The sequence below is a fragment of the Ipomoea nil genome, unplaced genomic scaffold, assembly GCF_001879475.1.
Source record: "Ipomoea nil cultivar Tokyo-kokei standard unplaced genomic scaffold, Asagao_1.1 scaffold0706, whole genome shotgun sequence".
Taxonomy (NCBI): domain Eukaryota; kingdom Viridiplantae; phylum Streptophyta; class Magnoliopsida; order Solanales; family Convolvulaceae; genus Ipomoea; species Ipomoea nil.
The window spans coordinates 1,379,127-1,440,074 of record NW_017617134.1 but is presented as its reverse complement, the minus strand read 5'-3'; the positions used below and the strand labels follow the sequence as shown (position 1 = coordinate 1,440,074).

Genomic DNA, 60,948 nt, shown 5'->3' with positions numbered 1-60,948 from the left:
TTTCCCGAAGATTCAGAATCCCAAGGAAAATAGCAGAATGATCGGACTTTCAGGTTAATATATTTTGCAAACTAGCATCCAGCACGTTCTCACGCCAACTCTGGCTAGTCAAAACCTTGTCTAATCTTTCCTCTATCCAATTCGGTGTGCCTTTTCCTTTTTCCCAGGTAAACGGATATCCCATCATTGGCATCTGCGCTAATCGACACTCCTCTATAGTCTCACCGAACCCATGCAATAAACTCAGTGGATGAGGGTTTCCACCTCGCTTCTCAGATTGATAAAGTAAATCATTAAAGTCTCCAATCATCACCCACGGTAGATTCGATCTGCCAGCTAAGGTACGAATAAGATCCCACGAGTCTCTCCTTTGACCCCTCTGTGAAAAGCCATAAAAGCCAGTCATTCTCCACTTTTCAAACCTCGGCATAGTCACCTCAACATCCACATAGTTTGTGGAATAACTAATCAATCTCGCTGTATTATTCGCTCTCCACAACAGAGCCAATCCACCACTCAAACCAGAACTGTCAATACAAAAAAATCCATCAAAACCAAGTTTAACCCGAAGACGCTCCGCATGATCACGGTCAACCTTGGTTTCTATGAGAAATACAAAGTCGGGTTTCTTAGAGGACACCATGTCCTCAATCTTGCGAACTGTCTGTGGATTACCCAAGCCACGACAGTTCCGACTTAAGGTACTCATTGGGACCGGCGGACCTGATCCACAGGTCTCGCCATCAAAGAATCAGAATCAACAACCATGTCCCCATTCAAAGCACTCACCTCCCCGATGTCCGTCCTCCGTCTTTTCGGATCTACCCGAACCCCCACCCCCTCACCACCAGCGCCCTCACCGCCCACCCCATCCACACCCCCAAATCCCGAACCCACCCCAGCCGTAGACTTAGTCACCTCCACCCGAGACTGCCCACTCCTTCCCACCCCAACTCCCACCGCCATTCTCCCTCCCTCACTCCCATAGCCAATCTCACGCCTCCTCTCTTGGCCTAGTTGAAACCATTTTTCCCCCAACACCTTCGCCGGACTCGTACCCCCCGCCCTCATCGACACACCAAACGGATACTGTTCCGGCCTCAACAACGAACGGCGAGCTTGCAAGCAAAATTTATCCGTATGGCCCATTCTTCCACAAAAAAAAAAAAAAAAAAAAAAAAAAAAAAAGCAAAACATGTGGAAGCGTTCATATTTAAAGTTAATCCATGTCCAGGACCCATCTCTCAGAATCATCTTCATCCGCCGCTTTAAGGGGTTTGAGACATCATGGGTGACTCTAACTCTATAGAAGGAAGTCCACTGTCTCTCAAAATTTCGTTCATCATAGCGCAAGAAAACCCCAACATAGTCTCCAATTCTTTCCAACACTTTAACCGTACGGTATCCCTGGGGGATGTCCGAAACCTGTACCCATAAGTCCACAGTGTTTAGACTAACCTGTAGTGGATCTTCACCATCGTTCAGGACTTGGCATAGCAGCGTCGCATTCTCAAATGCCCAAGGTCCCTCATCCATAACTCGTTTCATGTCCAGTTTATCAAAGAAGGTGAACAAGAACAAATTGGGCTGCACATCCGTTATCTCAATACCCATCAGAGGCTTCCAAGCCGAAGCCATAACACGCTTCATCACCTCGGTCTTGAGAATCCGATCTGTCAAAAACCGGCCAACAATGGTCCAGGTTTCCTTCGACGCCGGTAGGGCTTGGACGCCGAGATCTTCATCCTCGAACCGGACACCTTGTTCTTCGTCGTCCAGCGTGATGTCTGCCGTGTGTGTTATTATCTCCTGCACGTCCATCGGAGGTTAGCAAGCTGCTCCAATGGCGCTGTTCGCATGCACGTAATCCGGAACCCTAGATCGCAGGGGGGGGAAGAGGAAAACCCTAGGTCACATGGAGGAAAATTGCATATATAGATAGTGGTTGAATAATCTGCAGATCGACTGGGCTAACTACGATTGGATCTGTGGTCTCTCCGTCTGGTCTTCGTCGTCTTTTCCCACAAACTTAATTGAGCAAATACTAATTTTAGTCCCACAAGTATTAGTAAAATGATAATTTTAATACACATATATGTTTGATTCCTACAAATTTTCATTCACAACTATTTTTTAGTACCAATTTTCATCTACCACTATTGTTTTAGTGTCAAAATTCATCCATGACGGTCACCCCTCCATGTTATGTGCATTGCATACACGAGTGTTTGCACTAAGGTTGTATTTGGTCGGAAACTTTTGTACTTTACTATAGGATTATATTTGATACCTATTACTATATTTGTTTGTCGATTAGATTCAAATTGTTAAGTAATTATAAAACTCATTACCTTTTTTCTCTCATATTTTTTAACAATGGAATAAAAAATAGGGGAAAAAGATCACTGTCCATGCATTAAGTATGAAAATTTTACACGTACACACACATATGTAATATATATTTTTATATATTTATTTATTTTTATTTTATTTATATTGGGAAAGGTCACCACATGCCATCTGAACACAAGATGTTTGACTATTTATTTATTTATTTATGTTGATTCCAATTCATATTCACTATCAAGCAAAGAGTATGATTCTATTTAAACCTATTACCATTACAAAGGGTGTGTTTGGTTCAAACATTGGAATAAGAATGGTAATGAGAATCAAATACTTGGTAATTGTAATGGGCTTAAAGAGAATAATGAATCAATTTGTTTGGGAGCAAATAGGAACTAGAATAAAAAGAATGAAAAATTAATTTATTAATTAAAATAAAAATAAATTAATATATAAACAATATATAATAAAGATATATACACATACATATATGTGTGTATATTAAAATTTCATATTTAATGCATGGACAATGACTTTTTTTAAAAAAAATAAAAATTTCTCCATTATTTTTTTCTCGCAAACTTGTGTGTGTGTGTGTGTATGTGTGTGTGTGTGTGTCTATATATATATATATATATATATATATATATATATATATATATATATATATATATATTTATTTATTTATTTATTTATTTATTTATTTATTTACTTATTTATTTATTTATTTATTTATTTATTTATTTATTCATGATCAAATGTGATCTAGGTTTCTCGTGATAAGTGTGGCCTAATTTTATCCATCAATATAGGATGATCAGTGGCTAAAAATAATATGGCCGATTTTATAAATATTAGTGTATGAAAATCAACTTAGAGATTCCATGCATCTATTTGTTTAATGTAACAAAACTAATTAGACTAAATTTGTTCTTTTTCTAAACTAGCACCAGTAATCTAATTGCACATGAGATACTACCAACCAAAAAGAAATAGACAAACAATGAAGACGAAAACAATGACAAAGCTATCCAAAAGTGAATTAACAAAACTTATATAGATAATTATTTTTAGAAAAGTGAAAATTAAAAATTAATTTTAATGCAAATTATAATGAACTTCTCCTATATAATATTGCATTTGATATACTTTAAATTACTTATTTAATTTCAAATATTGGATATTAAATCATAAAACTAGTTTTAAAATATATAAAAGAAAAACAATGGTCATTTTGTTAATTGAGTTAAAGAGTAAGGGTATTTAAGGGAATCGATCCATCTCCATGTTATTTCTCCGACGGATGCAAAGGCGGCCCTTTTAAGGATAAAAGAATGAAATGTGTAGGGGGAAGTCGAAATTCCGTAAATGTGTGCTGACTTTTTTTTTTTTTTGACATAAATGTGTAAAACTAACTTCTGACTTGCGTTTTTGCTGTTGTCCAGGCTGTATTTTTTTTTTTTCATAATTTACTTAAAACGCCAAGAAGGAGTTGCGTTTTTCGTATTGTATACGTAAAACGCATATGTCAAATGTGTTTTCATGATACGTATAGCATACGTTAAAACGCATTTGGGAGATGCGTTTTACGTATAATACTTTAAAATACGAAAAACGCAACTCGGTATTCTTCGAGAGCGGGAAGGAAGTTGTGCGTGGTGCCGGCGACGAGGAGAAGCCTGTCGGAGACGGCTAATGACTGGACAGGGAGGGTTCTAGAAATAAAGGAAGGGTGGCGGTAGAGGATTCGCAGAGGGGGTTCCGGCGGCGGGCTTGGGAGCTAGCTCCACTTCTGGCAACATTGCAGCTGAGCCTTTTTCAAACATCAGACATTCTTTTTAAAAAGTTTTGGGGCACTAAGTATATTTGCACCATATTAAGCCAATTAGTAAAGTTATGGTTTTTAAGTATTTATGCAACTACTCAAAGATGGTACTTCAATTCCCAAATCAAATAAAGCTATATAAAACCAATTGAACGATACCCAATTTGAGCAAATAACAAAAACAGACGAGATAATGATAAAATAGGTGTAAAGAGTGCAAGGAAACAAAGCTCACCATCTTGCAGAGACACGGAAACGGCATTGAGAGGGTAGCCATTGGAAGACATGAGCTCAAAATGCTTCCTTGGTTGGAGTTGACCACAAATTCCCGAGACCCAATTCAAGGAATAGAGTCTGCGCGGCGAAACAGCGAACTTTTTCGAATAACAAAACGTCTCGCGGTGGAATGCGGAGGAAGAACAAGGGCTAAATTGCAACAGTCTAGCCATGCAGTTGTTCATCCAGAAACAAGCTCCGCGCGAAGCTATTTGGGTTTTAACAGAAGAATTAACGTAAAAAAACAAGTGTTAATGTGGAATGCTTATGGATTTTCTAATGTATTAGATACATACAACATGAAAGAATAGCGATTAAGATTTGGTGATGAGCTAAGAAGTGTTAGAGGAAAGTGACTGGACAGGGAGGGTTCTAGAAATAAAGGAAGGGTGGCGGTGGAGGATTCGCAGAGGGGGTTCCGGCGGCGGGCTTGGGAGCTAGCTCCACTTCGACGAAACGGGGTCTAGACACAAGAATTCAATCGAACTCGGCGGAACTTCTGGCTTACCAATCGACGATGACGACAACGGGGAAGCCGCCATTGATGAAGAAGGAGAGAGCAGAGCGTAGAGACAGTGTACAAAACCAGTAAACGCAACTCACTTTTGCGTTTTACGTATAATACGTAAAACGCAAATTTAACTTGCGTTTTCCACGATACCGTATCTCCTCCAAAAACGCGTTCCCGTAATGCGTTTTACGTATACGATTTCGTAAACGCAACTCGTAGTTGCGTTTTACGTAAATACGAAAAAAAAAAGGGCGGGACACAAGCAAAAACGCAACTCACAACTGAGTTTTGCACATTCATGTCAAAAAAAAAAAAAGGGAAAAGGGTCAAATAGGCCCTCGAACTTTAGCTTAAAAGTCAATTAGGCCTCTAAACTTTTTAAAGGTGCAATTACACCCATCAACAATTCATTTAAGTGCAAAGAAGCCCAAAAACAAATTAATAACCTGCTATCACAGGTCATTAGGGTTCAGGCCACCTTCCAGCGAATTTTCTAGCAAAAAAAAAAAGTGATCGGCGAAATTTTCGACAAAAGAAGTGACCGACGAAATTTTCGGCAAATCTGGGTCGGTTGCTGGTTACCTTTTTTATGTCAGAAAATTCGCCGGAAGGTGGCCTGAACCCTAATAATTACCTGTGGTAGCAGGTCATTAACTTGTTTTTGGGCTTTATTGCACCTAAATAAATTGTTGATGGGTGTAATTGAATCTTTAAAAAGTTTAGGGGTCTAATTGATTTTTAAGTTAAAGTTTGAAGGTCTATTTGACATTTTTCCCCAAAAAAAAAAGCAACACATTTGTGAAAATAGCGGCCTTTGACCGCATATTTCAGTCATATATCCCCCTTTTAACGGATTAAGAATTCAGAAATGACGCCGTTATGAATAGTGGGGCCCTCACTAGTTATAACTTATAAATTTTTAATCTAACAACTTAACTGAAAACGGCGGGAGTTTCGGACGCCTTCTTTCTTTGCTTGGAGTTGGAAACGATACGATGTCGTACTAACAACGTTTGAGATGATTACTTTTAGTATAAATCTAGCAATGGGTCTTAACTCTCAATGGCTTGAATTGCACGTGCTAAAGTTGCATGTTAATTTAGCCGTTGGATTACTGAATGCTGTATACTTCCTACTTTCTAAAAAGAATTATTTACTGTAATACACTCACTCACACATACACATTTGACTTTTTCTTTTTTAATTACCACTGTTCCATCAATAGGTCATATACTATTGCACACAAAAGTCCTCAAGTTAACCAGCTTGGTTGGTGTGAGTGACCGTACACTCGTCTCTTAAGAAAAATTGAGAATTAGAACCTCCTTTCATATGGATAAAAAATTCAATCTGACCAACACTTTGTCCTTAATTAGACTGGCTCGGTACGAACAGAAATTAGTCTGTGATACAGACTTGGTGCCTCCTACAATTAGAGTTTGCTTATTAATTAGACCGACTTGGTACGAACAGAAATTAGTCTGAATATGGTACGAGCTTGGTGCCTCCTACAATTAGGATTTGGTCATGACAGCTCGTGGTCTGACAAAAAAAAAAGTTCGAACTTAGTGCATTTTACAGTTAGGATTTGCTCATGACAGCTCGTGATCTGACAAAAAAAAAAAAGCCCTCAAGTTCCCAGTGAGTAAGGTTCAAACCACACATTACTGTTGGTAACAAACTATTCAATATAATTGCATGTACATAATATTTTAACTATACGTATATAATCTAAACCAGAGTTTACAATGTGCATGGTGGACGTTTGTCCATGATACAATTTGCGAAGCTAAACTTAGAACCCTAACAAAATATACATTTTCCCATCAAAATAAGTGTTTCTTCTCCACAAGTGCACTCAACAGCAAAACATGAGAGGCCAAATCTATATTTCTGTTTTGTGATGGCTATGTACATTAGTTACCATGATGTGATTGTACAAGTGTGTCCTTTTCTAGCCAATTGATACTTTATCTTCACTTGGTTGTGACCTTGGGACAGTTTGGTAATTTGATCTCACATTCTGGAAAAAAAAAAAAAACAAAACAAAATCAACTAAGCTCAGATTCAGATATGTTGGCTTTTGGGAGATGAACAACATAGTTGAGAAAAAAAGTTGGTACCTCCAACAGTGTAATATAATAGAAATCCTCCATATGCTGCATAAGTGCACTGCCATCTCTGATAGCTCGGAAAATATTGATCTCGGTGTTCAATATTTTCTCGATAAGTTCCTTCTCGCCTTTCATCTGCATAAAAATGTGGGCTTTCTCAGTACTCACACGCGTAAATAGAACAAAGTTGAGTCCATAAATAAAGACGGGTGGTGTCATAATGCATAGGTATCAAACCAACACTAAAATGTTTTGCATCTGGAGAACTAATATCGATCTGTACTTGAGAACATGATCTTAGGACACGAGAGTCGTCCTCGATGAGATTGGCAATAAACAGAGCGCAATGCAAGTATAACTACAGAATGGTCACTCAACTGGGTTATAATGCACATGGGCCAAACCACACTAAAAGATTAAATCCAACCAATCAGCTAGTCTAACCCATGGCCTTATAAACCCATATGTTCTCTCTTATTTTATAGATGTGGGACTCTTAACATATTAAAAGTTGAGGACAGAAAACATACGAATTCACTGACAATAACATCGGGCGTGGCTTCCCCAATAATATCTCCTTGGTAACCATCTTCCAGTTGTTCTATATTTGCCTGAAATAATGAATGGTCAAGACCATCCATAACAACTTATCACCAAAGGTTTCATCAAAGATTTTATTTATACGTTTATTATAAACTTATGACGAAATCTTTCAATATGTAAGAAGCAGGTGAGGCTCATAAACTTATGGTGAACAGGCTTATTACCATTGCAAGTTTCAGATTTCCTGGCGCCAGATAAACAGGTTGAGCTACATGGCAGTAGCCCATTAAACGGGGAACTGTTGGAATTATATCTCTGTGATTTACAACCCTCCAGCTGTCTTTCACTTTCTGCAAAAAAGGATTGGAGCCTTGTATTTGAGATACTGAGAAAAGCTTAAATGCACCGAGAAGCAACTGAAATCTGATCCTCTTTCTTCAAGCACATTAAATTTTATGAGTATCTTATGTGGCAATATAAATTTCAGTCCTCCACTCCTTTATATTTTCTGTTAAAAAGGATGGAAAACACTATGACTTTATACAAGTTTAATTTCCTTGACTATAAGGTTCTTGGAATTAAACATCGAAAAGTTAAACAAGGAAATTAAAATTCATGATAGTGTATGAATTCATACTGTAATATATACATAGAGGTCCTGGCTCCTACAAGAACTACCCTCCATGTGAGAACGGTAGACAAATCTGGATTGTCCATCTAGTAGATCTAACGGTTGAAAAATGAAGAAAAATATTTATTTTTTTTAAATGAGAGAAAATGGGGTCAATTTCATAAATGAAACAAGCCCCTCCTCCTTTTTTACCTTATTTTCAACCATTAGATTTATTAGACGTACATCCCAAAGTTGTCCACAATTCTCATGGGGAGAGTGGTTATATATATATATATATATATATATATATATATATATATATATATATATATATTGGAAAATTAAAATTCGAGGGGATACAAAAGTGGGTTCAACTTTGGGAGATTAAGGTGAAGATTGTGCAATTTTGAAGTTGACAACTGTTGAGAACGCAATTATATGAGTGACTGTAATCAAACTTGTCTAAAGTCTAATGGCAAAAAGTTTAACAAACTGACTGAAATTGATAATGCCACAATGGTCAAAGGACTAAAGTCGAACAATTTTTGAGTTGAAAACAAAGATTTAGACTACTACAATATTCAATGCAAGTCATTGCATAACTGAGAAAAGAAGTAAAAGGATGGGAAAATATTTCTATCCTTTTCTTTCAACCTTTTCTCCTTAAAGCATAAAAGTTTTCATCAAAAGTTCTTTAAATTAAAAAGGCCACATAACTGGGAATAGCTATGAAATCCAGTTTGTTTTGAATTCAAGTAGATGAAGAACGTCAAAATGTAACTTTACCTCATTATACACATCAGCAAATTTTTTGTTCCCAACTCTAGGAGATCCGAAATTGTACATGGTCACAGAGATAGCTCCACGCCTACATATGTGAGAAGGGAAAAGGATAAATAGAAAACATCAACTTGACATTCAATATCTAGTTTGATGTAATATGCACTATTCTTAACCATTCAATGAGTAGAAGAGATTACTTTGCTAATTGACTTGATGATAGTTCAAGAGCAAGGAGGGTAGCCAAAGCGCCGCCTAAACTATGACCAGTTACATAAACATGCCACTTGGATGTCGGTTCAACATCATCATCATCTCTGCATTGAATTTAGTTAAACAAGGTTAAGTTAAAAGGCATTATTCACATTACAAATGAGATTAAATTAAGACACGTTTACTGAACGTTGTAGCTTCACACAAGACGGACACTAAAATGGCGTATGCAATATTGTTGACAAAAAATGGAGCTGCCATTGAGTTACTGAGAAACTGCAGGGATAAAGATTACTAACAATCTAAAATAGATACGGAGTACCATTTAATGCATTGCAGAAAAGAATAAATAAATGACTTTTTCTCAGCTACATTAAGATTTAACATTTAAGGCAATCTGAAAATTGTAGTGTGATTGTATAGGTGATATTGTACACCCTATGACTGGAAACTTACATATATCCAATTGCTTTCTTGATAAGTGAGATAAGCTTTGTCCTGACAGAATCATATGCACTTAAAAAGCCACTGTGGACCTGAAAGAATTACGTACGTAAATCATTGAAATAGTAATATCTAATAACATTAGAAGTTTAATAAGACAAAGGTTGTCCTCTTGGTTCCTAAACTATATTGGAAGAGTCTATTTCTCCCAACTTAATTATTCCTGCATTTTTAATGCACTAGTAAGTTGAGACACTGCTATATGTTCTGATTCCACTCTCAATTTAGACACTACTCTCAGCTTCTTACTCTTCCAAGAAACCAAATTTCCACCAACATATTCACAATATTTAGAAATTCAACTGCCTTTGCTGGGTAATTAAACAGTATGTGACCAATCAGTAGCCAACAACACCAAGGAACCACCAAGTCCAATGCCAACATCACACAAGATTGTGAGAGCTCTGAGTGACAAGCTAAAAGGAGAGATTCAAGGTTGAAGATGAAGAATAAAGGGATTGAAGGGTAAAAGGAGAGATTCAAGGTTGAAGATGAAGAATAAAGGGATTGAAGGGTAAAAGGAGAGATTCAAGGTTGAAGATGAAGAATAAAGGGATTGAAGGGTAAAAGGAGAGATTCAAGGTTGAACATAAAGAATAAAGGAATAGGAGCCAATATAACTGTTGAAATTGAGGGATTGATAGGTCTGGCGGGTGGAGAATAACCACCACCCGCCAGTTAGGCGGAAGCAAAATATGTGAGAACCAAAGAACAAGAGAATAAAGAGAATATATTATAGTGAAAGATTACAATAGATTGATCTCTCTTAATCTATGTTCTATACTTCAATGGACCTCTATATATACTAAACTAGATACTAAATTAGTCTAGGAAACTACTAATAAGAATAGGAAAGTAAGACAACTTTCCTAATATTCAACACTCCCCCTCAAGCTGGAACATCTGGAAGTTCCAAGCTTGGATTAAAACAAGCACTCTACCTCACTCAAAATTACAAATGAAAATTAAATGCAACTAGAGGATAACAATGCGAGATGGCTTTGGAGGGACAATGCAACCCTTGGGAACAACTAGAGGATAACAATGCGAGATGGCTTCGGAGGGACAATGCAACCCTTGGGAATGAACACGCCAGGGGCAAAGCTTGTCACGAACATCCTTGGGAATGGAGGCACCAAGGGAAAACACGAACACCATCACAACAACATAAGCACTCTAGGATGGATGACTTCAAAAGAGATTGCACTATGTCTGACCCTTCCTTAGGAATGAAGACGAAGGCACCAAGAACGGAGTTGAACACAATCCTTGGGAATAAAGACGAAGACACCAAGGACCCTTGGGAATAAAGACGAAGACACCAAGGACGAAGCTAAACACGATCTTGGGAATGAACACACCGAGGACGGAATTGAACATGAACCTCGGGAATGAAGATGAACACACCAAGGATAGAGTTAAACATGAACAACCTCCCGATAACACAAGAGAGCGGTAGAGGCAGAAAGGGAGCAAAGAATAGCAAAGGACGCAGTAGAGCTCATAGTAGATAAAATAGCAAATGATAGTAAAGGATAGCACACCAATTGTAGATAGTCACACTCCCCCTTACTTGAAACATGGGAAATAATCTAAGGCCTTTATAGTAGTGCTGAAACTGAACATCCATGGGATAAGGCATACCGGAGATAAAGAAACAAACACGGTTATACCAAAACACAAACACCATGGGAAAAGTTCGGCAACAAACCCAAAGAAGCCTTCAAATTTCACCAACAAGTCGAAAGAAGGGCAAAACAACAATCTGAAAAATCTCGCCGGAGGCAGACTCACGCGCCGGCGCGTGACGGCGGTGGTGGCGCGTGAGGACGACAGCGGTGGAGGAAAGCGATGAAATTTTCCAGATAAGGTCGCAAGAGGGAGAGGAATGCATTGGTGTAGGAGGTGAGATCACAAAATCACTGGAGAAGAGGAGATCTGACCGGAAAAACTAAAGCAGTCCGTCGGCGATGGTGGCGCGGGACAGCACGTGCGGCGGCGGATGGTGACGAGATTCCAGGCGTAGGCTCGCGACGATGATCCGAGAGGTCCTGTGGTGAAAGATTTGGAGAACAACCACAAGACACGTCGGAACAGGAGAAAATAGTCACTGGTTCACCGGAAAATAAGTGCTGCCGGAAATATTTGAAGAAAAATAGCCTAGGAAAGTAGGCTCCGATACCATGTTGAAATTGAGGGATTGATAGGTCTGGCGGGTGGAGAATAACCACCACCCGCCAGTTAGGCGGAAGCAAAATATGTGAGAACCAAAGAACAAGAGAATAAAGAGAATATATTATAGTGAAAGATTACAATAGATTATCTCTCTTAATCTATGTTCTATACTTCAATGGACCTCTATATATATTAAACTAGATACTAAATTAGTCTAAGAAACTACTAATAAGAATAGGAAAGTAAGACAACTTTCCTAATATTCAACAATAACAAAGCAAGGTTTTCAAGACCAAACTAGCCTCGCTCTAATACCGTAATTAAAAAGAAAAAAATTAATGTTAACTGTAGGTAGAACTAAATCCACTTTTGGTTCATGAATATAGTGGTAATTCCAGATTTTATCCATAACTTTTAAATTTTAATGCAATCTGATCGCTAGTCATTTGTTAAATTCAGATGGAAAAACTCACATGCCTAATTCATGCAAAAGTGTTAAGGGCAAAAAAAAAACATTTCTTTACCATTCCCAATTTCCCTCAAATTGTAACCCTAATTTTTTCACTATTCATCCACTGCATTGGGAAGATGATGAACAAGCCCAAGATCTTTTCCAAAGGTTTATTCACAAAATAAAACCAAAGATGTTTGGTTGGCCTTTAATTTATAAGTAAGCTCCTTAATACATATTCACAAGTATACATGATGTGGGACAAACTCCCATTTAACAGAAAGTACTGAAACTCAGAGAAATTATTTATACCTGAACTTCCTGCTTGAAATCACCTCCTATCCTTTCAGGGTTTAGCCTACAGAATTCAATACAGTGAAAAGTAGAAAGCAGATAATAAGGCCACTTACGTGTTTCAAGTGTCAAACAATTAAGTTATATCTGACATATGTTGACTCATGAAGGTATTTTCCACTTATTGCTTTTAAGGAAGTGAAATATTGAGGCATAATTATATACAAGTTACAAGAAAAATCTATTTCCAGATTTCCAACTGGATCACATTTGTCAGTCCAGCACAGCAGATAATTATAAACCCAAACAAAAAGGGGGCTAATCTGAGCAGACTGAGCCAAGAATTATCTTATATATGAAAGGGAAGTATTTACCCTGCTGGAACCAACATTAAATCTGTCCGTAGATCTTTCCATCTATCCTGGATAAAGTAACAAGAAAGTACTCTAAATGAATAAACTTGAGATATGTTAACCAAGTTTTAGTCTGCATAACACAAGAACCTACTTGTTCTGTTCCTCTGAAAGCAACAACTAATCTTTTCCGCAACGAATCCCGCCAAAGGGCCACCTGCAGCTCTTATAAAGTATGTGATAACAGGTCCATCTTTCCACTAATAAAATTTTGATATTAAGAGAAAAATATGCAGTTGCACTTTCACTTCATTAATCTGGGGTATGTTCATGAAAGTGCAGTGCACACTGAGTAATTTCATATGAACTTGCCTGTGTGTCGGTGGATGAGTTATCTAAGAAGCATATCTTATCAAATTCAGATTTAATAAAAGTTGGGTGCCCCAAAGATGTAGCTAGCATTGCCCAAGCCTCCATGGCAGTCTCGGCTGTAGTAAAAAGTTCCCTCATTTCCTCAGCTTTCTTTTCATCTACTATCAATGCATCTTTATGCATTGGATATCCATCTACATCATTTTTCATTTCAGTTGATGAATCATTTTTAGTATCATCACTTCCTATAAGTCCTATTCCTTTGTTTAACTTGGAAACTGTTGCATTTAGAACCATAAGAGCACCCAAAATGGAATCAGTCTGCCGTAACAAATCTCCTGTCACTTTCTTAATATCTGGCAGCGATGACTGAATTGTGTTAATTACTGGTGGTACAGGTGACGCATCACCATTAAGAGTTTCCTTCTTTTCGGGAGTAGCGAGTCCAGATTCAATATAACCTGCCTCGGCCACTTGTTGAGATTGCAAGCCAATCTTATTTAACAATTCAAACCCATCCCACCTTATTTTCTCAAAACCAGGGAGACCAAGTCTCTGAACAACATTAAGATTGACTATATTAGCAATGTTCTTCCAAAACTGCTTATCAGACTGAGTGGCCTCAACAACTTGAGTTCCTGAAGAATTAAGTTCGTCTTTGATGTGAATATTGTTTTGATTATGTTCATCGTTTGAGTCATTTGAAGTGCATTTTGGTTCTGGAGGCATGCCCAACTGGCCAGAATCATTTGAAGAGCTATCTAATGATGAAGGAAGACCCGATTCATCAAAATGATCAGGTTTTATTTCTTCAGTTTCATTGGAAGTCTGATCCTTCTGAATTTCTGCATCATTAATTAATTTTAGCTGTGCAAAAGCAAACTGAACAAACTGCCGTGCTTGCACCGTCTCCGAACCAAGAATTGTCTTCAACGCAGATTCAAAACCATTTTTCTCAAGAAGTTCTGTTATTATCGGAATGCGCCACCACTTCTTTTCTTCTTCAATTTTATCAAAACTCTTGTACTTGATCTGAATCATTCCATATCATAAATTAGAGTACACATGCAAAGGAGACTCGTAAACAAGGTATGATAAATAATCAATAGTAAAGTTGTAGACTCAATGGCTCTTCTATCAAGAAGGTTTTACCCCTGAGATCTAAATTGCAATGTCGCAGAGGCTAAAACAGTAAGAGTATTGATTTGAATTAATTGCTTTGTGCATCTATAAGCAATTCCTTGGTAAGACATCTGTTTTAAAGACCTTCCTATCAAGGTTTGTGTCCGTTAGAAAAGTTTAGAAACATAATGTTATGAATCCAGTATAACTCTTTGTAAGGGTGCCTATTTCAGAGCTCTACTAGCACCGAAAAGATAAGGAAAGCAAAATCTAGTGAAAGAAGGTTATTAATATGTTATAGAAATATTCTTCATAACATGGCTAGAATCTTAATGAATTGCAAACAAAATAGATACAAAAACCAATTGGAGAAAGGAATAGGATGCACCTATAGTATTTTTCATGTGGAAGCCTTTTAACATACCTCTATTTGTAACTTCCCACCACCTCCCATTCCCTGCAATTCAACTAGCACTTCATGCATATTCCCTACAAAAACATAAACTTGTAATTTGCAATGGAAGAATATTTAATCTCACTTATCCAAGTAAATTTTTTTAAGGACAGTATATGTATTTGCCTAATTGATGCCGGACAAGATTTTATGTTTGTGTAGCATTTAGTTGAGGTCATACCATCACAAAGGCTTTCCAAATTAACTGCTGCATTTCCCATACGCTTATGTGGAGTCACAAGGTTAGCATCCCAAGCTGCAACCTGACATTTAGTTGCATATGACTAAATAAACAACAAGGCTAAGTCCAGTCAAAGACAGAAAATTTTTGAATGATGTTTGAACATTCCATTTAAAATAGGAAAGTGTACAGGAAAAATAAAAGCATTATGTAACTCTCAAAAGAGGGGAATGCCATAATAGACTGCTCAAAATTCATAAGACATGAAATGATTTTCATGGACATTGACACATTAAATGTGTCACTGTGACAAATATGAAGCATAAAGTAGCTCATGAAGACAAAATGTTTGAATAAAATGTTTTTTAAATGATGTATACAACATTTACTCAATTTAAAATGATTTAACAAATTCTTAATAAGTTAGTATGAAAATTTAATGGATACAAATGGAACCTGAGGTAAACCTGAAGATCCTTGACTGGTGGCTGTTTGATATTTAGAGCAAACTCCTCATTCCAAGTTGGTTCTTTGGTCCTGCTCCCATTTTCTTGCAAAACTTAGCAATTCTAAGATTGTTGGATGGCATTTAAAGATAGAAGTACATGTTAGTAGCATAAGCACATCAATGGATGATGAAGAGGTTAAATCCTATACTTCCACATTAGATGATAGAACCATATATCAATAGACATTTCAAAAAGTTAGTACAAAGTGGCTCATTCTCCTCAGCTTATTTAAGATGGCAAATAATAAGTGATAAATAACTAATCTACTACAATTTGAACTAAAGCTCCCATAACAGCAATGACTGGAAAGGACCAAGTTTGATGTAAAAAAAATTATTTAGAAGACAATGAGAATCTAAATAGAAAATTGAACTAGCACTCTTGTTTTATGCATCATTTGAGAAGGAATATGGATGGCACCTGTAGACTCAGCTCAGTCTAATAAATTCTAAAACAAAAGGAGTAATGTAAAAAAACTCAGCCAATTGTTTCCTTTTCTTTGCCTTCCCCTCTCACCTTCCTAGATGAAACAGAGGTTTCCTAACAAAAATGGATGTAGAGAGATTCTTGAATTTGCAGTACTATAATGCATATAATTGACCAGCTTTAACTATCCCTTGAACCAATAACATAAGAGTAAATACCTAAAATGGTCCCTCGACTATAGCTAAATTCACAAATTGGTCCTCAACTTTCAATTTCAACCAAAAGTCCTTAACTTTGCAATTTTGACACGATTTGGTCTTCCATCTATTTGACCATTTGTTGACCGTGATCAACGATCTCCAGAAGAACCTTCAGCTCTCGTCGGAGCACGTGGAGGCCTCCAGGATGACGTTGCACCGGTTCGGAAACACGTCGTCTTCTTCGCTCTGGTACGAACTCAACTACATTGAATCCAAAGGGAGGATGAAGAAAGGCGACCGGATTTGGTAGATTGCTTTTGGCAGTGGATTCAAATGTAACAGTGCGGTCTGGAAATGCAACCGAAACCTTAAAAACCCGATGATGGACCATGAAATTACATATATATCCTCAAAAATCACAGTCAACAAACGGTCAAATAGATAGAGGACCAAATTGTGTTAAAATTGCAAAGTTAAGGACTTAATTGGTTGAAATTGAAAGTCGAGGACCAATTTGTGAATTTAGCTATAGTCGAAGGACCATTTTGGGTATTTACTCATAACATAATGATAAACAGGGCAATCATTTCTCATCTCTGGTCCATGACCAATAAGATCATAAGATTTAGTGAAACCCTGAATTCACTTTAGTTAAAAATCTCTTTTGAGTAAGGGTTGGAACTTACCCCCATTTGACCTTGCTTTTTACAACCTGGCTATCCAACTGTATGACCACATATGGATCACTTGTCCCCTGAAAAGTCAAAATAGCACAAGTATAGACATGGTAAGAAAAAGTTCAGCATTTTACAGAAAGTATATTGAATTGAAGTCAATTGTGATGTAGTCAATCTAAGGAAAAGTAATCCAACAAAAAGCAAGAACAGACTGAATTCAAGTAGTGCCAAACTAAGTACTGATATAAACTTCTCTAAAAGAAGAGCATTACCCATAGATCCATGGCAGGAAGATCGATACCTTTCTTCAGCTTTACGAACAACTGGCCATCATAAATTTCACGTACAAATGACCTGAAAAGCCAAATGCATTTTGAAATTCAACATTCATTTCAGTTTTTTTTTTTTTTTGAATACTACTGTCTCTATTACAATGCAGTATATGTTCATAACTACTATCTCAACCTATTGAAGCACAAAGAGTCATATCACCTCCACTAAGGCTCAATCCCAGAGCCTCCCACATAAGGGAGCAACTTGGTGCCACTGGACCACAAGGTTTAGTAGGAAAAACTTATGTAAGAATACATGCCACCCCTAGAGCATTATATTGGAGGTTTTTATTTAATTTTGATTATTTATATTTTCTTTTTGGATGAACTTGCTATAATTTTCTAAGTAGGAGACAAGACTGGTAGAATGGAATTATTATTAAATGTAATACATCAAGCCATTTTATTATACAGGATTCATGTTGATGACCAGAAAGAGGCACACATGTAACATATTGCTTCAGAAACATGAAGTTAAAAGAATTAGGTATCAGTCAATTGTTGGAGAACCTAATGTTTAAAATTTTAAATATATAGCAGATAACACTGCAGTTTTTTGGTCTTTCACTTTTTATCTCCAAGAAGCACGAAAATGTCACATGTTGTCAAGGCCAAGTATACACACACAAGCATCAAGATATGTAGTCACTAGGCAGCAGGCAAAGTTTTGATAAGGCCACCTTTATCATTGCATAATTGAAGGAAGCGGTGAAAGTAATAACATGTGATCATTATCAAACTTTAAAGAAAAAAAAAATACTCTGAAAGAAATGTAGTTTGACAATTTGCAGCATCCACTTCACGCTTTCCAACATTTTCCTGGTCAGAATGATAACAAACAATAGGAAATTAATTTAAGAAAAAAAACAAAACCTTGGTCATCCTCCACTCTAGTAAGTCAACTGATTGCTCCAAAGATAACAAGAAACTAATGGATTAACCGCAAAGCTCAACTTATGTATGAAGAATGCCATGTTCTATCCATATTCTTACTCAAACCCAATGTTGTCCAACAACATGGGCAATCGAAATATGAACTACAATACTTCGCTAAACAGAAGCCCAATGTCCACCATGATTTATTCACTAATTTGGGTAATGGAGATAAGGACAAGACAGTTTACAGGATTATCCTGCTGTGTTCTCATTAATCCCGAAATAAGGGAAGAACCCACAATTCAAAATCACTTCTTTTTAAAACCATTTTTATTCTTCCTCCATTTCTCCCAAGAACTAGAAATTAACAAGATTATAATAAAATATATCAGAAGGAAAAAGCGGAACATAATCAATATTGATGAGACTTTACAGGAGGGGTCGTGTAGGCTTCAAATGCAAAACCAGCAAGAATGACGGCCAAATTGATATCGAACGGAGGCCTCTCACTCTCCTTCTCCTCTTCAACAGTAGAAAGAGACTCGACATCAGAGCTAGCTTTGGAAGACGCTTTTACTTGGAAGCTAGAATTCCTCCAGACCCCAGTGATTTTCTTGGGAAATAAGAGCTTCCTGGAAAAGGAGAGTGCGGTGGGGTTCCTGAAATGGAGAAATCTTGGAGAAGAAGAGATGGGAAAGTTGAGATATTGGCAGTGGGTTGGCAGAGCAGCCATGGATAGAGAGGAGAGAAAGAATAGTGGCAGTGAGTGTAATTTGGGGAGAAGTGAAGGGGGTTTAGAGAAAAATGGGCGTCTTGTATTGTGTTGGTTGTAGAAGGTGATTGATCAGTAAAGTGTACGCGCACGCAAGTGGTGCAAAAAGAGAAGGCTCGAGAAAGCCCTCGCGCCAATTCATTAACGGTCGTATTCACCATTTTGTTTCCCCTTTTTACTAGAGTTTTTGACTGAAATGGGTTATTTACTTATTTTCATGTTCTAATGATAAGAATGGTAACTTTTAATTTTTTTTGGAAGGGAAAATATAGTTTCTATTAAAGCAAATGTTCAATACAACTCGGAATAGAAAACAACCAAACAGAAGGACCAGTTTGAGAACGAGTTGCCCTTGCTAAAGCATGAGCCGCTTTGTTCACTGATTGTGGAAAATACTTAAATGACACTACCTCAAAGTGCCTTTGATCATTCCTGCAATCAGCAATCACACAACCTGCATAAGATAGATCCAACATACTTCTATTAATAAGGTTGCACACCATTTGACAATCTGAGAGAACCATAATTTTATTGTGACCTCTTGCCTTCGCCCAAGATAAAGCTTCTTTAACCGCCATGGCTTCCGCTAAATGAGGGTCATTGAGGCAACATAGCTTACCATTCTTGGCAGCCATGAAAACCCCATCTCCATCTGAAATTACAATACCATAGTAAGCTTCATTATTGTCAGCATCAACTTCAATCCTAACCACTTCTGTATCCATAATTGCGCTACTGACCATGGGAAGATTATTGTCTATAGCGCCAACTGAAGATGATAAAAGTCCCTGCCAATAAGTAGCATGTTGCATCACCTCCAACCGCACACGTTCAATATTCCACGGCTTAGCACTCCAGACCAAACTGTTCCTTCCTCTCCAAATAGACCATAATTTAGCAAGGATGTCCAGCAGCACCATGGTCTCGCTGTTCTGCACAACACCTGCCAACCACACCACAAAACCTTCATTGTGCCCCGGTAAAATAAAACCATCATGAGTGTTCCATAAATGCACAGTATGTTCACACTCACAGAAAAGGTGATGAAGGGTTTCAGGAACCTGGTGACACAGAGGACAATGAACATCAACAGCTACTCCGCGGTGACTAAGAGAAACCATCGTTGGAATCATATTATGGAAACACCGCCAAATGAAGTTGCGGATGTTTGGAGGTATTTGCAGATTCCATATTTTCTTCCAGCCCAGATTCGCGCCTCCTTCTAACTCTGGTAAATTCACCAACATTCGGTATCCATGCTTAACAGAGTAGCATCCCCTTATATCTCCTCTCCAACACCAACGATCATCATAGGCCGGTGACACTGGTATTTTCTTAATTAATTCCACATCCCTTGGCATAAATAACTGATTTAAACGCTCAATGTCCCATGCAGCCGTATTTGGGATTAACAAAGAACTGACCTTAATTGTATCAGAATGATCCGGCGCCGGTGTTTGAATAAAAGGGTTCTCAATGTCCGGTAGCCAAGGCTTATTCCACACGCATGTACTCTGACCATTTCCAATTCGAACAAAACAACCCTTCCTTAGAATCTCTTGGCCAGCAACAATTGATCTCCAACAGTAGCTTGGATTAGTCCCAATATTAGCATCCAAAAAGTCTTTTGTTGCATAATATCTAGCCTTATAAATTTTTGCCACCATTGAACATGGGTTTGATAAAAGCCTCCAACCTTGTTTAGCTAGCAGCGCAACATTAAACTTATGCAAATTCTTAAAACCCAAGCCACCCATAGATTTCGGACCACACATTCGATCCCATGCCATCCACCTTATACCACCTCCTCCATTTCTACTAGACAACCACCAAAATTTATTCATCATACGTTCCAGCCTTTCGCAGAAAGTAACAGGAAGATAGTATATGCTCATAGTATATGTCGGAATAGCTTGGGCCACACTCTTAAGCAATACCTCTTTACCAGCCCGGGATAACACCTTTTTATTCCACCCTCCCAACCGTTGCTTGAGTTTTGCCTCAATATACTCAAACACTTCCCGTTTATTTCGTCCAACCCCCATCGGCAAACCTAGATACCGGCCTATATTATGCACTTGTTGAACATTAAACACAGTGGCCACATTATTCTTGATCATATCATCCGTATTACGGCTGAAAATTATACAAGATTTTCCAAAATTGACACACTGACCTGACATGCGTTCATAGCTCACAAGGCAATCTTTGACAGCTTCTGCTTCATTCACTGTGGCTTTAAAAAATAATAAACTGTCGTCAGCAAAGAAGAGGTGAGATACCCCCGGTGCTCCTCTTGCCACGACACAAGGTGAAATTACTTTCCGACGAACTGCGCCAGTCAACAAGTGAGAAAGCCCTTCCGCACACAGAATAAACAGATACGGAGACAAAGGATCCCCTTGTCTCAGTCCACAAGTCGGTACAATAAAATCTATGAGATCGCCATTAATACCCACCTTATATCGAACCGTGGTGACACAAAGCATTATAAGCTCAATAAACCGGTCAGCGAAACCCATACATCGCAAAATCTCCTTCAAATTGGGCTATTCCATTTTATCATAGGCTTTTGCGATATCAAGCTTTAATGCACACCACCCATCTCTCCCTTGTCTTTTCCGGTTCAGATAGTGAATGACTTCTGAGGCTACAAGAACATTATCAGTAATTAGTCGCCCTGGTAAGAACGCACTTTGAGCCGTAGAGATTACACCTTCAAGAACCGGTTTCAGTCGGTTTGCCACCATCTTTGAAAAAATTTTCTAAATGACGTTGCATAGGGCAATTGGACGCAAATCTCCCATATTATTAGGAACAGTTTTCTTTGGGATAAGAGTGATAATTGCGTCGTTCATACCATCTGGAAATTGACAATTATTCGCACAATTGATAACAAAATTGGCCGTGTCTGGACCAATTTCACTCCAAAAGTGTTGGTAAAAAGCCGGGCTAAAACCAGCAGGGACCGGCGATTTATCCGGTGCCATTGAGAAAACGGCTTCTTTAACTTCATCAAAGGTGAACGGACGTAACAGAGTTGCATTCTCAATGTCAGAGACTCGTGGCTCAAAGTCTGATAAATGATCAGTAATAAAACAACCTTTGGAAGTAAAAACACCTTGAAAATAATTCATAGCTAACCCCAGAAGATTGTTCCCTTCTACCCATTGTGCAGCATCATCTTGTAGTTTAAGAATATGATTTTTCCTTCTCCGGGCAGTCGCATACAGTTGATAAAATTTAGTGTTTCTATCCCCTTGTAGAAGCCAATGTTGTTTAGCTCTTTGGCGCCAATACATATCCAACTGCTCAAAGAGATCGTGAAGCTTTGCATCCAGTTCACAAAATTCCGAAATAGCATTAGGGTCTCGTCTATCTCGTAAGATATTCATATGGATTTGTAAGGAATCAATTTGGCGCTGAATCTTTTTTGCAAAACCCCCTCCCCACTGCTTCAACGCTGCTCCACAAACATTGAGTCTAGAGGTAAAACAGTCTCCAGTCGTCATGTTCCATGACTCTAAAACAGTGTCCTTGCACCCTGTTTCCTTCAGCCATGCATTCTCAAAAAGAAAGGAGCGTCGCTGCCTAGTAGTTTTCTTGCCATGGATTTCAATAAGAATGGCGGTGTGATCGGAAGAGACGACATCATGGTTAAATACCGTAGCATGGGTGAACAACATACACCATTCTGCGTTTGCCACGGCCCTATCAAGCCTCTCTTCTACCCAATTTGGAGTTCCTTTCCAACGCTCCCACGTATATTTCCTGCCTCGCATACCCAGGTCGAATAGACCACATTCCTCTAAAGCTGCATTAAAACCATCAATTAGCGAAGGAGGATGAGGATGGATACCTCTTTTCTCATCAGGGGATGCCAAGTCGTTAAAGTCGCCCGTAACCAGCCACGGCAAGTTGGATTGAGATTTTAGAGAACACAGAAAATCCCAAGCTTGCCGGCGCCTTCTTCTCTCGGGAAAGCCATAATAAAACGTCTGACGCCAAGGATCACAACCAGGCATTCTGACTCGAATGTCAATATGATTTTTAGAGAAGCTAATCAGATTAGCAATATCCTTATCTCGCCAAAGAAGAGCCAAACCACCTCCCACTCCCCCTCCATTAACAAAAAACAGCCCCTCAAAATTAAGCTTACTTTTCAACCGTTCTGCATGCTCACGTCCTACCTTAACTTCCATTAAAAATATAAAAACTGGCTTGACCTTACCTTAACTTTTAATTTTTAAAAGAGTTAATAATTAAAATGGTCTCTAGACTACTCTGTAATTATCAATTTGGTCATTGATTACTATTCTCATTCAATGAAGTCTTTAATTATATAATTTTTATTATATTTAGTCCTTTGTTAATTTGACTGTTTGTTGACAGTCAAAAGTGAGGATAAAATTATAATTTTACAAGCTAAGCTTTCTCCTTCCTCCTCATACCATGGGCAATACGCTATGATCAGCTTTCGACCGTTAAAGAATTTTGCTGGAAATCAAATCCTTGGGCTCACTCTCCGATGCACAATCGTTGGAAGGTGCTAATTTTGAACAATTTGAAGGACTTCACAATATTGGCAATGGCAGAATGGTTGTCATGGAAAGGTAAGGTTATGGTGGAAGGTAATAGTAGACTGTAGAATTTATGTTTTTAATATAATATATATGCATAAATGTGAATAATAAATGCATGCAGGTACAGTCTGCTAATGCACCACACCAAGAAGGCCAGCCAATAGGTTATTCTTAACGAGTGGGAGTCAAACTAATAACCTTGTAGTGATCAAGTCAACAGGTTAGGAGTTGCCTCCTAAGTCCTATCTTCATTATATTCATTAACTAGATATGAATGTTTTTGCATTAGTTTTTGATGAAAGCAAAAGATAGCTAAGCTAGGAGAGCTAAATTATGATTACTTCACTCACTTTGATGATGACAACGAGAATTGAGACTACATGTTCATCTAAAACTACTGTTGTAAAAATCGGCTTAGGCAGCGCCTAGGCGCCCCTATGCCATTCCGCTTTCACTATTAGGCGTCCAAAAATCGACTGGTTAGGCAGCGAAATCGGTTAAAATCGGCCTAGTCGGCCAATTCGGCCGAGTGGGTCCATTTCTTCCGATGTCGTCTGATCCGGTCGTCCGACTAGTTTGATATTTTGAATCTTTGGATGATTCAAGTATTTGAGTATTTCATAATTGAGTATTTTTATTTTTTAATATTAGTTTGATGTTATGACTTATGAATTATCATTATTTCATTTATTTGGATGTGTTATTTGATTTAATGTTGAAAACAGCCTCATTAAAATTGTCAAACTACAGGTCGATCTCCCACTATTTCCGCCTAGGCGCTAAGCGCTGCCCGGACCCCCGACTAGCGTCTAGCGCCTACTGCAACCATGTCTAAAACTTCATTGAAAGAATATTGATGGAGATGAAGGTCAGACAGGGGCTGCATTTATGCATGAAGCTTTGAAGATGAAATGGTTGCCAGCTGGTCTGGCTGTTTTACAAAGACAAAAATCAATCAATATGTACAAGAACACTATTAATTAGTTGAATAAATACTGCAACCAGTGAACTAAGTCTGTACAGGCTAGTTGAATAAATTCCTACTATAACAGAAACCCGTCATAACACTAATGGATAGTGTTAATGTGTTGTTACCTTGTAAATATGAACATCATCAAATACACTTAAAAATCTGTCCAGTTGCAGGTTGCATATTCCCAACAAAAGGTTTTGTGGCCCTAACTGGCAGTCTTCATGGTAATGCACTTCATGTCAATACCTAGCCTCAATGTTACTAGTTAATTACTGTAAAAGTTATAGTCATGTGGAGATGATACCAAAAGGAAGGGGGAAAAGACCAATTATTCTTCTATTTGACAGCCAAGTAATAGTAAGAGTTAATAGTCACATGTTAATAACAACACAAATTTCACTGACATGTTAATCTCAAGAGTTCTCAATTATTGAAGTCACAATGCACATTTGGCGCAGCTGCTCGGGCTCACTATTCCGCCTTCAGAACGACTTTCTCCACCAAATCTCAAATCCCCTATGAATATTTGGGCAGATATCATCGGAGTTCAAAGCATTGTGCATCGGAGAGCCCAAGGATTTGATTTTCAGCGATTTTTTGCCGGTCGGAAGCTAATCGGAGCATATTGTTGCATGGTTTGGTGCGGCTAAACGAGGAGGAAGGAGAAAGCTAGTAAAATTTCAATTTTATCACCACTTTTGACAATCAACAAATAGTCAAATTAACAGAGGACTAAATATGGTAAAAATTACATAGTTGAGGACTTAATTGGGTAAAAATAATAGTTGATGACCAAATTAGTAATTATGGTATAGTCGAGGGACTATTATGGTTATTAACTCCTTTTAAAATTTGAACAAAAGAAAGAAAAAAAAAATCATTTGCAAATTAAATTTTTGTTAGAAACACAAGTTATACTTGAATTTCTCAAAATATAAAATTCTTTTTTCCGTTGAAATTAAATACAACAAATGCAAGTGTTACTTAGCTTGCATTTTTCAAAGTGTATATAAAAAATGCAAGTCGTACATATATATATTTCTACAAACAAGAAATGCAAGTAAGACTTGTGTTTCTCATATAATAATACGAGAAGCGCATGTCACAAATGTTTCAATTAAAAAAAAAAACTTTGTTGGACAAGAAATGCAAGTCACACTTGCATTTCTTGTTGCCAAAGACATCACACCGATGAGAACAATAAATACATATGTGACATGCATTTCTCGTATACACTTTGGTAAATGCAAGGACACTTGCATTTGTCATATTTTAGCAGGAAAAAATGATTTTGATAATTTAAGAAACTCAAATGTGACTTGTGTTATTGACAAGAAACTCAAGTGCAACTTGTGTTTCTGACAAGAAACTCAAGTACGACTTGTATTTTTGACAAGAAACTCAAGTGGCAGCAAGGGATTGAAGACATCAAGGGTTTTGTATGCAATATAGGTCAAGCAACAAGACATTTTACAAGCAGCAAGACTTCTCAATAACCGAGCTTCAAGGCTTTAATTTATGGATAAGCAACAAAGTTTATAACGGAGGATGATAAATAGTTGATGTTCTTGATCAATATTCTCTACTAATTTCTTACTATTTTTGGGTCGTTGGCACATTAGCAGGGGTTGTCTTGTGAAAACCTAATCAAATCAGTGTGAGATTTGTGATCAAAGCACTTAATTTGTTGGTTTCATTGTAATTGTAGAGTACAATGTGACCAAGTTATAGCGAATTTCCTCTTGGATGATAGGAGAATAGTGGAGTAAAAAGATTACATCACCTCCGAACCAATATAAATTTCTTGTGTTCTTTATTTTCTTCGCACTTTACTTATTGCCATATTACATTTCTTCCTTAAAAGGTATCTTGAAAATTTTGTTTTCCACTGTGCAACTTTTAATTTGAAAACCTTTTTTTTTTTTACTATATAGTTAAGTGATCAACATTACTCCACTCGAAGTGTTGAAAACTTAACTTAGTCTACAAAGTGACTTAACATAAAATTATGATAATCTTTGAAAATCTTTAAAAAGTCTATTCATCCCATCCTAGGGGTGTCAAAGTGAGTCAAAATCCGCGGGTTAGCACCTAAAAACTTTGGCTCACAAAAATGCGGGCCTCACAGGCTTAGCCCACACGAATTGGCAAGCTACGCAGGTTAACCCGCGTGGGCTATGGGTTAACCTGCGGGGCTTCCGCAAAAAATTTTATATGTTTGTGTGTGTGTACACTAAACATGATTTTGTCAACATTATTCCGCTCCACCCAATGTGGATACGCACTATCATTTTTCAATTTTAGTTTAGCGGTTCAACCCGCTCGAAAACCCGTAGTTTAGGGGGTTAGGCCCAACCCAACCTCCAAAAAAAAAAAAAAAAAATAGCCCAAATAATAAGTCCTACAACCCTACCAGGCTAACCCAAAATCTCGCTGGCTGGCTAATTGACATCCCTACCCCCCCCCCTCCCCCCTCCCCCTCTAAACATTTTACTTCAATCGAGACCATTAAAAAGACTTTTAAGTTACATTTGTCTAACATTAGAAAAGAATGTAAATTTACATTAATATAATATAAATACATTTCAACTTTTTATGGAGTTTGAATTGTACGTGTAGTATGAGCTCAAAAAATTAATTTGAACTCGTGTGCCCCCACGCGCTGAACATTTTGCCGATTATGGGAGTGAATATATGCCAAGTGCCAACTAACACTTCCATAAAATTTTTAAATGTTCTTTTTTGTTCAAGTTTGTCAATAATGTTTATATTTAAGTACTCAAATATGTATGTATACACCTTGAATTAACCATAACCCTAAATTTGAGAAATATTTCGTAAATAAAATTCCCTACAAACCAACATGTATTTGGAGGATACAACATACCAAGAAGTAACATTATTACTCAGGAAAAAAGTATAATTTTAATTTAATAATATAATTTATTTGGGATTTATTAATTCATTTATCCTCAAAATGTAAAAAATTTCACAAATCATATATATATATATATATATATATATATATATATATATATATATATATATGTGTGTGTGTGTGTGTGTGTGTGTGTGTGTGTGTGTGTGTGTGTGTGTGTGTGTGTGTGTGTGTGTACACACACACAAAATTTATTTAAGAAATAATATTCATTATCATTATATTATCAAAAATAATTTCTAAAAAATTGTGTCTTTTCGTTGATAATTGGTTTACTATATAAAACATAGCCCATGATATGTTTTTCTATATATAATTATTTCAAATTATGACCAAATTGATAATGATTTGATTTTTAATTTCAAAGTGTGAACTAGGGAGCGTTATGCTGTGCAATCGTGGTGCACACGGTTGCAGAAACGACGTCATTTTGACGTCTGATTTAAAAAAAAAATTATAATTACATAACTACACATCCATAACTTCATAACTATAAATCCATAATTGCATAATTACACATCCATAACTTCATAACTATACATTCAGAATTGCAGGCATAACTACACATCCATAACTTCATAACTATACATTCAAAATGTGAAATTATAACTTCATAACTATACATTCAGAATTGCATGCATAATTACACATCCATAACTTCATAACTATACATCCAGAATTGCATAACTACACATCCATAATTTCATAACTATAAATCTAGAATGTGAAATTATAAAATTATGAACATATGTTTACGTAACTAACGACAATCGAAAATGATTTTTTTTAAAAGTAAAACGACGCCGTTTTTGCATCCGGGTGCACATGGATGCACAACATAATTTGCCGTGAACTAGTTAGTTCACACAAAATTTTAACTCCTTGTAAATATGACACATAGTACACAATTTATAAGCCCTTTAATAGCAAGCAAAAGAAAATAATGTGAAATGGATATTTTTTGTTAAATTTTTAACGTTGAGTGTTGTGAATCTTATTTTTATTGTTTGATCGAAGTTAACTTGGTCAAAGCAATAAGTGAGCTGATAGTAAGTTGGAGTAACTTGTCCGTCTATCTTAAAGTTAATGAACAACAAGCAAGATTACAATAAAAATAAAAAAAATGTTTGACAAATTTAACATTTATCAACTCTGATCTCTCACATAAAGCTATGTTGGTCCTCAAGTAAAGTAAACTTCGGGTTTCAAGTATAACTAGTCATTCAACTAAGAAAATCAAGCCAATAAAACAGTTGAATGATTCAACATAAGAAATATTCATGCACAAAATAAAAAGGTATTGAATCACTTTGCACTCGATTAAGTCAAAGTAGCTATCAAACATATCTTTTCAACAAAACCTTTTGAGAATCAAAGGGTGTCCTTCAACATTTTTGTTTTTATATGGGACACCTCTCATGTACCTCAAGTCACATTTAGACACAACTCACCTTATAAAGCCATATTTCTCGTAATTCATACATACTTTCTTAACCTAAGAAAATAGAGATAATCAATATTCTATACTAAAATTCGAACTTGAGACCTCTCATTTGATTATTTTTGAGCAATACAGTTGAGCCCTTAATTTCACTACTTCTTTTGATCACCCATTCCAATTTCCAAGTGTGTTGTTCATTCCATCAATGGCTCCTTGTGCCATGTTCATCATTTGTTCTCCTCCAGCTTGCTCTTCCCTTCGCATTTGAGCACTATCGGCACCACTTTCAGCTCCAAATTGCATCATGCTCATCGATGAAGGAAAAAAGACTGAAATGTGAAGGCAGATGCATTCATTTTTCAAAACGTGTCTCCCCTTTTTTTTGTGGACAAAAATATAAAAATGGCGTTTGGGAGATACGTTTGATGTCAGAATTGGTCAAACACAAACGCATCTCCCACGTGTTTGTGTTTTTTTTTTTTTTTTTTTTTTTTTTTAAATTTGGTCGCGATTTCTCCAGCGAAGGAGGTGGCCTTCTCCTTCATCGGAGAAACCGGCGACCAAGTCGTTGGCTTCTCCAGCAAAGGAGAAGGCAACCAATGGCCTTCTCCTTCACTGGAGAAGCCGGCAACACCAGTTAGGTCGTCGGTTTCTCCAACGAAGGAGAAGGCAACCAGTGGCCTTCTTCGCTGGTGTTGCCGGCGGTGACCGTGTTGCCGGCGGAGAAGTGTCAGCGACCAAATTTAAAAAAAAAAAAAAAAAAAACTCAAACGCAAGTGGGAGATGCGTTTGTGTTTCAACAATTTTGACATCAAACGCATCTCCCAAACGTCATTTTCATATTTTTGTCCACAAAAAAAGAGGAGACACATTTTGAGAAATGAATGCATCTCTTCACATTTCAGTCTTTCTCCCCATTGATGAATCCATCTGCATCATTCTCTTGGATGAATCCATGAGTTGTTCTGTATTGGCCTACATATAAGTTTGAATGTTGCGAGTTGTGTTAGAACATATGACAATTTTACTATGGATGTGATAGTAATTTACTTTTCATTTCAACTAATTAACATGGAACTGAAAACTAAAGTCTAAATCTAAAATTATCATTGACATCAAAACCAAAATGTAGTGGTAAAACTAACAATATATATATATACGCTGGCCTGCCAGGCCAGGAGGGGAGTCTCTTAATGCATGAGAGCTTCTTGCACCAATGGAGGATTTAAATGCTCAGACTCGCACTCTCTCTGATCCAAACAAAGCTCTCCCTTCATCTTCTTCACAAACCCCACAAACTGTCTCCAGTTCTCAGCCTGGAACAACTCCGGGTTCATTCTCAAGTAGGTAAACGCGCACATTTTCACGCCATCATTGGGTGCTGCAGCCCTCACTATCTGTTGGTGCGCATAGCCATCAAACCGAGGCAATGCGTTCTCCCCAGCGAGCGGGACCCGGGCTTTTCGGGTGGCTAGTGCGACCTGCTTAACCAGCTTCTCGGGCGCGCACTGCGCGTGCTGTGGCTGCTCGTGGTCTCTCATCTCGACGCAGGTGAAGTTGAAAATGGCGCCGTGACGGGCCAGCATGTGGGCGATGGGGAGGTAGCCGTCTCGGAACCGGGTGTTGTAGTACCCGGCCGTGAGCTCTGGGGCGTGCGCCCGTGTTCCGTAGTGCCAATGGATGCCGGCAACCTTAACTGATATCTTAACATCGTTGTAGCTCTCGAAAGTTGATTTGGCTGCCTGGAGTATCCTCTCGCCGTGATCCAACAGCATCTGGGAATACCAGGACAGGAAGAATTCACCATATGGGCTGTTCCAGCCCCCGCCTTCTCGCCGGAAAAAGTTTGTGTCTTCAGGCCAACTGTTGTATTGCCCAGCATCTGTTGGACCAGAGTGACCCCATTCAGGGTGCCCTGCAGCCTCTGCTGCACCCTTCAAGCTTCTCACCATGTACTGCAAACACATAACACACAGATTTTAGGATCAATTCCCATATGCGTGAAGACAACCCAGCCAAGTTGATCAGACTATTAACTTAATTAGTACCCAGAAAGTTAAAATTTTGACTTTCAACTTTAGGATCAATTCACGTATGCGTGGAGACAACCCAGCCAAGTTGATCAGACTATTAACTTAATTAGTACCCAAATTTTGACTTTCGACTGGAGCAGGGTAGTTTGTTTGCTTTCTGAGCTTGAGTCAGTTAACTGTGAATAACCTAATCGTATCATTTACCGGCTAGGATTACAAGAAGGATATGGGTTATATTAAGCATTCTTGAACAAGATCCAAAGAAATGTAGTGTGTATATATACCTTATCAAAGCACTGAAAAGCCCCAATTCCAGGGAACTTCCATGTCCCATTTTGTTCTGGATAGGAGGGGTACCGGAGCTCTCCTGCAGGACCCATTCCAACTTGAATTTCCTAAATCGCAAACAATTCAAGAAGCCCCCATGAGCTCTAGCTATGTATATATGTTGTCTTGGCTAATATAATGCAGAGAAAAGGGAACTCAATTACCACTATGGTTTCACCTAGCAAGTGGTGAAATTCATCCCTGAAGGCCCCCATGAAATCTGAATAACACTGAACAGGAGTCCTTCCCTTTAGGACAGGAAGGGTGTCAACTCCAAGTGATACATACTCATAATTCCTCCTCCCCCATTGATCAGTATAAGCAAGGTCTTGGTCCTTGTTTATCTCCTCAGTCACCCACCTTGGAAGAGGGATGCTGGAATAATATTACAAATTTGGGAAACAATTAACAACTTTCTCAATCGGGTCATAAACACAACAAAGAATCATCCATACAGATTAACAAGCTATGATACCATGTTAGAATTTAAGATTGAGTTAACGCCAGACCATACTGAAAACTTAATACAATCAATTAGACCGGGAAAATTCTGATCAATTGGCTAGTTTAACCCAGAAATGTATGAAATGGTATGATTTTGTTATTGTTGAAAGTGAGGTATGAAATGTGTTTGAATTGAAGGTGAGGTTATAACGTACTTGCAACAATCGCCGACGTTTCCGCCGCATTGATGGAAGGACATAACGGCCTGTACTTTGAGGGCGTGCTTCTTCGCCATTTCCAAAAGCTCGGAGTAGCCGCCCCAGTTGTATTCTCCGGGGGAGTCCTTCTCCACCAGCCCCCACCACACGTCCACCATTATCCCCTCCACTCCGGCGCTCTTCAGCGCTTGTAGGCTCACGTTCATCGCCTTCTTCCGGTTCATCGTGTGGTCCATCTTCACCGTATCAAGCGGCATCATCACGAACACCGGCACCCCTCTGCTGCCGCCCCGATCACTCCCCATCTTATGCTCCCTCTCCACCGCCGCCGACAGATCCGCCTCCATACCGCCTCTCAGCACCGCCTTCGCCGCCAGATTCTTAACGGAAATCCGGAGATTTCTCCTCCACAATGGTGAAATCGACACCGCCGTCTTCGCCGGCGCCTCTCGCGTAACACTTTCCGTTCGAACCTCTACTGGCGTTCGAGAAATGAATCCAATTTGGTGTGCCAAACTCATGGGTAAAATTAACTTTTTTTTCGGAAAAAAAAGTTCTACAAATATTTACAATTTCCAGACAAAAATTGTAAAATAGTCTCACCGAAATAGTAAAAAAAATTTAGATAAAATGAACGGATAATTCTGCTAGTTTTAAGGTTGTTGGAGCTAAATGTGGGAAACTGATATGACGAAGTGAGGAAGAGTGGTGGGAGTATTTATAGGTTTTTCAGAACATTCGGATAAGATTTAAGATCTGTTGGACCGTACCGTTGCGCTGTTGCCACGTTGGATGGAGGTCCTCACGTGACATTGTTGAACGGCTGAGATTCAATTAGAGATTTGAATTTTTATTTTTTTTCCAAATAGATTTGAATTTATTATTCCGTAGAAGCAAAATTTGAAGGCATCTTGGTTTACTCCATCTATAAATTGTAACTTGTAAGCGAGTCCAAATATCATCAATTTATCCTTATTGCATCATGTACATAAAAATAGCTCAAATTAGGAATATTTTCTTAAAGATTTATGAGAATATAGATAGATTTTGATAAAGTATATATGAAGATTGAGATATGATGTTGTTGTTATCTTTTCAAATTTTTTTAGGAAAATGACACTTTTCCCCTATGTTATATGCTTATAACATTTTTTTCCCCTGAGTTATTCATGCATCCACATTTGCCTCCTCAATTATTATAAAAGTGACGGTTTTTTTCTCTGATAATATTAAATAGACATTTTTACCCTTAAAATAAATATTTTATTTATTTCTCTTGTTCAACAAATTATTGTTTATACGTAAGGATGGCCACGGTTCGGTTCGAACTGAACCGAACACTATAGCAATCAAATAAAAAAAAAATTGAAATAAGGGTCAAATTGGCCATCGAACTACACTAGAAAATACAATTAGGCCATTGAACTCGAAAAATATGCAATTAGGTCCCTGAACAACGCAAAATAATGCAATTGAACTCAAAATGACCTGATTACCTGAAGTAGAGGTTATTTAATTAAAATAATAATTTCTTATTTATTAACTAATTAAAAAAAAAACCAACGTCTTCGTCGTCTCCAGGCTGCCGGACGAAGAATGGGTCTTCGTCTCCGGTAGCCTGGGGACAAAGAGAGACCCCTCTTCGTCTCCAGACTGCCGGAGGCGAAGGGACCCCTTCGTCTCCGTCCTGGAGACGAAGGAACCCCTTCGTCTCCGGCTTGGAGACGATGGAATCCCTTCGTCTCCTGCCGGAGAAGAAGGGACTCCGGCAAGGAGTCGAAGGTTTTTTTTTTTTTTTTTTTTTAATAATTTTGTTATTTATAATTATTAATAAAATAAAAAAATTATTAATTTAATAAAATAACCTTCACTTCAGGTAAGCAAGTCACTTTTGGATCCAATTGCAACATTTTGCGTTGTTCAGGGACTCAATTGCATGTTTTTTGAGTTCAGTGGCCTAATTGCATTTTTGTGTGTAATTCGATGGCTTATTTGACCCTTATTCCAAAAAAAAAAATCATTTATGATTCATAACGTAACCCAATATTTGGGTTTCCGTTTATTAAAATTGTGAAGTGGAAAAAAATAGATTCTGAACCGTGAACCAGAGGTTCAAATCGGAACAACTACTAGCAATAGCTTAAAATTAGAATTATAATATTTGCAAATAGTGTATTTTTTTTCGCATTTATATTGACTCTCACATATAAGTATATATAATCGCGATTTGGTTTTTATTTTGAATCGTTGTTTCACAATTTCGGATCCAATTTGAACTGTTGGTTCAAACTTTATTTTAATTTTTTTTTTATTTTTAAAGTATTCTAAATTCAACAATTAATGTATTTTATTTTTTCAAAATTGTGGTTATAATTTGTTGGAGAAGTAAAATAAAGGAAATATTTATTTTAAGGCTGTGTTTGGAAACCCGGAAAATGACTTCTGGAAGTCATTTTCCGAGTTTTTGGTGTTTGGCTACACCTGGAAAATCCAGTCAACGGAATCCATTTTCCGTTGACTGGAGAAAATGAGCCCAATTTGGCGGAAAATGACTTCCGCCAAATTTGGGCGGAAGTCGTTTTCCGCCTTTCTCTTTCAATTTTTTTTTTTTTTTTTAAATCTGGCGGAACTGTTCCGCCGGAAACCATAGCCATGGGTTCCGCCGGAAATTAAATTTTTTTTTTTTTTTTAAGATTTAAAATGAATTTTTAATTTAAAATAAAATAATTAAAATATTTAATAATACCATTCTACTCATTTTCCAGAAAATGTACCAAACACACCAAAATAGTTTTCCAAATGTAACCAAACACTGGAAACGGAAAATGTTTTCCGGAAAATGACTCATTTTCCAGAAGTCATTTTCCTGCTTTCCAAACGGACTCTAAGAGTAAATATGTCCATATAATATATCAGGGAAAAAAATTACGACTTAAATAATATAGGGGGGAAAAGTGCTATAAGTATATAACACAGGAGGAAAAAGTGTCATTTTCCTAATTTTTTTTTTCTCTTACACAAGATATATTTTATTGTGAGAGTATATTTATGGTATTTATGACTCCTTATTGTAATTTTGTACAATAATGGTGGGATGATGACTATGATGGTGATTGCTAATGATGTGATTATGAGATGTCAATCTTTAATTGCTAATGGCGTGATTAAGGGTGTTAGTGAATAGAGCTTTCGATAAATTACTCGTGTGTGTTCGATAAGCGTTCGTTTATATTCGTTTGTTAAGGTAAACGAACATTAACAAACAAAATTTAGAGTTCGATTTATAAACAAACAGAGTTTGACAGTGGTAAGCTTGTTTGCTAAGAGATCGTGAACCTAATTTTTGCAATTCATTCATTATTTCTTTTTCTATTGAAATGTAACGTTGTTATATTATTCTTTCTAGTTTGTATTTCAAGGCATATATATATGTCATGCACAGGGACGGATTCAAAAAATTATATGAATGAAGACGAAGATTAAATGACATTTGAAATGTCAATAACAAAATATTAAATAATCATAATAAGGTTAAAATACAAAATACTTTATAAAGTACAATAGGATTAACGTCAATGAAAGGTTGCGGAAAATACAAAATAAATTCATCATAAGAACAGGGTGACACGTGGTGTGTTGGATGATGAATCTAATATGTGAAAGTCCAGAAAAGATGATCTATCACATTGGAAGGATGTGGATCTGATGATTCGGATCACGTGGACGGTTTGATTGTATGGATAAAAATTAAGCTTATTGGTGACTAATGTGATTGTACGTTTTGAGATTGGTTCATGCATTATTATTTAGTATAGTGTTCCAACTTGGTGACTAATATTACTCTACGGAGTAATTGGTTTCTGCACCCAATCATACGCTTACATAGTTTGTGTACTCGATGTCAATAGTCAAGTAATTTAAATAAATTTATTTAGGAATTCATTATTTTCTCCTGAGTCCCGATAGAGCATGAGAGAATATGTAAATTACGATAATTCAATAACTCAAATAATATAATCAAATGTTAGTGTGCACAAGGGATTCATTATCGTTAGTGTAAGAAGTACTCATTAATTCCATTCAATTTTATGAGTCTAGTTCAGTTAAAATTATTTTTAATTTAATTTTTCATAATATTAAGTTTGGTATTAATATATAAAATTTATATATTTATAAAGATTTAATTCAATTTATGGTCCTAGATTTATAGGTGACAATAGAGGTGTAAATGAGCCGAGCCGCTCGCGAGCTACTCACAAGCGGCTCGGTCAAAGCTCGGCTCGAGCTCGGTCAAAATCGAGTTCGAGCCGAACTCGAGCGGCTCGACTCGTTTAATTATCGAGTTCGAGCCGAGCTCACATATCCTATGCTCGTGGCTCGACGAATCGCTCGTGAGCCTTATAATAATAATAATAATAATAATAATAATAATAATAATAATAATAATAATAATAATAATAATAATAATAATAATAATAATAATAATAATAATAATAATAATAATAATAATATTATTATTATTATTATTATTATTATTATTATTATTAAAAATTAAAATTTTACTCCCTCAAATTTGAGGTCAAAATCGAGTCCGAACTCGAGCTCAACATTGAGCTCGAATTCGAGCTCGAGCAGTTCAAAAATTGTTGAGCTCGATCGAGCTCGACTCGACTCGTTTACACCTCTAGGTGACAATTCACTTTTAGTTTTTTTTTTTTATTAGAACATCCTCATTTGGTCATAGTATTATTGTGGCATGACCATTTTTTGTCCTCGGTCATGAAAATTATTGAAATGACGTTAAATATAAGAACATTTTGATATTTTTTATACAAAGTATGTTGACTCACTATATTTTTTATGTTTATGTTTTTTTTTTTTTAAAGTCAAAATTGAAGACTAAAATGCACTTATATTTGATGAAATTTAAACTGTTTTGTTAATAGATTATCAAAAATGGTCATGCCACAATAATACTATGATCAAAAGTGGATGTTTTGGAAAAAAAAAATAAGACAAAAAGTGAACTACCACCTATAAATTTAGGACAAAAAATGGAATAACTCTATTTATAAACTACTTTAGATGACAACAGTTTCTGAATATTATTGAAAATAGAAAGTACAGATCGATATATAAATATATATACAAGACTAGCTAGAGTTCTATATATACTAAGCATACAAGAGTAGAGTTCTACACCTGATATAATACAAGTAGTGGTAGATTCTTAAAAATACTATTAAATACATAAAAAAAATAAAAAACAAATAATAAATAAATAATTATTTGACCAATAAATAATAAATATGACAGGTAAAATAAGATATATAGAATAATTGTTAAAACATTACAAGGTTTTCGAAAGTGAGGATATATAGAGTAATTGTTAATACACAACAATTCTAAGATACTGTACTAATGCTATGTACGAGAAATAGTAGAGAGGATAATCACTATGTTGAAAATTGAAATGTTTTAATTAATTAGTTTTAAAGTGATATTTTGATATATATAATTTTGAGTGAAGTCCACTTTTAATTAATTTTGAGTCGGATTAAAGTAGATTTAGAATGATAGGATTTTTAAAGTGAATGGTTTAATTTGATATATCTTGAACTCAAAATGGATAATAAGTGAATGATAATCAATCTGCACTTATTGAGTTAAAAAAAATAATTAGATGGGAGGCTTTAAGTAGCACGCATTTGTCCCACATTAAAAAGAAATGTATGTTTGGTTAGTATAAATACAATTCAGCATTTTAAAGAGTTTGAATTGTTTAGTATAAACGTTTTATCTCATGCACTACGTGTGCGCATTGTGTTATAGATGACATGCACCGTCCACTAATATAGATAGAGGGCTCACAATGATTATTAGGCTCATATATTAATATATATAGGTTCTCATTAAGCCGCTCGCGAGCCATATACATGCATACATACGTGTGTGTGTGTGTGTGTGTGTGTGTGTATAGTCGAGCGGCTCGCAAGCCGCTCGGTCAACTTCATGCTTGAGCCGACTCATTTCATAACTGAACCGAACTTGAGCTCGAGCCTACCTATTATTTATCGAGCTCGAGCTAATCTCGGTACGTTTTCACCCATAAAGAATCATAGTATTTTCCTTGATGGAGGAGGATGATTGTTTAATGTTGTCCATACAATAATGTGTGATCACTAATTTCAAGCTAGCTAGCTAATTAACCATTATATTGTTGGGTATGCCAAATTGTTGTCTCCAGTTGTCTCATATAGCACCAGGAGCTAATACGGAAAGATTTTGTTTTCAATATTTTGTGCACCACTATAGTTTTGTTCTTTTTAATTTTTAAATTATCAATTTATATTTGACAAATTAAAAGCAATGTTAGTCCTATAAGGATCTTTTCTTTTATTTTTTGTCCTCTGACAAGAAAATCCATAATCATTATCGAAATGTGTATATTGGATAACCTTGCACCTAATAACTCGCAAATTACACAACATCAAAGAGGTAAACCGTATTAACAAGTCTCAGTGCAATGAGCTCGACTAGAAAGGTGTTGACAATAATAATCGAACGAATAACTTTCAGGTTCAAGACTTATATATGTTTCATTTACTCGGCCGTCCCTTTCGTGACAATAAGAGTCGTGATAATGAGGGATACGTTATTCATAGTTTTTGAGTGGCCAACCAATCTATCCAAAACATACACTATCACTACAGCCTTGAAAAGATGGAATTGGTTGTATCTAATTTTTGAGACTCTTTAATTAAGGATCATAGGATTTTCATTCCTTGACAGATTTCGGAGGATGGTTCATTAAATGTTGTCCTTATTATTATCCATAGAATAATATAATGTGAGGTAGGATTTAATTTGAAGCTAACCATTGTTGGGTATGCCAGACTGAGACTGCTATCTTCATTCGTAGTCCCATAGCCCATAGCACCATGAGTACAGTCTGGAAAGATTATTTTGTGGTTTTAGGCTTAATTCAATTCATTATATACCAATTACATGTCAGAGTGTTACATATATCTAATTGATGATAGGTTCAATGTATATATGTATGCCTAATTGTTTTAGAAATCCAATTTTGGCTGAGTTAATACCTATAAGGGTCCTCGACTATAGTGAGGTTTTTTTTTTTTTTTTTTTAAAGAAAATTTTGTCTTAAACGATTTTGATGTCCTAATGTAGTTCTAGACTTTTGTGTTTTTACTCAATTTAGTTCTTCGTTTGTTATTCCGTCAAATTGGTGTTAATTAAAGGGTCAATAAAGTAATCTCAATATTGTCATCTATTTACTTTCAGCCTGCGAAGTGCGAAGTCCCTCTTTCTTTTATGAATTACTCCTAAACATGGAAATCAAATTTTATATTCGCAAGTTCGGGAGTAACGTACAGAGTAATTCGTAAAAAAAAAAAAGAATGTAACACTTCGCAAGTCTAGGAGTAAAGAGATGTCAATATTGAAATTACTGAATTGTCTTTTAATTTAACACCCTACCAAATGGAGTAATGGACGAAATAAAAAACGGATGACTAAATTGAGTAAAAATACAAAATTCTGGAACTACATTAGGTCACCAAAATTGTTTGAAACGAAATTGAAGAAATCACTATAATGGATGACCATTTTAGGTATTAATTCAATTTTGGCTACGAATTTAATCGGTACCTAAATTATAAGTATTTATATGTTTGTGCAGAAGGATTGTCTTTATTATTACAGGATGCTCAGGCTAAAGGACGGATCCATGGTTGTAGGGTGGCTTGTGGGGCCCCCCGTCTCTCAACTTTTCTTTGCAGATGACAGCCTTCTATTCTTTAAGGCTAACATGCAGGAAACCATGGAGGTGAAACATTGTTTGGAGGTTTATGAGCAGTTTTCGGGGCAATTTGTCAATTATCATAAATCTAACATCTCTTTCAGTCGTAATACTACTTTGTTAGATAGGAATACCATTGCCACGGGGCTGGGGTGGAGCAGGCGGAGGATTTTGGTAAATATTTGGGTCTCCCCTCAGTTATTGGCTGGAACAGGAAATATGTTTTTTCCTATGTGGAGCAGAAGTTGAGACAGATGTTCGGTTCCTGGAATAAGAGGCTGCTTTCTATGGCAGGCGAAGAGGTACTTCTTAAAAGTGTTGCACAGGCAATGCCTACGTACACTATGAGTATTTTCCTGTTGCCTGTGACTTTATGTGCTTCTCTAGAAAGATTGATGAACAGGTATTGGTGGGGGGAGAGTAGTACGGTGGATGGGATTCATTGGTTGGCCTGGGATAGGATGTGTGTACCCAAAAAACATGGTGGATTGGGTTTCAAGCATCTGCATGAGTTCAATTTGGCTCTATTAGGGAAGCAAGGGTGGCGTCTTCTAACCAACCCGGAGTCCTTAATGGCCCGAATATTTAAGGCAAGATATTATCGTGATGCTTCCTTTTATGAGGCCACCCTGGGTGGTAATCCAAGCTATGTATGGAGGAGTATTATGGCCAGTCAGAATTTGATTCGTAGTGGTTGCAGGCGCAGAATTGGGAACGGTAGAACAACCAAAGTTTGGTCGCAACCATGGCTGCCTGACCCGCAGGAACCGTTTGTGCTTACAGATCAAGTTGCCCAACACCCGGATCTCATGGTAGCTGATCTGTTAGAACATGACCAGGGGAGATGAAACCAAGAGCTGATTACACAATTGTTTGCCCCAAGGGATGTTGATTTGATTTTACAGATCCCAGTGAGCACTAATTTTAAGGATGATTGGTATTGGAAGGGGATATCATGGGCCAATATACGGTTAAAGATGGTTATAAATGCCTGGGAGAAATTAATACCACCCCTGATGCAGTCTGGAACAACATTTGGAAGCTTCAGGTCCTAGTTTCTAGCTTTCGCGATGCGAGTTCCTTTCGTTCGTATCTTGGTGTTATTTTAAATTCATGTTTGCGTTTATTTCGTTCATTTGCTTCTTGTTCTATAAAGTTTGTACGTAGAGATGCCAACTCGGTAGCTCATGCCTTAGCTAAACATGTAAATGCGGTCGATGCACGTAATGTCTGGAGGGATGCTCTTCCTACCTTTGCTACTTTACCGATTTAATGAAGTCTGGAATTCTTGGTTTTCAAAAAATATGTTTACTTGTAGTGGATTTTTATATAAATTTTTAAATTGATGTCATTGAATGGATTGGATGATGACTGGGTTAGATATAGATGGGAGGTACACAAAGTTTTTTTTTTTTTTTTTTTTTTTTTGAGTGAGAAAGAACTTAATTCATTAAATCGGAAGCAAGAACATCGGCAAGATAATGAGGAGGGCTATCAAACCACCCCGCAACCTGACACTGAAACGGCTTCCCCAGCAACAGTATGGGCAGCACGATTCGCAGATCACTTAACAAAATCAAAGTCTACCTCGTGTAACATGGAGGCAGCTTGTTTAATATCATCTACCAAAAAACCAAAAGCAGAGTAAAAGGAATTCGAACATAAAACAAAATAAAGTAATTGAGAATTTGTTTCAATATTGACATCCCCTAGTCCTGTATCTTTGAACCAGTTGAGAGCTTCTCGGACATAAACCGCCTCTGCCTCTAGGACGCTGTAGGTATTGACCTTGCACTCGTAAACTTTTGGCTGCCAAAAATCGACTGCCATCATCGCGCAAAATCCAACCAAGGCCCATAACGTTATTCTCCATATCAAAAGCGGCATCGGTATTCAATTTTACTCTACTAGCGGCAGGTAATATCCACTGTGACAAGTGGGCATGCATTCCAGTATGCTCCTTCTCTCCTGCATTCACCATTTTTCCAGTTTACCCAGAAGGAAAGAGCAGTACGCACCATTGAGTGAATAGCATAAGATATCCCCTTCCAAACCTTGTCGTTCCTGCTACTCCAAAGTCCCCAACATAAAATTACAAACTGACTTTTCTTATCCTCTTTTAGCTTAGTTAAAATCTCAAAAAACCAATCCACCAAAGTACCTTGAGCATGCTAGGTGTTCGGCTGTCCTAAGTTTGTCTCCCGTTGAGCAATATTGAAGATGCTAATTGCCAACAAAACTGCTTCACTTTAGGTGGTACCTGCATATTCCAAATAAGATGCCAATGTCGATTATCGTGGAATTCACCGGGATATTTAAAATATAGTTTGCATCCCTTGTTAGAGGCTAGACCTTTGCTCACGGGAGGTTGCTCCCACACTGCCTCCGATGAGACTTGATCCTGGTCAATCGACCAAAGTTTCACATCTATGACCAGTTGAGCTGCCCATGCGGATAGGAGCCTTTTTTATTGAATCATGCCAGACAAAGTTTTTATTATTTATTTATTTATTTGGGTGACGAGAGATCGAAATATGTAATCACTACCAAGAGGCACTAGCTAGGTAAGTTGTGAACTTGTGATCTAGTATAATAGTTTACAAATTACATAATAAAGATAAATAGTACTAAGAGCATGAAGATCAACATGGCGTTTGGTTGGAGCGGGGAATTACGTGGGAAAGGAATTGCAATTCCATGGGAGATGAATTACTGTTAATAAAGTGGGAATTTAAATTCCAGCGTTTGGTTTACAGGAATAGAATTACTGGGAATTTGAATTCCAATGTTTGGTATACATGAGAATTGAAAGGGAATAAGCAGTATAAAATCCAAAATGCTCATTGTTGTTGTGGTATTAATTTTAGGTTAAAAAAAAGAGGGATACTTTTGTCTCATCACTTGCTTTTTTTCTTCCTAAAATCTCATGAATTAAAATCCTAGGGGGACATGGGATTTTAATTCCATGAAAATGGGGGAATTGCAATTCCTTCCAACCAAACTAATGAATTTTATGACCTTTGGAATTAGGTGGGAAGGAAATTTAAATTTCCTCCAACCAAACGCCCTGCAATGGTTATTTTGGAGTACAGTTCTTGGAATAGTGTTCAATGACATAGAGGAAAGAGAGTGTATGAGAGAGAAAAATGGAAAGCATCTGCAAATGAAGGAATATTTCAGAAAGTGGGACTTACTGGAAAAAAAACTCCCCCCGCCTAAGCAGCGTGAGTGTCACATTGCGCCCAACGGGCGCATGTTTTTTTATATTATTAGTATTTTAAATCAGTTTTGCTTTATTATTATTATTTTTTTTTCTCTCCCTCTCCCCTCTCATATTCTTTTTCCTAATCATGCATACTTACAAAAACTCCTCAAAAATCACAAAATGTCTCCACTATAATGGATGCTCTAAGAAGATTTATATTGTGCAGCGGGCTCAATGGAGAGTCCCAATTTTTCTCCAACTTTTAATTATATTTAGTTATAAAGTTATAATTATATAATTATTTAAATAGAAAAAAAAAACGCATGAAATCACAATTCACGAAAGTACAAAACTCTATTTTTTCCAATTTTTTTTCGATTCTCCAAACCTCTAATTGTTCCTCTCTTGTGAAGACTTGAAAAACAAAAATTAAACTACAAAAGAAGAAATTAAAAATTGAAAAAGCACAAACTCTCTCAAAAGTAAGCATTAAAAAAAAAAAAAAAATCCTTGATTGTGTGCTTGTGTGCATTGTTTTATTTATTTATTTATTGTAATTTTATTTGTAAATTATTAAACTTGTATTAAGGAAATACAATTTGAATCAACAGATTAAAAGATGTCAAAAGGTCTTTGTAATCTAGTACCGTAATTCTGTAAGTATAAAATTCTTTCTGCATATACGTTGAAATTCAATCAAATAATTGAAATGAATGCTTTTATTAATTATTATTCAGAATACTTATATTTATTATAAAATGATGTTATATATAACACCATTTGATTTAAATCTTGTCTATTTCCCTAAGGATTAATGTTCAATCTTTATAACCGTACCCCTGTTATGGTACAATTAAACCCCATGATAATTGTCAACTACCATGTACTATGATGTATGATGGCATCCGGGGATGGTGGGGCTTAGATTCTTTGGGCTGTAACAGATACTACATTGTAAAGATTTATTGAGTATTTCAAAAAAACAAAAAAAAAAAAAACAAAAAAAACAAAAACTCCATGATGATTATATGTTGATAACTTGATTAGATAAGCTTTGGTCTAAAGTACTCCTCCAAATTATGCAAATATTCCTTTTAATGATAGTTTTGTAAGCACTACTTCTAGCAGTTAATTCACCAAATTAATCATATTGAAATCATAACAATACACTTATTATTACACTAATTAACATGAGTATTAAAGTATAATAATATGAAGATTTTGGATAAAAAAGAAAGAGGATAGATTGAATTTCAAAACTCTTAGTTGACATCATTAAAGTAAAGACATAATCCTATATATTCAGAACCTCTCTTTCCTTGGCAAAGCTAATGTGACTTGGCAATGACTAGGGTAAGGGGAATGGTGTTATGAGAACATTGGCATATATAGCACTTGGTGACATTGGGAAAATATCAAGAATAAATGGACAAGTCTCATTATAGCAAGTGGCAAAGAAGCCATCTACCCCCCCCCCCCCCCCCCCTCTCCCACCAAAAACTACACATACAACAACATGTGATATTGGAATCATTTGGAGTTTAGAATGATTACATCAAGTGCTTTTAATATTAATAAAATAAAATTTGAGTTGGCATTACACATTATTATGTTATATTGATTGATGTGACAGTGATAACGCCGATGTCATATCAATAAAATTTACATTTAATTTTAACAGTTTAGTAATCGTTTTTAATTATACAATTTTTAAGTATATAGACTGAATTATACAAATTAAATTAAGATACAAATCAGAGACCTCACATGTACTTTAACCATTTATTTTCCATAATAATAATCTAGACCTCTAGGGCATGCCTCTTGTGTGAAACGTTGTGCTCAATATTTAAATGTTATTATTAATAATACATCATTAAAGTAATAGTGTGTTTAGTAATTGGAAATATTTTTAATTTTTAAAAAATAAAATAACAAACATGTTTTTTGGACTACTAGTTTGATTATATAGTTGATCAAGGGTGGGAATTTATCATCTCCACAAATCTTTCGAAGAAACATAGACAGAAAATTTTTGGAATCGTTCACCAAAATGAAAAAATTGAGGATTTAAAAAAAAAACAGAGAATTATATTGGAGAAGTAGATGAATGGAAAATGAAAACATGTTTTTATTTATTTATTTATTTATTATTATTATTATTATTATTATTATTATTATTATTATTATTATTATTATTATTATTATTATTATTATTATTATTATTATTTGGGATTAAGTCAAGCTGAATCCGCCAAGCGCATAATTCAAATAATAATAAATCAATATGGAAAAGAAAATGTATTTTTTATATGAAAAAAATGTGTACACAAATTTACATATGCTATTGTGATTTAGAATCCTTCACGTTCATAATTGTTTGTCAATTAGCTGTCATCATTGCTAATTATCAAATAAACTACATAAACACGTAAAATTAAAATATGAAAGCGCCGTGACAATTCATATTCATTGATTACTAGTAATTTAATTACTTATCACTACAATATATATATATATTTTTTTTGAAAGCAGCTAATCATATAAAACTATACCAGTGAGCATTCAAAAAAAAAAAATATAAAACTATACCAGTGAAAATAAAATTTGATATAAATTAATAATTTAAAAATTATATCATTACTTGTACAAATTTTTATGTATCTTTAGAGTAAGTGTAATGTTTAATTCTCATATCGCTTCATATACCATTATATTTTTGAACTCATTATCTATGCATCCATTATAGATACTTCACTCATCCATGATTAATTGTATTCATAACCATAGAAATTTCAAATTTCAAACCATAGGAATTGCTTAATTAGTATGTTGGCACTGAAACCCATTGAGATATGTAATCAAAATTTAAAAGTGAATAATACTATTTTAAAAGCAAAATGTTATATCGCGTAAAAATATCACTTATTAAAGACATAAAGTAATAAATATTATGGTGTATCATTGATATGGTACTACTAATTTAATCAAAGCATTTAATATTTTTTATTAGTAAGAGAATAGCTATATCATTTTCCTATGTTACTTTTTTATATTAATATACGAATAATAATAAAAAAAATGAATTTTTTATATTTACTAATCGATACTATCATTAAAAAAAAAGGGAAAATTTTTGAAATGTTTTGAATAGTAAATTACAATTATAGATCAAAGAAACTACACTTCTAAGTATTGATATCCATGTCTACACACACAGAGATATTACATTATTTCTGTATTAAAACATTACGATTCTAATTCTTGCCGATATCCTCTTGATCAAACATGTAATATAGAATCTTTTTAGTACATTGTATCTTATATATATGATTTGTGAACTATTACAATTAAAAGACACCATATTTCTAGTGACCTAAGTACCTAACGATATTCAATAAAATATATTATGGAAAAGGGTAAAATAGACCTTTAAACTTTACTTGAAAAATCAATTAGACTTATAAACTTTTAAAATGTGCAATTAAACATGTTATTTTGGTGCATTGTAGTCCAAAACCAGTTGATGACCTGTAATAGCAGATCACTAAGGTTCCCGCGACATTCCAACCAACTCTAACTACCTCCAACGACCTTTCGACCAACTTCCGACGAAAATTTTGAAGACCAAAAAAGTTACTTATTGCCGAGAAAGGAACCATTTCATCTGGGAATGGCAACTATTTGGTTGCCTTCTAGATCGGAGTTGGTCAGAAGGTTGCTGAAACTCTAGCGACATATTATAATTTACAAATTTTAAGAATGTTTTTTTTTTTGAAAAAACAAATTTTAAGAATGTAATTGATTTTGATAATAAAATTTAGGGACTTATTTAACCTTTGAGAATGTGTCATAACTCAATTACTCAAAGGATATTAAGAATGGTATTGAGTATTGACTTGAAAGCAAAGAACAGTAGGTGATGGGCACGGTCGCGGTAAGCGCGTAGGAAACGAAATTTGTATCTGAGAATTGTGATATAGAAAGGGGCATTAATGTCTTTTCACAGCGGGGCTGGGGCGCAAATACATATTAGAAAGCGTCCGATGCCGGAAAAGAAAGCCCCACCCATTCACCCAACCCAGTCCAGCGTCTTCCCCTGGCTCCCTCTCTTCCCCTTTGTCGAATTTGTGTGGTTTCCCAGTTTGCCCTTGGGCCCAAGATCTCGCCGCAATCGTCGTCCTCGTAATTCGTTCAGAATTGGGAGGGAGAGTATTTACAGCAATTCAATCGAGGCCACACCCGGGCGGCCCAATCTGAACCTTCGGGAGAAAGTCGTTGGAGTTAATTTCCGATGCCCGGGGATTGAGACGTTCTCGGGCAAACCATGAGGCCTTCGTCGTCGTCTCTCTGGCCGGAGAATTCACGCGTTTCTCCATCGTCGTCGGTTCCTATTCCGTCGCCGCGGAATCTCGCACCCCAGCCTGGGGCGCCGCCCCCCCCAAATCCCAATCACAAAAATAGGTCCATTGTGAATTCATAGATTGCCTAATTTTTTTTATTTTTAGCTCATTTTGATCTAAAGATCTGATTTTGGGCAGGTTCTTTTGTGTCAATTCTAGCTGAATTGTGAGGCATATTATATAGGAGTTTCTTGGCAATACAAATATGAATTATTAGATTGCGGGTCTCAATCTGATTGACTTGTTCTTAAATTATCTATGTTATAGTGATCGCAATGGGATGCTAGTATACATTGGATTTTAAAAATTGACCACTCCACCCTAAATTGTTTTAGGGGTCTGCATTTCTGATTAGAATTATGTTGTGTTTTTTGGGGTTAAATGGCTTGCACTGAGTTTACAGGATTTAATGTTAGAGTGTGAAGGATGCATTTGTATATACTGATGACATTGCCATGATCATTGATCGTGAGGGAGGTTTTATATATAAAGAAAAAACTTTTAGTTTGTTGCTTAACAAGTTTAATTTCAAATTGATTGGGTTAGTAACACTACCATGACATTGTGATGGCTTGAGGTATTGAGGTTGCTTGTACATTATGGGCCTGGGTGATGCCAAATTTGTTTTGCTGAAATTTAATTTACTACCCATTCATCTTTATGTCTGTCTATTCTGATTGCTACTTGGGTAGTTTACTATTGTATACTCAGGTTGCATTTGTTATATGGTACATGGTAATATCAAATTTGTAGTGCTGAGCTTAAATTAACTTTTGTATGCATGTTTTATCCATGATACTTACATAATTTTGCCCTTGTACCAGCTGTGGCAATGTCTTCCAGCTGTTAGCTCGTAGGGAGGTATCTCCCCGAAGTAAACGGTCCTCCAAAAGGTTTTGGAGGCAGGAGACTACATGTGGTGGATTAAAGGGTGGTGTGGCTAGGGATGCAAAGCGGGGTCTTATATCATGGTAATTTGTGTATAATAACCGCAGAATCATGGCGATCTACATTATTCTTTGATGTATGCATGGCGAAGTTGTACTTTTTCTTATATGGATTAATTCCTTTATTGCAGGGTAGAGGCAGAATCATTACGGCATTTATCAGCCAAGTATTGCCCCCTTTTACCTCCTCCTCGATCAACTATTGCTGCAGCATTCAGTCCAGATGGAAAGACGCTTGCATCTACCCAGTAAGTTCCCACCATCCTACCATCTTGTGAGAATGGTACAAGTATATATTTATATAATGTATGTCTTGGTGTCAACATCTATCTGTTTATTTACATAATCAAGTGTCACTCAGTCAAATTGCAGTATGGGTTCTTGACTTCCTGTTAAGAATCAATCATACTCATCTGAATGTGGTGCAGATCCTAATTGACTTTGACACATAAATATGCCGGAACTCAAGGTCTCTTTAAAAATATTCCTTATTATGTGTGTAATTTTCTTTTGACACGTTGAACTAAACATGGGAGGGAAGTTCTACCAAAGTAATTTACAGACTATAAGACAATTGAAATTTTAAGCTCCGTCTGTTAGTTAATTAAACCTGCACAGTGCACATTCATGCCCATTATAAATTTTGACAAACGGGGTTATTAATTGATTTATTAATCATTTTTGTAAGAACCCAAAGTTGGAGCTGGTAGTTAGGTTTTGCCAAGCATCTTTGACATATAAAACTAAAGGTACATCACCAAGGTTATTGAGAAAAGTGGGTAATCTGTTGGCTCTGTGGCAAATGAATTTCTGATATTTAATTGTGAATCAAATTGTAGTATAAGTTAAGAATCTGTGATTTGAGCTGAACTCGCAATTTGCATAACCTAATATTACCAATGGATTCAGATCTGGAAGATGAATCGAATTGAATTGAATTGAGGCATAGGATTTGAATGAAAAATTTCCAAATCTTTACTATGATCACAACTATATATACCTGTATGTGTTTACTAGATATATGCATAATAGATGGATGCTGAATTCGTTATACAATGATGGATATGAATTATTTTATATGATGAGGATGACCTTAGTATTCTGTTTTCTGTGATGCCAGCGGAGATCATACAGTGAAGATAATAGAATGTCAAACTGGGAAATGCTTAAAAGTGTTGAGTGGCCATCGTAGAACACCTTGGGTGGTAAGGATGCCTTCTGAAGCTTTGCATCTCCCCATTTAATTCATTTGAATTCTGAGACTGCCATATTGGCTGGTTCGATTTGTTTTTATATAAATGTCAACCTAAATGTCAGAAATGTGAAAGAGGAATAGAGTATTAGTATGTTCTAAAAAATACCAAGTTTATGTCTAAATATTTGCTACCTCAGAGGATTCTATTTCACTTTGTTTGTAGCTCCATGTATTATAATGCCTTCATTTTCTATATGGTATTAATATGGCATTATCTTAAATAAAATGTATTACTAACTTTTGTGCTATAGCACTGATTGAAAGAGTCTTGTAGTTTATTATGCTTCCCTTTAATGGTTATTGCTCTTGAGGTGACAAATGTTTTATTAATCCACATATACACCTGTTTCATCGGACTCAAGAATTGCTTGGCTCATGGGGCATAATACTTTGGATGCAATTTTCCTTTCTATCATCTAAGATTCCATTCTAACTATTTCAGGTTAGGTTTCATCCATTGCATCCTGATATACTTGCTAGTGGAAGCTTAGACCATGAAGTTCGCTTATGGGATGCAAAAACTGCTGAGTGCATAGGGTCGCGGGATTTTTGTAATAGCCTTTAACATTTGAAATTAAAATAATCTGTGTTTCAATTTTCTTTTTGTTGTATCAACTGTGAAACTTTTCCTCCATACAGATCGTCCTATTGCTTCTATTGCCTTCCATGCCCAGGGGGAGATTTTGGCTGTAGCTTCGGGCCACAAGGTGAGGAATCTACAAATATGTTTCTGAGCTTCATGTAAAAAATATTTCTACTTCTGAATTCTGATCCTTACTTTGTAACCTGTACAGCTCTATATATGGCATTACAACAGAAGAGGAGAGTCTTCATCACCAGCCATTATACTCAAGACACGTCGTTCATTGCGGGCTGTTCATTTCCATCCACATGCTGCCCCATTTCTTCTAACTGCTGAGGTATCAGTCTGGTGCTTTTTAATCCAAGATTTTATCTTTTGGATGATGTTTGTTCTTATAACATTATGCATTGTAGGTCAATGATCTGGACTCGTCAGATTCATCTATGACACTAGCAACTTCACCGGGTAACTTGCGGTATCCACCTCCTACTGTGTATTTGACAGATGCTCATTCCACTTATCAATCTGCATCAGCAAATGAACTGCCTATCATGTCTATTCCTTTTATGATCTGGCCATCAATTGGTAGAGATCCTAGAATGCCTTCACAGCAGAGTAATGCGGACTCAGGTCCTGATAATGTGCAACAGAGAGGAGATACTTCTGCATCTGTGAGGCTACTTACATATTCCACTCCTTCTGGCCAGTATGAACTGTTGTTGTCCCCAATTGAACCAAGTAATCCACCTGTGCAAGGAGCACAAGCTGGTTCTTCCATGAGGGAACATGACAATGCTCTTTCTCATCCTTTAGTAGATGCCATGGAGACAGATTTGCAGCAGGAAGAGAGGAACAATCAGTTTTTCCCTTTTAGTGACCCAGCATACTGGGACCTACCTTTCTTGCAGGGGTGGTTGGTTGGCCAAAGTCAGGCTGGGCAACGGGCAATGCATTCACAAAATGGGGGTAACAACCTGCCCATTTATGACGAGCTAGACAATGCCTCAACAGTACCCCCTGCTGCATCCAACATTGTTCAACCAAGGGTTTCAGGAAGACCTGGTTCGCGGCACCGTTCTTCACGCTCTCGTGTTATACCCACAACTGGATCTGGTGACGGTGCTGCTTCATACAATATCGTGCATGATGATATGGACACTCAACCTTCTATGAGCCACATCCAATCTGAGATTGCTACTTCACTTGCTGCTGCAGCAGCAGCTGAGTTGCCTTGCACTGTGAAGCTTAGAATATGGCCACACGACCTTAAAGCTCCTTGTGCACCTCTTGATGCAGATAGATGTCGCTTAACTATACCGCATGCTGTACTTTGCAGGTATGCTTTATCTGTAGTTTGTTGCATCTTGAGATTAACTACAAGCCTGTATTATGCTTCCTGTTATTTCTGTTGTTATTGTTATCCCTAATAACTATTGTTATCATTTCTTCATTTTTTGTTAATTCAATGTTATTGTTTCTAGAAGTCTGTCTCCTTATGCTGTATCTGAGTAACCAAAATAAAATCCAAACTATACCCATGAATTTGTTTAAATCTGACATTGAGATCTAATGGTTTTCCAGTGAGATGGGTGCACATTTTTCACCATGTGGACGGTTTTTAGCAGCCTGTGTTGCATGTGTTTTACCAAACATGGATATTGATCCTGGTTTTCATGGACATATTCATCATGACACAATGGGGGCTGGAACGTCGCCAACTAGACATCCAATTTCAGCTCACAGGATTATGTATGAGCTGCGGATATATTCGCTTGAGGAATCAACGTAAATCCTAGAGTTCAATTCTTTTCCATTTAGCTCATATGTCTGGCTTTTTGTAAGCTAAGGTCTCTGTGTATGTAGGTTTGGCTCAGTGCTTGCATCTAGGGCTATCAGAGCTGCACATTGTTTAACCTCAATTCAGGTCAGTGCATTTATAAGGTTTTTCTTTTTTTTTGCAGTATTAGACTTGTATGTAAATTGTAAAAAGAAATTTTTCTGTTTGTCAGTGATCATGAAGTCATTTTTACTTGTTTTGGCATCCTTGCATCAGTTACTTTCTACATTACTAAAACATGTTTATTTTTCTAACAATTAAAATAATTGTACTAGTGTTTATTTCTCCAGTCAGAGCAGACATCATCTTTATCATTGACTCATCATCCATTTTATTCAAACTATCAGCCTGAGTGTTGAGGCATCTATTTGCAAATAATTTCATATTCACTCCCTTAAAATCCTTTTTGGTGTACAGTTTTGATTGTGAAATGATAATAAAAGGGCTTTTATAACTTTATGGTTCTTAATTTCACAAAGTACCCTGAAACTCCATTTCCCAGAGATGATAAATTATATTCTCTCTGTAAGAAGTGTGGATTAATGACGTGGTCATTTATTGAAGTTACTCGTCTGTTGTAATTGCAGTTTTCGCCCTCTTCTGAGCATCTGCTACTTGCCTATGGCCGACGTCACAGCTCTCTTCTTAAAAGTGTTGTGATTGATGGCGATACAACGGTACCTATTTACACAATTCTTGAGGTAAGATGTTTTAAATTTTATCCCTTTTTAATAGGTCCCATTAAAATTTATTCCTTTTTCATCTCCTCCAGTATTACTATATTCACTCATGCTGGGATCTAATTATGATGTGCGCGTTAATAGTGTTACTCAAATGTTGCAAAAGCAAATTTTTATTAAAGTATTCAGTTTGGAAGGGATTGCCCAAAACATTCAGTGAGACGACACTTGTCTTATTTTCTAATATTAGGCACTAGTTGAGTAGTCTCTACTAGTTCTAGTGTATTGAGCAGGCATCCTTGAATGCCAACCAACTCTTAAATTCATCACTACTGAGATCTGTAATTTATAGCATGTTCTGTTTTTGGTATATTATTGGGGATGGGGTTAGGTGATTTCAGCTGGGCCAAATGACTGGAAAAGAGATCAGCCTACCATTGGCCAAATCCTGAACGCAAAATATAGGTCCTGTGGTTCATATATATCTGAACATCTAAACAGGTTTGAAGTCTGATTATATCTAATATGTAGTCTATTATGCAACAATAAAACTACATTCTTATTGACCTTAATAAATTTTTGGTGTGAGTTTAGATGGGGACACGCTTCTCTCCCTATGCTCGAGTCTTATCTTGGTGAATAAATGCTACTATTTTCATAGTTAGTAATTAGTAATTCCGCTCATTTTCTACTTTTACTAATTAGGTATATAGAGTTTCTGATATGGAACTAGTGAGAGTTCTTCCCAGTTCAGAGGATGAGGTCAATGTTGCATGTTTCCATCCTTCAGTTGGTGGGGGACTTGTATATGGAACCAAGGTAAAGAAAAACCGTAGGTTATTATTCGTATATTCCTTAAATTGTGCTGCTCTTTTCTGAATAACATCTCAATCTAAACTGAACTCGCAGGAAGGAAAATTGAGGATCCTCCAATATGATAATTCAAATGGATTGGATCGTACATTGAACTCTTTTCCTGATGAAAACATGCTTGAGGTAATTGAAGATCTGAACTTGCTGCATACTTTTCTCTCTTCAATTTAAGCTAACCTTGTCCTGTGGTTTTAATAGATGTCAGTTAATTATCCAGAAAAAAGTTCATAAAATGAGAGGATCATTATTTACAGAAAAATCTGTGACTATTCATGTGGGTTATGCTTATCGATGCAGTTATGTATTTATTTATTTTTAAAAAAAAATATTTGGGCATTAGCTGACTTTGCTCCAGACTAAGGCTCCATTGGGAGGCAAATTATACCATGGAACAGGGTCTACCTTGCATTGTAGACCCTGGTCCTAAAATAACCTTCAGATTCTGTATCTATAGTTGACACATTCTGTACCTGCAGTTGATAGTTTCTGTGCCTGTAGCTATCATATTATGTGTCAGCAATTATCAAGTCAGATTCTGTATCTATAGTTGACACATTCTGTACCTGCAATTGAGCTGTAGCTATCATGTGTGTCAGCAACTATCAAGTTATTTGTTTACATGTACAGAAATTGTTAACTGTAGGTACAAAATGTGTTAACTGAAGGTACAAAATTTTTGTATCAGGGTTCACAATGCAATGTGAACCCTGGTCCATGGTATAACTATTGCATTTGAGAGGGCTATTTGGGCATTTGGGGTGGTGGAACACCCCAAACGCCCAAAATGGATGTTCCGTTGCATCACCTTTGGTGATCTGAAACGCCTCAAAAGCAATGCCTGTGCAGTAGTTCAAAATTTCACTAGACCCAAAAGGGGCCCAGTTGTATAGCTTTTCAGGATATTTCCCCTCAAAGTCGCTTGAATTTATATATATTTTCTCAACTCCACAAAGACTGTTGTATTCCCAAGGGCCATGAGCACCTATTGTTTCCTTTATTGCTTCATGTAGGTGTAATCATGGCAATATAACTTCTGTTCTTGTTTCACCAACATATTCGTCTTGATAATTTGATGCAGTTACCGACTTATGCTTTAGAAGGCTAGATATCCACCATTCATCAGAAATATCTGAAGGTATGCAAAACTAATAATTTTTCTTTCACTAGCCGACTAGCATGAATTTGAATTTGAGATGACTACTCCCTGTTTTATTGACAACGTTTCCACTTCAAAATATGCTAAGAATGCAGTATGTACCGGATTGTCATTGCAACATAATGGATCCGAGAACGCTTGACAGACAGGTAGCAGCGAGGTAGAATGCCTTTCACCAAGTGCCACGGGGAATCTTGATGGAGTAATGGGGGACGCTGGAATTTGAAAACGAACATTTCTATTTCTTCTCTATATGGTGGGTGCAAAGCTGGATTCATGCTTCTTCCGCAACTATTGTTCAGAGCGGCTTGAGGTTTTCCGGGGTATACAAAGATATGTGGTGGGGTGTCGAGCAATGGGAGTTTACTTTCGTTTTTCAAAATTTTTCTTGGTGGATGTCTACTAATGTGTCACTCGTGTTTCTGGTGAAATACATGGATGGATGGATTGAATGTACATTAGTTGATTTTTATCGTAAGAGGGGGATAAAAAGATCAGATCAGATAAGAAAAGATGATTGCACAATGCACAGATACACTATGCAAGTGTTTATAACTTTTTTCTGTGTTTGGTTTGAGAAAAAGAATGTCTGTCTTCCATCTGGACATCTATACAAAGTGAAAACATTCTTCACTTTTCTGGAAACTCAAATTGTCTTTTATACAAGTTTTTATTCCAAAGTTCATTGTTAGAAACCCAAAAACTAAAACCTCTTTCAAGGGTTTAAACCGATTTCTTTTTGGACGTTCACTCAAAAAGTTTTGGCGTATTGTTTTTATTAACACAATTTTTTGAGAAAAAGTTCTTTTGATGTCAAATTTGGGTTTGTAAATCCTAATAATAATTTTAGATGGCAAGACACACAATCTACACGTTCATAGGCCAAGATGACTTTGGTAGTAGTTACCGCTTTAATAAACATTAAAAGATTCAATTGGAAATTGCAAAAATGTTTTTTAGTAAATGATTCTCAACAAATAGCTTATTTTTTGAAAAATATTTTAATTTTATAAAAGCTGAATGTGTAAAATTATTATTATTATTATTATTATTATTATTATTATTATTATTTGGCCGAAAGTTAAAAACTACATATTTTTTCTATTTAGTTCATTTTCCTAAAAATGAATATATTATTTGCTATCACTTTTATCAAGTAAATCTATAAAGGAACACAGCCTACCTAGGATCGTCACGACACTCTAAAACCAAGAGTGTTACAGCCAAAAACTACATCAAGGCGATTACAAGCCAATTGCTTAGCTTTATGAAGGCTAATAACAAGCTGCCACCTTGCTCGTCTAGAACCGCCTCACATGCTCCGCACGAGCTTGGAAACCGCCATCACATGTTGCACACATGCTCACCCAAGGTCGCGCCCTTGGCCAAGAACGAACGAGCCATCCCGTTCGCACTGGCACGCCAACACTTAGCCACGCCGTACTAGTTCACAAAACCAACAACCTTGCCCAACCGACAAGACCACGAGACCCAAGCCCATCGAACCACAAACTTGCCAAGGCCTCACACACCTTTGGTCACAGACCAAGTCCGAGCCTTAACCAAGCCATGCACCATCAAACGTGCCTATTCAAGTCAACCACCCGCGACTTAAGCAACCGACCAACCAAGCCGACCGACTCCTAAGCCATGCCATCCTCACAACTTAGCCACGGCAAAACCCATTCCCATGCCAAAACCAAACTCACTGGTTTTACGGGTCTAACACCTATCCACCACCCGATGGCACCTAGTGATGTTTAGTACATTACCCATAAAAATAGAACCTCTATGTACACCACCTTAAAAGTACATATCAAGTGCAACTTAAAGGTAAGGACTAAGGAGGCTTCTTCAGAGTATTAGACACCAACAAGTCTGCAGCCCTCCTACCATCAAAGCCAACTCACTTTAACCATATACATACAATCCAATTTCAAAAGCTCAGAAGAGTATGCCTAAATGCCTAATATTCCAACTAAGATGTCACTTTCTTTCACAAGCAATGAAATCTACATTCTCAAGCAACACATTAACCACTATCAAAAATGAGTTTCTGTTTGAAGAGAATGCTCAGTAAATGGAGAAATTTGTCCTACCAAACAAAAGTCAGTAAATGCTCAGTCAAGTTGCAGGAGAACTCATCCCCTCCATGAAAACAAATTTTAAAGGACTTCCAATTTACCAACCAATCTAGCTATTCTAACCATTGTTAAGACACAACAGAAAAACAACAACAAAATATGAGTAATTTTTAATTTCCACAGCCCTAATTAAATTCTAAAATATAGTTCAATTCTGCACCATATTAATCATTATACTATGAAAAAGTAGCCGATCAAATCAATCAGAAACGACGTAAAATTCTCATACAACTCAGTAAACACACGGTAATTTCACCTAGAATTCTAGAGAGTAATAGTTTATACTGATGAAGTAAATGCAATTAAACCCTACTCAGAACTACTTCAACAAGAGACTGGCAACTGAAAAACACAATGAACATAAAATTTTATTTAAACTTTCAATTTCCGGTTAATTCTTCAGCAGAATCCACTGAGTGGATATTCAGAAACACGACAGATAATAAAGAGTAGAAGGATTGATTTGGCAGGGAGAGGAGAGGAGGGGGGACTAAATTCACTAAAACACCGTTTCAGTTGATGTCGGAATCGTCGAAATCGTCTTCAAAGGAGTTGAAGAAGTCGGCATCGGCGAGGCGGTGGTGCTCGGTAGGGCCGCCGAGGGGACCCTCGCCAAAGATCTCGAGCGCTTCCACGTCGTCTACGTCCATCGCCATGGTGGATCCTTGCTCATCCAAATCCGCGAAGTAGTCTACCGCCATAGGCTTCATCTTTTCAGTTCTCAATTCTCTTCTCAGAAGCCTCTTGTTTCCTTCTTGCGTCGCGCTTCTAGAATCAGATCTCTCTTCTGTGCGCCCATATTTATACCGGGTCATATACAACCCGAATCCACAGCCAATTTGGATTGCTTGGATATAGGAAAATAGATCATATTATTGTGACAAAAATTTAAATAAAAGTAGAAAGTACAATTTATATATATATATATATATATATATATATATATATATATATATATATATATTATTAAATAATGTACATTCAATATACAGATAATGTACTTTTAGTATATTAAAAATGTATATTGTATTTATGGTCCATACGATAATTTGTTCAAAATTTTTCATCATTTGATAATTGATATGTTTTTTTTTTAGTATTATTGACTTTATTATAATGTAGTATTTGTCCATTTGATATGATATATTTGTATTTAATTAAGGAATAAGGGTTAAATATGCCACTTTCAAAGTACAATTAGGTCATCGAACTAAAAAATAATGCAATTGGGTCCCTGAATAACACAAAATTATGTAATTAGGTCCAAAATGAACTGTTTACCTGAAATGGCGGCTACCAATTTAAAAATAATTTTTAAATATAATTTTAAATAAAATAATTAATTAAAATTTTAATTAAAAAAAAAACCTAGAACTGCAGGAGACGAATCGTCTCCGGAAGTTCCGTCTCCATGGCCGAAGACGAAGAGCTTCGTCTCCATGGCCTGAGACGAAGGGATGGTCTCCTGGCCATGGAGACGAAGCTCTTCGTCTCCGGCCATGGAAACGGAACTGTCGGAGATGATTCGTCTCCGGCAGTTGTAGTTTTTTTTTTTTTTTTTTAATAAATTTTAATTAATTATTTTATTTAAATTTAAAAATTATTTTTAAATTTGGCAACCGTCACGTTAGCACAATTTCAAGTCAACAAGTTATTTTATACCTAATTACATTATTTTGTATTGCTCAGGAATCCAATTGTATTTAATTTCAAGTCAACAAGTTATTTTAGACCTAATTACATTATTTTGTGTTGCTCAATGATCCAATTACATTTTTTTAGTTCGATGGTCTAATTGCACTTTGAAAGTAGCCTATTTGACCCTTATTCCTTTAATTAATAAACAAATTTATTTTTTTATTGGGTGGGTTAGTGAATTTACTTCTAATTTGTGTTTGACTTTAAAAAGAATTTTAATTATAATAAGTAATGCATTCTCAAAAGTGTTCTCATTTCTGTCAAAAGCCCCACTATCAATGGCACTTTTGAGTTTTGACTTTTGATAGCCCTAAACTCAAAAGCATTTAGCAAAGTAGTTTTACCATAATGAAATTTCAACATTTATAGTTCCAAGTATCAATTTAAAGTGCTTTCAAAAAAAAAAAAAAAAAAAAGTATCAATTTAAAGCATGCTATAATGGAGGGAAACCTCCCATATTACTTCTCTCAGTTCTCTGTACACGGTCAGATATCAAACACACACTGGCAACTGGCAACTATCAAAGAATTAATGGATTTCTTAAGAAGAAAAAAATTGTAATAAAATGTATTTCATTTTCCTCCCTTGTAGATTATTGTCATCTTGAAAATAACTCGGCTCGACCAAGGTGGCAAGCAGAGGCGGGGTTCTGGAGGCAGCCACATAAGCTCTCGTCGTCTTTGGGGAAAGACGCGGGTAAAGGATGATCCGGGATCACGCCAACCTAGATAAAAAGCATATGCTTTGAGATGTTTATGTGATGTAAAACAACCATATAACGTGCAAACGTCAGAAACAGAGAGAAGGAGGAACCTTGTCAATGTCGGTATGGGCAGGTGTCTCATACCGAGCAACTGTGACAGCCAGGCCAGAGCCATCAGATAGTTTAAAAACCGACTGTATCTTGCTGTATTGAAAATAAACACGTGAGAAAACGTTGCTTCACAAATCACAGTTAGAGAGAGGTATGGAGATGAATCGTAGTTGTTACCCTTTCCCAAAAGTTGGTTCCCCAAGCAGCACTGCACGCTTATTATCTTTCAATGCCCCGGCTAAAATCTCGCTAGCACTTGCAGTTCCTTTGTTCACCTGGAAAGAAAAACAGAAGAATACCTAGCTTAAAAGCTCGTAGTATACATACATATATGAATAGATGATGTCAAAATGCTGGCTTACCAGCACAGTAAGGGGTTCGGAAGCTGCTACTGCGTTCGTACCATCTGTGTCATATATATCTCGAACACCACGGCTATCACAAATATACACTATTACACCCTTGTCCAACCTGTCAGCACAAAAATTGGAGTGTGTTTCTTTCGTATCATGACATCATGGAGAACACTGGTTCATTAACGGACTAGTATAATATAAGACATGACTCAAAATGTTTAAAATTATTAAATTATGCCAAGATGTTGAGATTTAACCAAAACAGATGTACCTTAAATCAAAGAAAATGAATATCAATAATATACTACAAAAAACTTACATCAGAAAATTACATATCATATCTGGAGGTAAAGTAAACAAGATGTGTAGATCTTAGAACTACTATCAGATACTGAAGAACTTTATCCATCCTTCAGAAACTGCCTAGGAAGATCTATCCATCAGACTGACTTATAGAAGAAACACATGAACAGCGAAGGATTGGACTCAGGAAACTGAAATACGGTAGTTCACAAGTTGAAGCATGAAAACAGTTCCAAAAGGCTTACCAAATCTTGGCAATCTCAACTCCTTCAGGGAAAAGACCGCCACTGCATCAGATTTAGCGTTTTAGATTCCAAAAGCAGGTTAAGAAATGAAGCATGTCAAAAGCTTGTTACCTATTATCTCGAAGGTCTAGGACAAAAGCCTTCACGTTGTTTTTTCTCAAGGTTTCAATTGCTTCTCGTACAGCACCTATCAGATTTTAGAACAGTTAGTCAAAACAGCAGGAAATTGTTTCAAAAACTGTTAAATAAAATTCAATAAATACAATGGCATCATGGAGGGAATGATCAAATTTCCTTTTAAGACTAATTAATGAGGTTACTGATCCAAATGTATGCAGAATAGCCAATATAATTTATAAACAGAATGTAATCTGCATATGAAATTATTTTGACATGTACATAAAATCATGAGAAAATGAGATGACTACCTGAGGCATTTTGGTTGAATGTGGTTAGTTTGATATATCCAATCAGCGAAGCATCATCTCCAGAACCAGGTACCTTGCAGACTCTTGATTTCACTGGATTCAGTGTAACTTTCTCTCGGCTGGAAATCAGAAGATAATTAGTATTGTATATGTAGGCAATTGTAATAAAGCAACCATAAAGGTTGTTGAATTTAAGATTGTAAGCCCTTTACATACAACAAAGATAAAAAGTACATGCACATAGACCTACATAAATATGTAATTATTTGCATTTATAACGTTATAAATTAAAAATAAAAAAGAAGAAGAAGAAGTTATAACT

At 36.4% G+C, this 60,948-nt stretch overlaps 7 protein-coding genes across 10 annotated transcripts in view; 1 reads left to right on the top strand and 6 right to left on the bottom strand.

The window, feature by feature from the left end:
* Positions 1–994: 994 nt before the first annotated feature.
* LOC109176398 lies at positions 995–1,821 on the bottom strand. Its single transcript, XM_019325832.1, has 2 exons — positions 1,238–1,821; positions 995–1,118 (listed from the first exon to the last, which is right to left on the bottom strand). Exons 1-2 carry the CDS (start codon positions 1,819–1,821, stop codon positions 995–997), a joined length of 708 nt encoding a protein of 235 aa, XP_019181377.1.
* Positions 1,822–6,666: 4,845 nt separating this feature from the next.
* On the bottom strand, positions 6,667–18,990 carry LOC109176470. 2 transcript variants are annotated; one of them, XM_019325909.1, is made up of 18 exons: positions 18,581–18,985; positions 18,032–18,090; positions 17,212–17,293; positions 16,949–17,016; positions 15,595–15,664; positions 15,128–15,209; positions 14,917–14,981; positions 13,371–14,402; positions 13,153–13,215; positions 13,020–13,066; positions 12,664–12,709; positions 9,678–9,757; positions 9,209–9,325; positions 9,015–9,096; positions 7,840–7,965; positions 7,603–7,683; positions 7,082–7,207; positions 6,667–6,981 (listed from the first exon to the last, which is right to left on the bottom strand). In XM_019325909.1, the coding sequence occupies exons 1-18, from the start codon at positions 18,878–18,880 to the stop codon at positions 6,913–6,915; spliced, it is 2,595 nt and encodes an 864-aa protein (XP_019181454.1). In that variant the 5' UTR covers positions 18,881–18,985; the 3' UTR covers positions 6,667–6,912. The 2 variants fall into 2 exon arrangements, with proteins under 2 accessions (XP_019181454.1, XP_019181455.1); XM_019325910.1 differs by lacking the exons at positions 6,667–6,981; positions 7,082–7,207; positions 7,603–7,683 and adding an exon at positions 7,728–7,791 and having other exon boundaries at positions 7,822–7,965; positions 18,581–18,990.
* A 207-nt stretch (positions 18,991–19,197) lies between these two features.
* LOC109176397 lies at positions 19,198–21,441 on the bottom strand. Its single transcript, XM_019325831.1, has one exon. The coding sequence runs from the start codon at positions 21,439–21,441 to the stop codon at positions 19,198–19,200; it is 2,244 nt and encodes a 747-aa protein (XP_019181376.1).
* Positions 21,442–29,882: 8,441 nt separating this feature from the next.
* Positions 29,883–32,562, bottom strand: LOC109176473 (beta-amylase 1, chloroplastic-like). Its single transcript, XM_019325914.1, has 4 exons — positions 31,874–32,562; positions 31,379–31,589; positions 31,172–31,282; positions 29,883–30,809 (listed from the first exon to the last, which is right to left on the bottom strand). The coding sequence occupies exons 1-4, from the start codon at positions 32,395–32,397 to the stop codon at positions 30,045–30,047; spliced, it is 1,611 nt and encodes a 536-aa protein (XP_019181459.1). The 5' UTR covers positions 32,398–32,562; the 3' UTR covers positions 29,883–30,044.
* A 14,400-nt stretch (positions 32,563–46,962) lies between these two features.
* LOC109176471 lies at positions 46,963–55,282 on the top strand. 3 transcript variants are annotated; one of them, XM_019325912.1, is made up of 15 exons: positions 46,964–47,367; positions 48,131–48,277; positions 48,385–48,501; positions 49,374–49,458; positions 49,951–50,059; positions 50,148–50,215; positions 50,303–50,428; positions 50,505–51,427; positions 51,673–51,876; positions 51,955–52,015; positions 52,516–52,629; positions 53,314–53,427; positions 53,518–53,604; positions 54,560–54,616; positions 54,733–55,282. In XM_019325912.1, the coding sequence occupies exons 1-14, from the start codon at positions 47,231–47,233 to the stop codon at positions 54,584–54,586; spliced, it is 2,319 nt and encodes a 772-aa protein (XP_019181457.1). In that variant the 5' UTR covers positions 46,964–47,230; the 3' UTR covers positions 54,587–54,616; positions 54,733–55,282. The 3 variants fall into 3 exon arrangements, with proteins under 3 accessions (XP_019181458.1, XP_019181457.1, XP_019181456.1); XM_019325911.1 differs by having other exon boundaries at positions 54,726–55,282; XM_019325913.1 differs by lacking the exons at positions 53,314–53,427; positions 53,518–53,604; positions 54,560–54,616; positions 54,733–55,282 and having other exon boundaries at positions 46,963–47,367; positions 51,966–52,015; positions 52,516–52,619.
* Positions 55,283–57,124: 1,842 nt separating this feature from the next.
* LOC109176352 (small acidic protein 1) lies at positions 57,125–57,611 on the bottom strand. Its single transcript, XM_019325795.1, has one exon. The coding sequence runs from the start codon at positions 57,594–57,596 to the stop codon at positions 57,294–57,296; it is 303 nt and encodes a 100-aa protein (XP_019181340.1). The 5' UTR covers positions 57,597–57,611; the 3' UTR covers positions 57,125–57,293.
* A 1,281-nt stretch (positions 57,612–58,892) lies between these two features.
* Positions 58,893–60,948, bottom strand: part of LOC109176335 (carboxyl-terminal-processing peptidase 2, chloroplastic) — a 4,481-nt gene continuing 2,425 nt past the window's right edge. The window contains exons 7-13 of the mRNA XM_019325772.1: positions 60,627–60,745; positions 60,310–60,385; positions 60,199–60,240; positions 59,657–59,765; positions 59,472–59,569; positions 59,294–59,387; positions 58,893–59,204 (exon numbers count right to left, since the gene is read on the bottom strand). Coding sequence (XP_019181317.1) covers positions 59,079–59,204; positions 59,294–59,387; positions 59,472–59,569; positions 59,657–59,765; positions 60,199–60,240; positions 60,310–60,385; positions 60,627–60,745 — 664 coding nt within the window. The 3' untranslated portion in view covers positions 58,893–59,078. The remainder of the gene's footprint in view (positions 59,205–59,293; positions 59,388–59,471; positions 59,570–59,656; positions 59,766–60,198; positions 60,241–60,309; positions 60,386–60,626; positions 60,746–60,948) is intronic.

Coding starts and splice junctions, on each gene's coding strand:
- LOC109176471 (XM_019325912.1), top strand. CDS start 47,231: ATGAGGCCTTCGTCGTCGTCTCTCTGGCCGGAGAATTCACGCGTTTCT. Junction 50,060..50,147: donor CATAGGGTCGCGGGATTTTT/GTAATAGCCTTT, acceptor TCCTCCATACAG/ATCGTCCTATTGCTTCTATT. Junction 50,216..50,302: donor CTGTAGCTTCGGGCCACAAG/GTGAGGAATCTA, acceptor TAACCTGTACAG/CTCTATATATGGCATTACAA.
- LOC109176470 (XM_019325909.1), bottom strand. CDS start 18,880: ATGGCTGCTCTGCCAACCCACTGCCAATATCTCAACTTTCCCATCTCT. Junction 17,017..17,211: donor TTCCTGCCATGGATCTATGG/GTAATGCTCTTC, acceptor TTGACTTTTCAG/GGGACAAGTGATCCATATGT. Junction 15,665..16,948: donor AAAAGCAAGGTCAAATGGGG/GTAAGTTCCAAC, acceptor AAATGGGAGCAG/GACCAAAGAACCAACTTGGA.
- LOC109176397 (XM_019325831.1), bottom strand. CDS start 21,441: ATGGGTTTCGCTGACCGGTTTATTGAGCTTATAATGCTTTGTGTCACC.
- LOC109176352 (XM_019325795.1), bottom strand. CDS start 57,596: ATGACCCGGTATAAATATGGGCGCACAGAAGAGAGATCTGATTCTAGA.
- LOC109176398 (XM_019325832.1), bottom strand. CDS start 1,821: ATGGACGTGCAGGAGATAATAACACACACGGCAGACATCACGCTGGAC. Junction 1,119..1,237: donor AAGATGATTCTGAGAGATGG/GTCCTGGACATG, acceptor TTTGCTTGCAAG/CTCGCCGTTCGTTGTTGAGG.
- LOC109176473 (XM_019325914.1), bottom strand. CDS start 32,397: ATGAGTTTGGCACACCAAATTGGATTCATTTCTCGAACGCCAGTAGAG. Junction 31,590..31,873: donor AACGTCGGCGATTGTTGCAA/GTACGTTATAAC, acceptor ATATTATTCCAG/CATCCCTCTTCCAAGGTGGG. Junction 31,283..31,378: donor TGCTAGGTGAAACCATAGTG/GTAATTGAGTTC, acceptor TTTGCGATTTAG/GAAATTCAAGTTGGAATGGG.